Genomic DNA, 69,972 nt, shown 5'->3' with positions numbered 1-69,972 from the left:
TCTTTCCCTCTGCCTGCCTCTCTGCCTATTTGTGATCTCTGTCTGTCAAATAAATAAAATCTTAAAAAAAAAAAAGCATGTCTTTTCCATCTTTGTGATTCATGTGCACCACGGTAACCAGATTTTGTCTGCAATATTATTTCCCAGTAAGAGGAGCCAAGATCCCTCATAGAAAACTGATTTCATGGTTCAGAAAAAAAAAAAAAAAATCACAGTGGGTCTGGACTCACCGATAACATAAGTTCAGGATGCTTTCACAATGTCAGGGGGAGGGGCTCCCACTAGGGAGGATGAAAAATCAGAATAATAATTACAATGAATTAGAACAAGTTAAGCCAGTGAAAGGCTCTGAGTTAATAAAATATTTAAAACAGTTGATATGATGTGATAAAACAGTAATTGTTATGTCAAAACAGATGAGTGTAATAGGATGAAAACAAATGTTTTATTTCAGTATCAGAATATTAATATAAAGAATTTTTCCCTTAAGTATACGTTAGTACAAGGGTTTTGGGTGTATCTACACACACACACACACACACACACACATATATAAGAATATACAAATATGTATTTTTTATCTAAGTAAACAGGAGAGAAATGAATTGCCTAAGCGCACATGGATATTCCACAGCAGAGCTGGATCTGGAACTTACGACTAATCCCTCTAACTCAGAGATATTTCTGTTACCCACACTACCTCTCACATTCAACACCCTTCTTCCCCTCCACCTCACCCTAGGTGCACCCAACCACGAACACAAAGATGTTCCCATACATGGGCTCTATGATATCATTTGGACTTTTGGAAGTGGGAGAGAGAACAGCACCAGGAAAAGGATTAGAAGAGTCAGTACCAGATGAGATGGTGAGTTTATGAAATACAGTGCTACTTAGGACTTCTCGCCCACCAGGCGGAGGTGACAAAGCACCTCGGTATTGCTCTGGGACCTCCTCTCCTGTTTCCCCACTCTTCTAGTCGTTGTCCTGCTACAGGAATATAATTGGCTTTACGTTTATATTTTAATTATAAGCATAATGCATGCATATGCGCAGAAGTTCAACCTTAAGAAAGCAAACTGCTCTCCTAGCTCTCAGGCTCTGGCGTCAGTCTCTACAACTGCATTCCATTCCCCCATGGGGTCTTGCCTTTGAACCTTCCTTTCAGTGGCCTGTGCTGCACAAGTTTTCATGGAGAATCCTTGAAAAGAGTGTTTCTGAGTAGAGGGGCAGATGAAAGCATGATGACCGGGTGGAGAATGGCAGGTAAGGAAAGAGGGAACACAACCACAGGCAGATCTTTCAAGGACAGCGGAGGCAGAGGGGAGCAGAGAAAGCAGCTGTGATTTGCTCAGCCAACACTTCAGAGGAACTCTTTTCCTCTTCTACCAGGATAAGAAAGGGATTTACTTATCCCTCTGTGCCTTAGAAGTTACTTAATATTTAAGTTACTACAGAAATGGAATGACAATCAGGTAATTTGGATGCAATGTGCTTAATTTTTAAAATTATGCTTGCATTCCCAAAGACATTTTACTGAATCCCAGCTGACTGTAGAGACTGGCCCCAAGTTTTCAACGTTTTGAGGACGGTATTTTCAAAGGAAAATACAAGTTGAATGTGGATCAACTACAGTCTGGTTTTCATTATATCTCCTTTGCTGCCATGCAGTGACAGTTCTATAAACTACAAGAATCCCAGTGTCCTAGAACAATGAAAACTTTGGTGACTGAGTACTTTCTAGTTCCTTTCCCCATGTGGTGCCTTCATTGGGTGGAGATACTTCTGAGCCTAGAGATTTAATCTGCTGATTTGCATCCGTGGTGACAATCTCCTCGAGAGCACTTACTAAACATGTTTCTGGGTCCTGTACAAAGCGAGGCAAGCAGACCCCTGAAAATGACATGTGGTCCTTCTATAGCTCAAACAAAAAGCCATGAGGACATCATGAAAAATAAGCCCATCCCTGAACACTTGGGTTGTTTCCATATCTGAAAGCTTGTAAATAATACTCACCCCTTGTCCCCTTTGTTCTGGAACACTTTACATGGCATACAGGCTTTAGCCTGCATTAAGAAACTATACAGCTTTCAACATTAGAAAAAACAAGGGAGGGCTCGTTGAATGAAATGAGGAAAGAGGACTGGTATTTGTAATCCTGTCCCTCTGCGGGCTGGTCTCCTGTTGGCCTATGAGGAGACCCAGCCAACAGAGGGCAGCAACGACATTTTGTTTTTTGCTCACTTCCAGAGTGAATGCTTTGTCTACAGCCAAGAGTGAGGCCAGACCTGATTGATTAGACCTTAGGTCCCACTGAAATATTTTGCTACAGATGATCTCACAATGCTCTGAGCAGATAGAGGGCAGACCTTTGCCTCTCCCCAGACCACCATTCATTTTTATCAAGTCTTCAGGAAAAACCATAGGTCAAGACTTGTAAAATTGTCCTTGGAACAGCAGTATTGAACACCGAGGTCTACATGTAACAGAACCTAGGTTTAGATTCCTTTGGTTCTCAAGGGGCAAATAAATCCAAATTTACGGGTGTCTACACAACTAAGACAGACCCAGGCATGGAGCCAGAGGAGATGGAGGCTGTGTGTAGTAGAATCAACACTCAGTCTGTCATTCTATTCTGGCAAGTCTCCTCTCTCTTTGAGGTCAAGGGGGTTAGGACTGTTACTTTTATTTTTGATAGCCATAATGATGCATTCATCTCACATGATCTAGGATGGGGTAACAAGATTTTTAAAAGAGACAACCAAAAGGCCATGGATCTTTTTGACCTGTTTGACCTTGAGTAAGTCACTTGAACTCGCTCAGTCTGTTTCTTTATCCAGACAATGGGAATAATATCTGTTATGAACTGAACTGTGTCCTCCCAAAATGCATCATGTTGAAGCCCTAACCCCCAATGTGAATGTATTAGTAGACAGGGCTTTTAAGGAGGGAATTAAAGTTAAATGAAGTCATAAGGGTGACACCCTAATCCAATAAGACTATTATCTTTATAAGAAGAGAAAGAGATACAGGGAGCATCCTTCTCTCTTTCTCTCTCTCTCTCTCTCTCTGTGCATGCATAAGGGAGAGGCCATGCAAAACACAGTGAGAAGATGGCTTCCTAGAAGCAAGGAAGAGAAAAAACAGAAAACAACCCTGCCAGGACCTTGATCATGGACTTCTAGCCTCCAAGATAGTGAGAAAATGTCTACTGTTTAATATACCCAGTCTGGTATCTCATTATGGTAGCCCGAGCACACTAATACAATATCTGATGTTGGCCCAGGATGGTGCAAATATTAATTTCCTTCTTGAATATCTTCCTTACTTAGAAATAGATATTCAATTTCCTGTTCCACTTGTTCACTCAGATACTACCACAAACATCTCAAGATCAGCATTTCTGAAAACAAATTCATCAACTTCTCCCTCAGGCCTCCTAGTTACCTAGGCTGGAAACCACTACTGTGTTTCTCTCTTGCTTGTACCTCAAATATGATGTGTCTCCAGGCCTGTCCATGATGTCATCAAAGTATCTCTTACTTCTCTCCTCTTCAGCATTTGCCATTCCAGAACCCCACTTTAACTTCTTCCCACACGGACTATTCTGAGTCCTCTTAACTCTCAGTGACAGCAAGTGGTCTCCTTGCCCCACATCTCTACGTCTCAAATCATCTAAAAATCATTCTCTCCAAATTAGCAACTTAAAATCTCTTCCAAAAACTTTCCAGACTTTCCAATTTGGAGGGTGTGGTAATGCTGGGCCGCAAAACCGATACTAAGAAAACGTGTGTGTGTGTGTGTGTGTGTGTGTGTGTTTTAAAGTCACAAAGTCCTTAAAATGCTCTAGATCTGGCTTTCAGGTGAAAAACACAATATTGGCTCATTTAAAAGTTGGAAATGACAGTTGTTTAAAATGATATAGACTCTGTGTATGTGTATTTTATAATTCAAAGAGCATAAGATAATTGGGTCATTAAAAAATAATCATCCAATTTAAGAGCAGATGAGGCAAGTGGCCCTCCAGGTCCTGTCAGACCATTAGATTCTCTGATTCTTTAAAGGTCGATGCCATTTTATACATTTGTACTTTCATTCATTCATTTATTCACTCAAGTCTAAGTGTGTATCCTGTGCATGGCTGAAGAATAAATTATGCAATGAGTAATGACCTCCAAGAGAACAGAAAGATTAAAGAAGAGGGATAAGATGGCAGATGGGGGAAGAAAAGTTCTAGGTGGGACTCTCCAGCTAGGTAGATACGGTAGTTGCCAGCCAGGCTGGAAACTCCCCAGAGCTAACTCCTTACGTCTTTCTTTAACCTTCTTTCTGTACTTCCCTCTTGGCCATTCTTCATTAAAACTTTGACTTGAATGACTACTGTAAGCCAGGAGCTCACAGTCTAGTAGGAGAGAGGAAAAATGAGAGATTGAAACATGGATCATTACAATTCAGTTTAAAGGAAGAGCATCTAGGGAAGATTCAAGGCTGACTTCTTGGAGGCCTCTCAGAGTAGGTAATGGTCAAAGCAGGATAAACAGAGTTACAAAGCAGTTCAGAGATGCTGTCACTCAGTGTGGAGCACGGAATGCAAGATGAGACTTCAGGCCCAAGGCAGGAAGTGAAGCTCTGTAGGTCCAATTAGCCAAGTGGGTCTCTTCTGGGGGAGTTTTTCTTCTAGCAACATGGTTGTTCCATTTCATGGGATGATTGCCTTCCAACCCATGCCCTAAAAACCTTTATGCAACTCATCTTAACAAACTGTTTTACTCCTAAGCTGATATTTAAGTCTCTCTCAGAGGCCCATTGCAGGCCACATTTCTTGGATGAAACTGGACTGTCAATAAAGCATCTACTTGCTGTTCCCTGAGCATTATTCTCTGCTTCGAAGCTTCCACTCCATCATGTAGCTCTGCCTCTCCCCTCCTTGCTCCCTCACCCCGTCATACAGAGGTTTTACATCCTTAAAACTCTAGTCCAAGTGTGGCAAGCTGGAAAGGTTGTGACTTAAAATCTGGATTTTTGGTGTCTCTTGGAAAATTAGGAGCTGGTATGCCTGGGCCTGAATCTCTGCATGGCAACAAGTGGCTGAAATGGAGTCGGGTTATCTTTCAGAGGAGCACATGCCCTGCAGTTTACAGCGCACATCTCTCTGGCTTAGCTGCCTGGTCTCTACAGCCTTTGGGTTTCCATTCCTTAACCTAATAAATGTCATCCCTTTTGTGATCTAAGAATTATAGAACTAATAATGAGGACACGTGCAGCTATATAAGCAAAAAAGTAATGGGAAGAGTCAATGTCCCTCATTATTTAAAAGCAAAACTAATCATCCCTTTCACTGGTCCTTGTAATACTTGTTTTATCTACAAGGACCAAGTTAGGAGTAATACTTTTGTCACTGACAATTTTTGATTCCATATAATAGCTTCTCTGCCTCTGGCAACCTAATAAGCTAATCAGTAAATTCTAAACAATGTCCCAGGCTCCACGCTAAGCTCTCTACCTGCATTAGTTCATTTAATTTCCTCCACAGCTCAACTATCCATATCTTCTCCAATTTACCCAAGAGCAATTATTCAAATTGCCCAGTTGTGAGGTAATTAAGATGTAAACCTAAGTAGGCTGACCCCAGGGCTGTCTTCCTCATTAAATCCTGCCCACCCTTACCAAGCAACAGTACCCTGTATTTGACGTAGACACCATTTTATGCAAGCACATCACACCTCCAGTGATGGGTTATAGTAGCAGCTCTCAAGTGTGTCCTGGACCAGCATATCAGCATCACCTAGGAACCTGTTAGAAAGGTAAATTATCTGGCTATAACCCAGACCTGATGAATCAGCAATTCTGGGAATGGGCCCAGAAATGTGTTAAGAAGCCCTCCGGGTGATGCTGAGGCACCCTGAAATTGAGAACCACTGGGCAGAGGTCCAAAGTGCTTGCTTTCCGAGTTTCTTGTTCCTCTACTTGACTACTCATTTAACCAAGTTCCTTAAACTAAGGCCGCCTTGATCAGTTTTCTCTCTACCATACTTACGAAATGACTGAATGAATGAATGTGGCAGGCAAAGATATTTAACAACACCCCTCACTCATTAGTGTAGGGTGAATGAGATTTCAGCAATACTTTAAAAAAAACAAAAAACAAAAAAGCAACCTTGGAGCTTTTTTTTCCTTGCCAAGTAAAAACATCCAGAGATTGCCTAAGGAGGCTGTCAGTGGAATAAAAGGATTCAGTTTAGTAAACCTGAGTGATACTGGAAATTTAGCAGAATACTGAGGGGCAGCATATTTTCAAAGGAGACTGTACTCAGAGGCAATGCCTCTCAGATTCACATTCTCCTGTAACTCAATTTCCAGTAGCAGAACACATCTTTTAATAATTTGACTTAAAACAGTTGTGGTATTTCCCTTGTTAATATGCTCATTAAAGGAGATGAAGGCTGCTGCAGTGCATTAGTTACCACAGAAGGCTACCATGTTACCTACTGGCTTCTAGTTTTAGGACTCTGAAGAAGAAATGCATACCACAAACTGGGAATACATAAAAATCTGGAGTATGCTTTACTTTCTAGAATATGGAAGTCATTCTGGGTAAAAATATAAAATTATGAAATCTAACAATATACAGAGGTCTTTCTGTTGCAGGATGCTGTCAAAATTGGCAAATTCTTCAATTGGTGTTGGTCCCAGTCAGAAGTTACTCCAGATACAAAACTTCTATAAAACTGATGATAGATCCTCAAAATGGCCCTACAGCCATGCCCTGCTACAAAGTGACTTGCTTGTGATTAACAGGACACTTGGTAAGTGGTCAAAGATCAAGTCTTTTGTAAAAGATAATTGCCATCACCTCATACTCACAAAACACTGTGGATATTCTTTTGGATGGAACTGTTGTCAGCGAGACTATCTTCTGTGACTTGCACTCAAATGCAAGGCCAGAAGGGAGGCAAAGTTCAAGCTTGAGGAAATAAAAAATAGGCATATCAAGTGATTCTTCCAAAAGCTGTGATTTTAGGGGTTGTCTATATCATTAAAACCATTTCCCAGGAGCAGAATAAACAGAAGATAGTAGTATGCAAAATATTCCATTTTGTTTTATTTTTATGGATAACTGTCATTAATACAGCAGGAACTGGTATGATTATAAAAGATACAAAAAAAATCAGAAGAATGCTAGCATTCAATAGAAATTAAAACCTGAGCTGAAGGCTGATAAGAAAGTCTGACACTTGGCACTGTTCTGATGAAAAGTGAAGAAACATGTATGCTAGACTCCATAAATAATTCATATTAACTCAGAGAAAGTTAGCTTACATTTCAACATCTACACATGGAGCTACAAATGCACCAACACTTGAATTAAATGACTTTCGCTACTGGCTTAAACATTTGTTTAGGATAACCAGTGTTACCTAAAACTCTCAAAGGGGGAAAGCAGGGAAGTGTGTAAATTGTAGATTCCTAATTAACAAGTTGAGGTGTGTTGGTATATGGTTTAATTATTTATTCACGTAGATCTAAAAGGCTAGCTCAGTTTGTCAGAGCATAAGAGAATGTCAAAAGACAAAGGCATGGGGATGGACCAACCTAAGTCCACCCCAACTTCTGGAAAACAAGAGACAGTCTAACATCACTTCAAAGAACCGTGCTTCTAAGAGTAGACTTGCAGTCTAATTCAATTCCCACTTTGGCTTCTAGAATATCTCTAAGAATTTAGTGGAAAAGAGGGAAATTCAATTCCTTTAATTAGTAACTGTCCATTAGCAGAAGGGGAAACAAAACAAAACAAAAACAAAAAGCCAACAGAGGGATGGGCTTTGTTGATTAAAAATCTGTGAACATGAATACATGTTAATATGTTGAGTCTTGAGTCATACTTACAAACCAATGGTTAATATACTACAAAACTTTACAAACATAAAATCTCCTCATAGGTTGCAGAACTTCCAACCTAATGGGATTAACTTCTTCTCCTTTTTAACTACTCCTTCCACAGAAAGTCCTAAAGCTGAGGAGTCATCAGAATACCTATACTTTTACATGTGTCATCAAAACATGGTTGTTTTTGTCAAAATGATGCAGGAAGCAATATCACATGAGGTCAAGGATCTTATATTCTCTTAAAACATAGTTTCAGTTTTTTGTACTTCAAGTTACATTAAAAAAAAAAAAAAAAAGATGAGAACAGTTGGACTCATAGTTTCTTTCAGCCCAATGTCATTACAATGTCTCCATGCTAGGAAAGGATATAGTATTTAAGAGCTCTATTACAAAATATCTCCAGTTCTAAAAGAGAGAGCTTTTATTTATTTATTTATTTTTAAAGGCTGAAGCAGCACCCTTTCCTTAGCGGAGACCAGCCACTGACTTCCTACCTGTACCAGCTTTCCAGGATGACACTAAGTGAGTTTTTGATCTAATATTTTTGCCCCGGGTTTTACGAGGTTTCTCTTCTTTGTGCACCTTCATGTGCTGCCTAAGATGAGAGCTCTGGCTGAAGCATTTGCCACATTCACTGCACTGGTAGGGCTTCTCCCCTGTGTGGGTTCTCTGATGCTGAATAAGGTGGGAACTCTGGCTGAAACATCGGCCACACTCATCACACTGATAGGGTTTTTCTCCAGTATGAATTCTCTGGTGCTGAATGAGATTTGAGCTCTGTTTAAACCTTTCTCCACACTCATCACATTTATAGGGTTTTTCCCCAGTATGGATCCGCCGATGCTGAATGAGGTTAGAGCTCTGAAAGAAACTTTTCCCACAATCGGCACATTTATGGGATTTCTTTCCAGTGTGAATCTTTTGGTGTTGAAAAAGAGTTGAACTCTGACTGAAACTCTTTTCACATTCAGTACATTTATAAGGTTTCTCATCCAGGCTTCTTCTCAGTCTACTCAAGCTTGAGTCAAATCGAACGGTCATTCCCCATCTTTGCCGCTGCCGGCCTGTTTTGCGTGAGTTTTCATAGGCTTTTCCTTGGCTCGAGCTCCGAGAAATACTTCCCTTTGGTTTTCCTAACCGCATGGTGATGAGCCAAATATATTCTCAGGAGTCTGCTCTCTTCTTCTGAACTGAAGTTTCACTTCCTAGAGCTACGTAGCTCAATTTTCTGTGTAGAAAGAAAAAAATAAAAGCCAAAGTAGATCACTCTTTATTGTTATTATTCAACCTGAACCCAATTATTCAATCTCCAACCCACGGAAACTGCATCCCTGTGTAAATTAAACATGTATCTGATACATATGAAAACAAAAACAATTCTAGGGGGAAACACTTGCAAAATAATTCTAATAATTCCCAGGGTTTCAATTTAATAAATATCTCCAAATTTTGACCAAATTTACCTATGGAATTTTTGTCTGTTGGGACAGGATAGAAGTGACAAATGGGAAATATAAATTTTATCAAATGAGTATATAACTGAAGGATTAAAAGGTGCAGACACCATAATATCCTAAGAAGAAATAACTCTGAAAGACAATCAAAATTTGGAGATTAGACTATCATTAAATTTTAATATTTACTTCCATGTTAAAATTCTACTTACTTACTTACTGGTGACTATTTAAGGCATCCAAATTAGAAAGAGATGACAAATTATACTAGTTTTGTTTATCCTTTCTTGGTTCACCATTCTATTGTCACAGCATGGATACGACTTGGCTCTAACTTTGTAGCATTGTTTTGAAAGTAGGAACTACCCTATAAGGAATGGCAAGTTTCCATGAGTCAATTCAGTAATACTGGATGAGAAAAACGTAAATGAAAAGACGCCTTATTGGTTTTTTTTTTTCCCCTTAGATTCTAATGACCCAAGAAAGGACAATTCTTTGAAAATTTGAAATAAGTAAATTGTTTCTGGAGAAGAAAAAAATTCAGAAGAATTTTTACTGGAAAATAGAATGAAACTGAGTAGAAACAAAGGGTGGTGAGTAGAACACAAGAAAAGGAGGGGAAGAAAATAAGTTTACATGCAAAAATAGAAGTTTTAAAATACTCAAATGCTGCAAAAATTCAAATAAAATAATTTCATTTATTTATAAGGTTATTTAAAATAATGACCATAAACAAGTAAGTCATAAACTCTAAACAGGTGACTAAGTGGGATAAGCTAGGTTGAGAAAGTAATAAAATGACCGAAACTATTTTTCACATCTTGTGTCAGGAAATAGACTTTAAAATGGGAATAATTACCCTGAGTCTTTGCATAAAAGTTTATAAAGTTTTATAAAGTTTATAAAGCAAATAACTGAAAATACAAATGACATCATTGTTCTTGCCTTTCCTTCATCTTTTTATGTAATTCAGACTCCAGGCCTGGTAGTACTGAGGACTTTATTTGGATATTTAATAAGTATCTCTGTTGTAATTACAGTTAAGTATCAGAAAGAGCAAACTGCATACAATACCAATCACCGAAGGAAAACCACTCATTAACTTTGGTCAATATTTGCAGAATATCTATTACAGAATATTTACCTATTTCCAGAATATCTGTTTGAAGGAGACATTTGTTAGGTACATAGTGTTGATGTTCAAAACACAGCTATAATGGGAGGTACACATTGAAAAAAATTTATTTTTTCATGCTATAGAAGTCAGATCTGATAGGAAACTCTGAGACTCTGCAATCCACCTAGAACACTACAGTGAGGAAATCATACTGAGAGGTAGCCTTAGTGGTACGCCAGACACTGTTCTATAACCTTTAACTCTCACAGCAGCTTTATGGGATGCTTTCCATTTTACAGCTAAGAAAAGGCAGGCCGACTTTGGCCAGGTCCCCAACCCCTAGCAGCCTGATCCTAGAGCCTGTCCTCTTGGTGGCGGAACTGATGTCCAGCGCCGAGACCGGTGCTCAGCATAATTCCTCCGCAGGTGCGGATATTACGGTAAAGCTGAGCGATGGAGCTGCAGTCGTGCGAACGCGCATACCCGGAATGGACCTGCTTTCTCCTACATAAAACCGGGAGGACAACAAAGCTGCGACATCGTCGGGGTGTCAGAGGTGTAAAGGAGTCAGTATCTGCGGCTCGCTCCTAACAGCCCTGTGCTACCCCTGCATCCGATCCAAGGATTTAGTCCTGAAAAGCGCCGGGCGACGGCCGACGCGGGGACTGCGGCCCGCCCCACAGGCGCTCCCGTGCAGGCCTCCGCCCTCCCCAGGCCTCCGCCGGCTGCTCCTCGCAGGCCGGGCCCGCCCAGCTCCCTCCGCCCTCACCCCCGCCCGGCGCCGAGCCTTCCTAGCGGACCCGGGTCTGCGCCGCCCGGCGGCTGCCAAGCAGCGCCCGAGCCGCCTCCGAGCACCGGGCCGCGCGCCCCCGGCCCACTCACCGCGCAGCGGGCCGCCTGCCGCCACCCTGGCTCGCTCGCTCGCTGGGCGCCCCTTGCGCCGCCGGAAGTGCGGGCCTTGCCGTCAGTCGGCGCCGCGCGGCCGCTCTAGGAACATGGCGGGGGCGACCCTCTATGGTGCTGGGCCCACCGGAAAGAAGAAACCCTTTGCTTCCTCCTGTTTGTTTCCTTTTCCTGCCGCGCCGAAGTCTTCCCGAGGGCCTGAGGAGCTCGAGACCTGTAGCCGGGTCCCTTTGTGTGCGCGCCGTGGCCTCCGGGGCCGGCTGACTGCAGCCCGGTCAGTGGGGGCTTTTGAAAGGCGGCACCGGCCTGACCAACCCCTAGACCTCATTCGGCCCATAAGTTTTGAGCATTTACTGATTATAAAGTGGTACTCTGGAGAGCCGAAGCTGTTACTGATATGGTCCCCCGTGCCTAAAAAAGGTGGTTTGTTGTTTTTTAACCAAGTAAATGTCAAGATTTTTTTAAATTCCAGTATAGTTAGCTTACAGTGTTATATTAGTTTCAGGTAAATTTTAAGATCTCAGTTGGCTTTCCTAAGCAGTTCGTGAATGGGTAGCATCCCATCTAGGAAGTAGAGATGTTCCAAGGAGTTGTACAAAATGGAAGGTTTTTATAGGAAGGAGGGTGGAACAAAGAGTTATTAGCGAAAGAAAAAAAATTGTTATATTTTGGTGGGGAGGGAAGGAAAGGCAGTTTTTGTCATAAGGATGAACTCAATAGTGCCCCTAAGGAAATTTCAGATGTTACAAGACCACATTCCTGGGATAGGTTGAAACTGTAACTAAGTCTTGGTTTCCCATGGGCAGAGGCGGTGAGGGGCGGGGGCAAATGACTCCATTTTGGGCTTAACACCTTAATTACCACAAAAAAGCCTCTGGAGGTTGGGAATGATCATACTCTATAGATAAGGAAACCGAGTCTTAGAGAAGTTTGCTCAAGTTCCCACAGCCTGTTCAATGGAAGAGCAAGGATTGGGAGGGCTCTTTTTGGCACCAGTCTCCTGATTTTCAACATAACCCCTCATTTCTCTTTAATAAAGATCTCTCCTGGTTCTCCTCTCTTAAAAGCTCCTCCTCCTCCACCAGCCTGGCAGGGGCTAGGTCATCTAACCTCTCCTCCTTTCTCTTTGCCCTCATTCCCCTGTAGAGCTGCTCCAGTCTGATGGCTTCCAATACCATCTGTTTACCTGAAGACTCCTGACTTGGTAACTCTAGTCTGACCCTGGGATGCAAACAGTATTAAACTCCAGACCTGTATATATCCAATTGTTTACTCAGCTGCCATTTGCATGTGTGCTGGACATCCTGAACCTAACCTGCACCACAGAGGAATTGCTGACGTTCACCCAACCTGTTCCTTCAACAGTCTTCATCCCAGCAATTGATGGCAACTCCTTCTTTCTAGTTGCTCAGGCCAAAAATCTGTCTTTGTGTCTTTTTTCACCCCAAATCCAAACCCAATCCAACCTTGAATTCTGGTGTCTCTGTCTTCAAATATATCCTGAATTGAACTGCTTTCAGCACCTTCATTGCTATAACCTCCACCAAGCTGAGGCTTCTGTGAGAAACCACCCCACAGGGACCAGTGTGCCCTTAAGCCTAGTTGTATTTGAAGAGCTCGTTCTAAGAAGAAGGGTGTACACACATGACGTGGAAAAGCCCCGTTTTAGCAGGGAGCACTGCTGCATTTGGCAAGACCACAAGAGAGACTGGTCACAAGTGCAGTAACAGCCCTGGTCCATCTCCCACAAAGGGACCCTGACAATGGTTCTGCCCACCAAGCCCGAGACTTTGCTTTCTGTTTCCTTTGGCTTCCCTGGGAAAGGAAGCTCTGGGGATTCCCATTCCTGGGTTTGAAGAAAACATCTCTATTAAAAGCATGGCCAGGAGGGAGCAGAGCCCCACCCTGCATGCTGTGAGTCCAGGGGCAGGTCAACACTGGCTTTCTTCCAGGCAATCTCAGCTTGTGGGGCCAAAGTACAGCACATGTACACGTGCTGTTTTTATACTTAGAACGGCTTGGCTCTGACTGCACTTCCTGCTTGATCATAGTTGAGGGACTGAGGCAGGGGGGCTGCTGCCCACCCGGGCACCTGGGAAGGATATCCCACTCCTTCTCCACAGCTGCAGGGTGCCTGCCTCCTGCCCACGGTGGCACACATTGTGCTTTGCTGGCTCCTCGGCAAATCACCTGGTCAGAAGGTTGATAAGCCTCATGCTTTGTTTCCCTGGGACTAAAGGACCAGGTGTATCCTGGGTGAACACATGGCTTTATTGTGACAGTGGGAAGGCCTTTAATCCATTTTCTGGTAAACATTCCTGCAGGTGGCATATGGTTATCACATGAGAAAAACAAGCTGTTTTTTTTGGTTCCTTCTGATGATTTGTTCTGGGCAAACCACCCTGTTTTCCCTGAGTCCAGTCCTTCTTTTGCAATCCTGTTGATTTCATCCTGTGCTTATTATTTTCTCTGGTTCCTGAGACCTGACCTGGGAAGACAGTCCTGTTCTAGGAGAGGACATTCACTCGTAGGAATCTGTACTTTGGTTTTGGATACTTTTGTTGTCTGAGATACTAGTTAGTGAGGGAGCACATGAGAAATACCGCAAGCTCTATGGAGAGAAGAAAAGAGAGTTCCCACATAAACCAGCAGGAAGCCACAGAGCTAGCAGAGAAAGCCTGAAGTGGTGGTGGCACGGTTAGCTGAGTTAGCAGCTTTACAAATTGCCTCTGAAAAACAAACACACTGTCGGTAAAAAGATTGGCTAACTACCCCCTTGGATGACTGTAGAAGTGTGCATTTTTCCCTTTCCTGCGCAACTTGCTAGTGATTATTCTTAGCTATGTTTTGATAATGTCTAGTTCAAAAGTGGTGCTTATCTAGGCAGGCCTTAAATAATATTGTAACGATTGCAAAAAAAAAAAAAAGAAAAGAAAATCCTAAAATGAGAAAAACTATAAAACAAAACCAGCAAGTGCTTTTGGAGGGCCTCTGACGGCTTTCCATGTGCAGGGCCCTGTCCTGCTCCTAAGCCAGCAGGTGTTTCTCGGACTGGAAAGCCACCTACCCCAACCTGGGCTCAGCCTCCAGGCCTCCTTCCAGGGACCTACACCAGCTCCATCGTCTGTTGGTCCCCTGACCCTCCTGGATATCCAGCCTGCTTCTCCAGTTGAGGATAACACCAAACACCTCCTACTGAGATGAACCGTGGCTCCATCTTCGTCCCTCCTGAACTGAGCACGAGCCTGGCACAATTACTCCTGAACAGTGGATTGGCAGTTGAACTAGACCTGAGCTTGTAACTATGGATTGGGGAGTAGAACAGCCTGGAGAAGGCTGTTTGATTTGTTTTCTACCCTCCCTGAGGTACTACTGGCATCCCATCTGAACCCCCGCCTGGAAGATTCCTATGGTCCTCCTGATGCTGAGATTCTGTGAATCAGGGTGATTCGATTGTTCACCCTCCAGGCTGCCCACAGACCCCCACAAGTGATTCTTCCTCTGTGCCCTTTGGCTGCCTTTGTCCTCAGGCCCCACACTAGTCCTCAGGCTATGCACTGAAATGAATGAGTCCCGTTGGGGTCCAGAGCACCAGGCTGTGGCTCAGCTTTGGCTCTTTTGCCAAATTTGGCCACACATATTGTAGGATCAAAGTTTCAGAGGTTAGATCTGGGAGTCAGGGTAGACACATACGCAGAAAGAAGGCTTGGTCCGAATTCCTTCAGTTCAATACAGCGCACCTTTATTGAGCACCTAGGAAACTAGGAAAGGAAGGGAGAGCAGAGATGACAGATATGGCAGGGCGTCTCCCTAGGGCACCTCTGCGTGTCTCCATGATGATGGAGTTAGGCCGGGGAAGTCCTGGCATGAAGCTCACCTGGAACTGTGAGTCCCCACAGCGTGGCTATTCCCAGACTCTGCTCTTTCTGGGTGCCAGGAAGGAGCCAGTGTACGGAGCAGAGCTGCACTGTCTCTTTTATTTGGAAGACTTTGTAGTTCTTTCCTTTAAATCCACTACCACAGGCCCCACTGGGAAAAGAATATGGTCTTTAACTTGCTCTGTTTTGGACAAACACTTCACATGACCAATGTAAACTGTTGCATAGTTTTGCAAAGCCCTTCCAGTTCCTTCCAGAAATTCTCCATTAGCTGACAAATCCAAATTGTTCTGGCCCCAGGGAATTCAAAGCCCTTTCTCCTCAAATAGACATTTCTCCTCATTGTGCCCCTTTGATGGGAAGTGTAGAGAGTGAAGGAATAAGCTCAGAAAGGGCAGGAGGCACACAGGCATCCACAGGACAGCAGTGATGGAGACTGAGCATTGCCTTCCTGAGCCACTGCCTGAGCCCTCGACTCTGCTGCGCAAGGGCTGGCATCCTTCCAGTGCCATGGGGGCCACCTCCTTTATGGGATCAAAGCACCTTGTTTCCTGCAGCAAGCTCCTTATAAGAATTCTTCTCGTCCCAAGAAGAAGTTAAAAGCCAGTGCTTCGGAGAGAGGATGGGATGCTCATGGTCTTGTCCGGGGTCTGAGCTCTGCTGCCAGCGTGCTAGGCTGTGCGATGCTCAGAGGGTGGCATCAAAGTCTTGGAGGCCAGGATTGCCACAGGGAAGTGAAGGCCAGAAGCAGGACACACTCCCTATCTGCTGGCAGCCCCTGCTTTTCCCAGCAGAGCCTTGAACAGCAGCATGAGGTGAAGGCAGACAGGGATCTCATGGTTCACATGGATGAAGAGGTCAGGGGCTTGTGGCCAGGCAGAAACTCTGGGCCTTGGCACTGGGAAAGCAGATAGAGCACACACCCCACGGGCTTGATCACATACCACTCTCCTGAGCAAGAGAGAGGTGGCAGGAACAGGACTGGCCATGCCATCCAGCCACATCATGTGGCCAGTGCCCCAGCTTCAGGGCTGCGTACTGCCCAGGCAAGCCTCAGACATAGACTGCACGGAGCAAAGTCGTGGCTCCTCAGGTCTGGCTCTGGGCCCCGCGAGTGCTCAGCTTGGAGCCAAGAGCCAGGGACATGGGACGCATGGCACTCAGGCAGACAGACACGTAGAAGCACGGGGGCTGAAATTCCTCCGTCAGGGCCTGGCCACCTGCATGCAGGTGCACTGGCTGTGGGGGGCTTCAGAAGAGGCAGCTTCTAGCTGGCTACTTGGCCTCCACCAGCTGCTCCAGGCGCTGCAGCATCGTCAGACGCAGGGCTTGGAACCTGGAGGGAGACACAGCCAAGAGGACTCACCGACACAGGAGGACACAAGGAGAAGGGGACAGAGCAAGGGAGCACACAGATAGTTGGGCCAGTAGACATGAGGTCGCTCAGCGGCCACCATCTCTCCTCCGCTGAGGCCAGGGAAGAAGAGCCAGGCCCACGCCCTGCCAAACCAGCGGCTTAGAGGAGTCCGCACACAGGGCTGCAGACGCTGGCAAGCTTCAAATGCAGAATGTGCTGTTTCTATTCCAGAGATTCTCCACTATAGGACAGAGCATGCTGGAGGGGACAGGGTGGCAGAGTGGGGATCAGGAAGCCTGCATTCAGGCCCAGTCTCGTCAGTGACCTGTGCTGCAACCTTCTGTACCTCAGGCCTCGGTTTCATCTCTGTGCTCTGACTGCACTAGCCAGGTGACCCCAGGTCCCCTTCTAGCTCCCAGACTTACAGCAGACTGCATGGTGGACTGTCCCCTCTGACCAGGTGTCTCTGCTGACCTCCCAAAAGGGGCCTCACTACACAGATGGAAGGCTGGGGTGGGGGGATTGGGGGAAGGGCTGTGGCATTCCAAAACTCATTCAGCCAGACACCAGAATCCAAACCAGTCCCCCAACTGCAGGTCCTCTCACCATGAGCAGACTGGCTCCTTCCCTTCCTAAGGAGGACCCCAAACCTGGCCCTGGCTGAGTGGCCCACATGTTCCCCCACCCCACCCCATCTTTCACTCTACAGAGGAACAGACCAATCATTGGCAGGTGCAACTTGGCTAGCCTCACGCAGCCAGGCCTTGATGTAGCTTCCCCAGGAGCCCGCAGGTGACACCTGCTCACCTTTCTATTGAACAGGTTCCCTGCACCTGAAAACACCAGCTGGTACAGAAGGTTCCAGCAGTCACCGTTCTTTGGCAGGCTCAGAATTCCCACTAGCGGCAAAGGCCCAGACCTGGAGGAATGTGCCCTGAGGAGGCCCTCTCCTCGGTCACGCCTCCAGGGCTGTGTCACCTGTAGAGCTCACGACCCTGGTCCGGCGCCCACCCCTGCTCCTGCCTGACTCTCCCGAGCTGTTTCGACAGCGGTGCCCCTCCCGAGCTGGTGAGGTGCTGAAGCCAGAGGGGCGGTTTGGTCTGCCTCCTGCCCTTTCCGCAGGCTATCACCCCAGCTTGCCCTCACTACAGAGCAGGGGGCCAGCGGGCGGTGCTGGGCAGCCAGGGTGGGCAGGCCTCCCTGATTCAGGCCAGTGCCATGCCCTGGAGGGGAGAGCTCGCCCAGCCCCGGCCTGGGGGCTCTGCCCTGCACACTTGACCCACGACTGGCTCTTTATGTGCTGCTTACTTCATGGTCAGTTTGATTATTTCTCTTTCCTCCTCTTCTTTTAATTTTTCAACAAAACTGTCCAGCACCGGCATTTCAAATTTAATGTACTGAGCGACCTAGAAAATCCAAGAACATTTTAATGTGCTTTAAATTAGAAGCCAAAAATGTGTCTTCTTTTCCTCAGGGTCTCCACAGCTGCCGATTTAGCCCTGTCTTCTAGCCCAGGAAGGGGCTACCATCTCCCCACTCACCCCCAGCACTCAGCCTGTACTAGGACGGAGAGCAGAGAGGCCCATGCTCACTGCACAGCCTATTATCCCTGGGAGGAAAGATGAAGCTGGATATTAGGAAAAGTATTCAACAGAGAGCAGAACCACACTGGGGGTTCTCCAGGGCGGGGGAGGGGAGCCCTGGGAACGCCCCCGTTTCTAACCGTGGAACAAAGCTGCGCTAGTCTGTGAGTGGTCCAAGGGATACAGGGTCACTGACCTTCACCTTGGCTCAAACCTTATAGGCCTTTTCTGTGCAAGGGAGCTCTGCAGCATGCTCTTTCCTAGACCAGGCTGCAGGCTGCAATGGGCCTTAGGCACCTGTCTCCCTTCCACAGGCCCTGGGTACTTGTAGGCCCCAAATAAGGAGCCCCTGTGAGAGTCTTTAGTGTATTGACAACTAAACACACTCTAACAAAGGAAAAGTTTCTGCCTGCCTGAGGGGGAAAGCTCAGGCAATGGTTTTTGAGGACTCAACTTCCTTTTTCCCCTAAGCCCGAGGATGGAGTTGGTGGTCACCGACAGGAGGAGGGAGGGCTGGAGCCATCACTGTGTGGGCTCGGGTCCCTTTGGGGCAGGCAGCTGGGTGGGACATCACTGCAGAGGGCTCTGGCCAAGCGCATCTTCAGAGCCCTTGGGAGTCCCCCATGCTGTCATGCGGCCCCTCCCTCAGGAGCAGGTCTCCCTAAACCTCAGCCCCAACTCACATCGTGGGGAACTTCCTCGCCCAGGTCGGCTTCCATCAAGAATATCCTGGCGATCTTCTCACATGGCCCATGCAGGATTCTGGAAATCAGTGGATACTCACAGTCTTTTAATTTTGTTCTCTCTGAAAAAGAAGGTCATTTACAAAATTCATGGGGCATTAGGATTGCCCCTCTTTGTTCTGGGGTGGGAATGTGGTAGAAAAATGGAGGTCCAAGGGGCCGGGAACCTTCTTCAGACCTTGAAGAGAAGGTTGCCCTGAATGATGTGTGATTGTGGCATTTAGCAAAGACAGGTCAGAATAGGAGCCCAGGGAGTAGAAGAGAAGGGAGTGTGGACATGGGGAGGCCAGGCTGCTCAGTTACCATGGAGCAGAACCCTGCACAGAGGGACATGTGGGTCCTGCAACCGTTCGCAGGGGGTGAGGTGTTTCAGTTCCAGCTCACAGCCCCTGATGTGTACCCCAACCCCTCCCAACTGAATGAAATCAAAGACGGGGCCTCCCTTGTGTTTTTGGCAGGATTCTGTAAGGGGCAGAGAGTGTGCCTGGGTTTGGGGCTGGCGGAGCATTCACAGTGGCTGTGAGAGAAGGAGCATGGTCAGTGAGCTTGCCACATGGACAGAGACTTTGGTGTTTATGATCTGGAAGCACAGACAGACACTTACCCCCAGACTCATGAACAATGTAGAGCGCAAACTCACTGGGGCCATTTTCCACCTGTGTAGGCAAGAACAGGAAGTCAGACCAGGGCTTTATGAGACGAGACAGGAAGGGATCCCTGGCAGGAACCAGACCCCCAGCGCCACATGCACAAGTCCCCAAGGATCCTCCCCTATCTCTCTGCTTCAGATCCCAGAGATGCCGTGTCAGCAGAGGAAATGTTGCTAGACCTTCTACCCAGGAACCACAGGCAGCTTCCCCAGCCTTTGCTAGCTCCCCCAACAAGACAGCAGGCCACCAACATCCCAGGGCAAGGCCACTTGCTCATGGCCAGACTTACTCGGAACTTGTTCAGCAGCAGGGTGAGCACATGCACGGTTGTCATGGTGCTGTTGACCCTCACGTTGGTCACCGACCCATAGGCAGGAGTAAACACTGAGGTCTGCAGAAGGAGGTGGGCCATTCAGGGCAGGGCCAGAGAGACACGGAGCTGACATCACACAGGGTCTGGGCACACTGTCAGCCAAATGCTCTGAGGCCACAGGTGAGCCTGGGCTCTGGAAGCACCTGTGCCTGTCCAGCACAGATCCACACACAGCTGTGCCCACATCTGGTGGACTTGGGGAAGCCGTAGCAACTCCTGTCTTACAGAGGCCGGTAAGAGGGATGCCTCCAAAGCTGTGAGGGCCAGCTCTTTGACCCTAGCAGCCAGTCCCATGGAAGTACTTCCCAGTCTCCTTCTCACTCGTTCTTTGGCTCATATTGCCAAGTGTCTGTTGATTCTAAGACCGAAAGTTCTGAAATCTATCCACTCCTCCCCATTCTCCCAGCAGTAGAGGTTCTCAGTTCACACTGCATCAGCGTCCCACCTCTCCCCTTTCAATCTCAGCACTTTCCACCCATTCTCCATGCTGCTGCCCCAAGGAACAACCTTTTAAAAACCTTGCAACTCCAAGTGTGTTCCGGACCAGCTGCATTAGCACAGTCTTGGCTCCCAGCCCCAGACTCCTGAACCAGAATCTGCATTTTGAGGAAACCCCCAGGTGATACTCTCCGTACAGTGCGATTTGAGAAGCACTGTCTTCTGGCATAGTTCTAGTTAGAAGTATCTCTGAAGGCTTCCCATAGCCTAAACAATACCCTTGCTTCCTCCTCTCACTGTTCGCACATGTGATACTATGATTCTCTCCCTCGTGCCCTGTGGTCCAGCCACACAAGCTCTTCACGGTTTGGGGGGCCCATTATAGACCTGCAGGTACCTTGCCTTTCCGTGTGAGACGCCATATATACAGGCAACCACGGCACCATCTGAGACTTAATAAGTCCTCAGGGAGCACGAGCCAAGTTATAGACTTGCCAAGCATTTCACCTAAAACCTTTGATTTAATCCTTACAACAGTTTTTTGAAGTATCTGTCATTACTCCTTTTAAGAAAGGACACAGAGCCTTGGAGAGTTCAAGTCGCTTAGTCATGGTCATCCATCTAGAAAGGGCAGAGCCACTGGAAACCCCATGCTTTACCCCTGTGGCACTGGGGCCTCCCTGTGAATCTCACTTCCCTGAGGTGAGCTCTTCCTCACTTTCCAAAACCGAATTCAAATTTATACATTCCTCCTCTATGGTCCTAGCTCTGCTTTCCCTGGGATGTAACTAGGGCTCAGGGATAAGAATGACTTGTTCAGTGTCCGCAAGTACCAGAGTCAGACTCAAACCCAGACCTGCTTCCTCCATAGCTGACATGCAGGGTGACTCTGTGTTACACAGAAAGCCAGACTAGGCTTTCAGTTCCCAAGAAATATGGAATAGAGGAGTCAGGCTATTTCAAGAAGAAAGGTCTTGTCAACAAGACATTATTAGCGTTTCTTCTGCCTGGAGCCTTTTCTCAAGATGAAACTGACCAGCTCCAAGTAGAAACAAAGGTCCCAGCTGCTTTGCCATCTCTAACCACAATGGTTTCTCTCTGATAGAACATATTTGAATCTAACAGCCCAGGACAAAGCAATGGGACAGGTACCAAGTTTTACTGAGTCTGGAAATCATGCCAACACTGCTGTGAATCAGAATACTTTTGGAAAATGATTGAGTGAGGTAACAGTGTGCAATTCTAAGAAATAAAATCCAGAATAACAACCTCAGGAAGTTAATTCTAGGTAATTATTTTTTACTTGTTGCCTGTGATTCAAGTACACACTGTTACCTGATTTCCCAGGACACTGATTCCGAATGGATTGCAGGGAAGAGAGAGAAGGAACCCCTTACCCAGCCCAGAGATGGGAACCAGCTGTCCAACACGACTAAGATACTAGTTTGCCTGGAAGAATGAACCCACCTTCTGTAGGTAAATCTGTTACTGGGAGAAAGAGCCACCCAGACTGGAGTACAGGCTAGCGTGTTGAGTGTCGAGATGGCTGAGGAGCCCTTCTTGCTATCATGGCTCCCACGGACATGAAAGGCTGTGACAAAAGCCCTCGTTGTTCATTTCTGTTCATTTCAAAGGCTACAGAGTCCTCAGACATCACCATGTCTCTGGGGCTTTTGCAATGACTACAAAAGGTTGAATGAGCTTAGAGAGGAATGATTCCTTTAGAGGAGGGGGTGAATGTGCTGGAGATAAACCCACTATTTGTTACCTTGAGTCGTGGATCAAAAGCGTTCTTTTTTAGGATCCTAGAACTACGAAGAAGCTAACCTCATGCAAATATTCTTTTAAAATTTTTAAATAATTCTTCAAAACTGCATATACAGAGCTAGTATACTTACTGAACACTTTACAGACTAAACCCGTTCGGAACAAGATTTAAGGAAAATCTAGGTCAGATTGTGGGTCCTTTGGCTAATCTAAATCATTCTTAATCTCTGCTTCATTTCAACCCTGCACCCTTTCAGGAAACTACTCTCAAATAGTCCTGCGTTTCCCTGCACTTAGCAAAGATAACGTAGTGTCACTCATGAATACACATTGTAAACCCAGACCAGAGTGGAGGTAGGGGTGGTCCTCTTAGTAAGGCAGAGTCCCTTCTGCTTGCCTTGTTGGATCCTTCACCCCAAAGTCCAGGGTGCCCCCAGAGCACTTGAATGGCTCCTGGCAGACCTAACCTGTGTAACTGTTCTTCAGGTCTGATCCTGGGAGCTGCCTTTGCCAGCACCCTCCCCCTCCCGTGAGTCATCACCTATCAGGACAGGCAGCTGCTTCAACTGAAAACCTCGGCTTCCATTTCCCAGCGCTGCAGGATGTGGCCCAGTTACAGGACGCTCCCTCCAGGGCCTCACCCAGACTGCCACTCATGCCATTTATAGAAACAATCAACTTCTCCTTTTACAGTTGGGTTTGTTTAGGGACTGATGTCATCTGGGGAAGGAGATCTTTTCCTCAGGTCAGTACAATACATGCTTGGACAAAAGGCTAAGTGCTGGGAACCAGGAGCAGTGTGGGTTCTCTGGGGCCCAGAAACACGTGCCCTTGGGCACACCTCAATCTAGAGCTTACTTGACCCAGGGAGAAGGCCAGCAGCACATCACGTTCCCGAGAAACTATCAATAGAGCTTGGGTGGAAATCTCAGAGAAAACTGTCTAGGTAGACATAAACTTGGCATTACTTTCCAAAATCCACACAACTTGGGAAAATTGATTGACAGTGAGTATGTGGTAAAAGCAAAAACAAAAACAAAAACAAAAGTAAAAACAAAAATCAAAAGCCCCCAAACAGGCTTTGGGGTGACCAGCTGGAATGTGTGCATGCGTTCGTTCATTCTTTCTTCTTTCCTTCCTTCTTTCTCTCTCTCTCTCTCTTTCTTTCTTTTGACTGTTATTTTGATGTCATTTTAGGCAAGCTATTTCTCCTCCTGAGCCCATTTATTGGTGAGGACGCAGCTGTGACCACGCCAGCACACAGGGCCACGGCGAGGGGGAACCTCTGACAAGACTCTGGTGGGGCCTGGCCATCGGAAGGCCCAGCAGTGCTTGGGGCCGCATCCCTGTGGCCTCAGCTTCACGGCCCAGGGGAGAGGTTGGGCAAGAACATCACCTTGTGGTTGTAAAAGTGCCCGTTGATGGAGAAGCGATGTCGCCGGATCCTCTGGGCCTCGCCAGGCGCACGGGCCCGGGGCCTCCTCTGGATCACGCAGGCTGCGTCACTCTTGGTCCGCATCAGCTGCGGGGTCTCCTCGTCCTCCTCCAAGGGCTCTGTAGTGAGGAACCGGTAAGAAGGTCAATCCCGGGTGGAGCACAGGGGCCGGAGAACTGCTTGAGCTGTAGCGGTCCCGCGGCAGGCGGGGCGCGGTTCCCTGGAGCTCTGTGGTGACGCCATGCTGCAGCGGAGGGTAACGTCACTGCTGTTTCCGTGACAGTGCTTGGGGGATGCCCACCTTGCAGAAAGGAAAGGGGACCCCCAGATAGGATCACCCGTGTCGCCATGGCCTGGGCCTCCATCTCTGGGCGCCCAGGGCGGGTCTTGGGCAGCCCCACACCGTCCTCTGAGCCCCCACTGAGTGGGAGGGGAAGACACAAAGAGGTCCGATGAGCAGTCGGGATTCCAGAGTGGGAGGGAGACGTGTCCCAGAGGCCCTGCCTGCTGCTGCTGTTCTCTCCTCTCTAAAAAGCAGGGGACTCGGGCAAATACGACGTCACAGTCACCTCTGCCAGTCTCTGTTTCCTTTTCTGTAAGTGAGGAGCTGAGGAGAAGGCCTTGGGCTGAGGCGGTTATTTAGTAACTGAGGAGGTATTAGCAAGGATTTAGCAAGATAAATAAAGCCTCTCTGTGCTCCTTCTGGCAACTGGTCTTCCTTTTTACTTTTTCCTTTTTTTTTTTTTTTTTTTTTTAAGGGTGCGGGAGAGAAGGGAGAAGGGGCAGAGGGAGAGGGAGAGACAAAGAATCCCAAGCCAGCTCCACGCCCAGAGAGGAGCCCAGCTCCGGGCTCAGGCTCACAACCCTGAGATCACGGCCCAAGCCAACATCAAGCATTGGACACTTTAACCCACTGCGCCGGCCAGGCGCCCCAACACAAGGCTGTCCTTCAGAGATGGTGGTCATGAGCCAAGCCCCTCCTCTACTACCCTAGTGAGCAAGAGGGGCTCCCAGGTAGACTGAGGTCCCGCTTACCTGAGCTATCTCTGGAACTCTCGGCCCCGTGTGCAGTCTGAGCACTCGGCTCCTGGGCAGGGACCCTGCCGTCCTGAAGAAGTGGCTCCTTTCTGAAAAGACAGTCAAGGTGCTCAGAGAGCTGCTGAGAGAGAAAAGCAGCTCAAGTCACAGAGAAGAGGCCTCCTGCTTCTGTGGATGGGACACAGGCAGAAGCAGGGCGGGCCGAGGTAAGGCTCTACTTCATACCAAGTTAATGTAAAATAATAATAATAAAAAAAAAGCAAAGACTTGCCACGGTGTCTGCTGGAAGGAGAGGGAATGTGTCCTGCAGACCTGAGTGGCCTTGTCCCTGCTGCACAGACACAGGGACTAGCTGTGTGCCCATGGACTCCTGGGAACCAGGCTGAGGGAGATGGTGTCTGCGGCCAAGTGGTGAGTGGGCTCTCCGGGCTTCCCTCAGGCCTGAAGGAGAGTCAGGCGGGGGAAGCTTGAGGGGCCAACCTCGGGCCTCTGGGCTAGGCAGAGTCCAAGCCAGGGAAGCTGGTGCCTGGCTGGAGAAGGGGATGTGTATAATGAGAAGTAGCCTCACAGCTACTTCCTTATAGCATGAGGGAGCCGGGGAGGGGCAGGCAAAGAGCAGAACCCAGGCTGAGAGGCCTCTGAGGGTCCTCCTGTCTGTCCCCATGGCTGCTTTTACCCTGGGGAGTGGGACTCACGAGTCATACTTGTCGCCTTTCTACGAAGCCCATCCAGACATTATACTCTAAGTCTGTATGGGGTGTCAAGGTGCTAAGTGCCCTCAGAACAGCAACTTCGCTTGAATTTTTGAAAGGGAAATGGTTTTGAATTTTTGCCTCTTGGAAGGATTCATTACATGCAGAAGCGAGCAAAACTCAGCAACTAACTGCCCTTTATTGGGTGGGGAGGTAGAGAGAGGGGGCAGAGGTTCATTAAGTGGTAAGGTAGGAAGCGGTTTCATCATGATTGAAACATATTTCTGATGTTAAAATAAACCTGATATTAAGCTCTAATAAATTTATAAAAACAAATTCTGATACTAAAATGAAAGTAGAGCCATAAGAGGTTAAATTTGTGTGAATTTTTAAAGTAGAACAGGAGATGCTAAGAAGTGTTTGTTTTGCCCAGGATGTTGGAAGCCCAGCTCCTCTCCTTGCAGGTAAGGCAGCTCCTGTGAATGTATGAGGAACACAGCTGGAGGCGACGGGAGTCTGGAAAATTCCCCAAGAGCGAGATGGTTCGGTCATCATCTAGAAAGACCACCTGTTGGCAGGTGAGGCCGTGGGCTCAGGCAATCACAGGGTGACAAGGATAAGGCTGGTTTGTGCTCTCCTGTGCCCCATTCGGGAGCAGGGCTTTGCCCTGAGACAGAGAACACCACCCCGCAGACAGCCCAAACGGTATACTTGGGTTGAATCGGTGTCAAGGAGGACACCCGGCCCTGCCTCCGCCATCTGAACACTCACAGGGGGCAGCCGGGCTGTCCGGGAGTCCAGGAGGCTGAGGAGAGGTGCACACGCTCCCTGTCGTCCTGTATCTGGAGCCGGATAGGCCGCCTCAGGCCCCAGGCAATGTTGAGAAGCCCCTCGATGATCAGAGCACCTTCTTCCTGTGGGAAGCCCACACAGGTTAGTCTCTTTCCCCAGAGCAGTCCTCCACAGGGGTCACTGCTCACCCTCCCTGAGCCCCCTGAAGGCCCGGGCCCTCCCCTGTAGGCTCCCCTGAACCCTCTTTGCCCCAAACACAGCTCTCCTCCTTGGGATCCCGTCCTCCCCTGGGGGAAAGCACACAAGCCTCTATGTGCTCCAGGGCATGAGGCCATGGGCTGACCAGAGGAAGCCTGAGGCGTGCCCTTCCACCGCTCTGTTCACGTCTGGTCAGGGGCATGGCCTGGGACGGAGCAGCTGAGTCAGGCGTCCCACAGGAACCCAGCTGCTATCCAGCAAGCACGTCCACACGGGTGAGGAAACACGTTCCAGAGAAGCATGGCCACGTTGACCCTGGTGCTGTGTAGGGGTGCCTTCCCATCCCCCTCCCCCAGTGCACCTGGGGAAGGGGCCCTCTGGTCACCAGGTCCTACTGAGAATGTGCTGCGGGCCCTGGATTCCATGCCCACCAGAGCAGGGGTGGCTGCTCCTCCAAGCTGTGTCTCAGTCTCGCGCTTCTGCCCACGCTGCTCCCAACTGCCCCAGGGACCACTTGAGTGGGCTGGGCCCACCCCGATTTCTGAGCTGCCTTCTTTCCTGATGGCCAGTCTTGCTTTTCTCACCACCTGCCTGTTGCCAGCCTCCATGTTCCACTACTGGCATGAACACTCAGAATAGCTACAACAGCTCCCATTCTCTGTCCCTAGTTAGCCTTAATTTCCCAAGGTCTGCAGATGGCACAGCTACTGCCCTCCTGCTGAGCCCCGAGGTCCTAATTGACAGAACCCTCCAGAGGCATCCTCAGCCAGTTTCCCCTCCCAACCCTCAGGTCTTTGGTTCTGTTTCTGACCTCTTTCAGGCTCCTATCCACGAGTGACCACCTCTAGACTCTCTGCGCCCAGCTGAACTCCCCCACGTGTGTGCCTGGGCAGGCTGCCTTCAGGGCATCTCCCTAATATCTTCTCAGCCCCGCTTCCCCCAGAGCTGTGATCCCCCCAGCTACCTGCTCCGGTGCTGCTTTGATACTAGCCATTTCACAATGAACATTAAACATTGTTATCTTCTTCTTCTTTTTTTTTTTTTTTTTTGAGCGCTGGTTGTTATACTCCCACTGCTATCTTGAACACCACTTTAGAGTCACAAATTCTCTTTCTTTCTCCGTATAGGCACTGAAAGCCTTGTGAGAAAAGAGACCTTGTGGAAATGCCTTCTGTTCCCCAGAAGGGCTTATAGAAGTGTCCTGCAGGGTCAATTTCATGGTAAATTAGTAACCGCTTAAAACACCCTGTTATCCACAGAGAAAATAGTTACACTCTGTTCAAGTTTATCAAAAATACACATTGCTTTCTGGAATGACCTTGCACTGTTTGCTAAAATAGAAAACAACAACAATAAAAGCAGAGGACTTTTTGATAACCACTGATGTTAACACAGTCGCAGACCGGTAACTAACGCTCCCTACGAAGAAAAGACTGGGTTGATTTGCTGGAGTTAAAGGGGGCAGTAAGCAACCCCAAAGTGGGTTTCCATTCTTTGTTTTCTGTCTTGGCCTCAGATGCCTCTGTCAGAGGTCAACACACCCCCTCCCCCAACACAGCTCAGCAAGTTCATTCACAGAGCCTCACTGCCTGCTGGTCCCATGTCGGACCCCATGTGTGAAGGAGATCAAGCAGTCTTGGTCCTGGGTCTGAGAGTCAGGAGATCATTTAGAGCTCCAAGGGGCAGGAGAAGACAGCACCACTGGGCCAGCAGCAGTGGGGCTAGATACGCTGGGCTGGGCCTTCAAACATGCCACGGGAAGGCTCTGGAGACTTTGCAACGAAGGAGGCAGGAGGAGTTGCTCTGGAGCTGGGAGCCAGGAGCGGAAGCAGAGCTGTTGTCTTCAAGGTCAGGGATCAGCTATGTTGGGGTTTGCTGGCCTGATGTAACTCAGGCCCCGTGTCCCTGCACAGACAGAGTGTGTGTCCCAAAGCTGCCCCTGACCACTGTTCCACTGTCCATCAGCCTGGCCCCATTGGGATGGAGGGGAGGCCATGTCAGGCTGCAGCTGTCTCTGTTCAAATCAGGAGAAACTGGGGGCAGAGCAGAAGGAGCTCTAGGCTCCTGGGCAGCCCTCGCCATACAGGCAGAAGCAGGACTTGAATGTGGGTCCCACAGCCTCCCATTTTTGTAAGTCGGGAAGTCATTCTGGGCCCTCAGATTCTGGGTCCCGCCTTCACTGGAGCCCCCTACCTCTCCCCGGGCCTGAGGTGGCTGGAGCGATGCCACCCCTCCCCTGCCCCGAGGAGTAAACATCCATGGAGCCTCCCACTGCTCCAGGCTGGCAGCTGGGCCAAACCCCGCCCGCCAAGCTGTTTTCCCTCTGAGAGCCTTCCTGTGTGCTGCTATTTTTGGCCCTCGTGACAGTAACTGGTGGCTGGTGAGGAAGTATAAAAGCAGCCGCCAGGCCTCCAGGTTCACCAGATAGCTCGGGGACGCTTGCACGCCGGACAGTAGCCTGTCGTCCCCACCACCCATCTCCTGGCCATTCCACGCTGGACACGGGGCTCTGACGGCCGAGCCCCCAGCCCTTTACCCGAGCTTCCTGGGTCTTCCCAAGGACTGTCCTTGCTTATCCAGCAGCCTTGTGAGCCCCAAGTTCCCTCGACTCCAGGTAAGAGAGCAGCTTCCCTCTGGTTAGAGACACGACAAGGTTTTGTTTCTTTTTGAGGGCGGGGCGAACAGGGCCTGACCACGGGATAAAGACCAGGGCCTAACCGCGGGATAGAGACCAGGGTGTGCCGACGAGGCAGTGATAATAGCGGCAGAGGGCTTCGCATCGGCAGAGGGATTTCCCGTGAGCTGTCATCCCATGTGTTTCTTACAACACGCTTTCCAGAGGGGATTTTTAACCCTGTTTTATGGATGGGTCAGGGGACGCTTGGAGAGGTGACTTTGGGGAGGTCCCCACCCAGGTGAGGAAGCGGCAGAGGCCGGTTTTACCCAGGTTCCCTCTGACTCCAGTCCGTTAGGCTGGGTTCTGATTTGTATGGGTTCAACAACAGTAAAGATGGATCCCTGAGCACATGGCTTTCAGTGTTAACGGGAAGGAAGAGTCCAGGAGTCCGAGCCTGGGTTTGGGTATGCAGACATCACTCCACTCTTGGCCTGTGAATCACCCGGGGAAGCCTCTGCTGAGAGAGGGGACCAGCAGGGGTGACAGAATGGCAGACCCCTCACCCCTGGTCCTCTGTCAATCAACAGGTCGCTGCTCCGCATCGCCGAAGGCCATGAGGTCCCGGCTCCTGCTTCCCGTGGCCCACCTGCCCACGATCCAGGAGACGCTAGAGGAGATGCTGCCCGGGGGGCCCGGGCAGGAGCCCCCGGCCTCCCCCAGCCTGGATGACTACGTGAAGTCTATCTGTCAGCTGGCTCAGCCCACTTCAGTGCTGGATGTGGCCACAGCCAGGGCCCAACCCGGTAGAACCCCCCGGCCAGCCCGCGCCTTCAAGAAGAGCCCTCCTACTGAGTCCCTACAGGACATTACTACCCGCTTCAGTGGTCAGCAGCCGGCACTGCCCGGGGACGGCACTGGGGACCCCCTGGACTGGCTCTTCGGAGAGTCCCAGGAAAAAAGGTCAAGTAGGAAGGACCAGCCAAGGAGGACTGGCTCCTCTGCTGACTCCTGGGGTCCACACAAACAGATGGACTGTGGCAAGGCACGAGGGACCCTCAGAGGGAGACCCTGGGATGCCAGGGTGCAGGGGCACTCTCTGGCAAGACCCTCAAGGGACTGGCACCAGGGCTTCTGGGCTTCCAGGCAACTCTGTACGGACGCGGCCTCCCCCCCTACCCCCCGCCCCAGCAGCACCCTCAGAACTCTCTATTTGCACCTCCCAGTGATCCATGAACTCTAACCCCTCCCCAATAAAGGCTTCTGTACAGAGCACGCTGGTCTTTGTCACCTCCCTGCCCCCCTCCCCTGAGGTGGGCACCGTCCCTGGCAGGTCCCCGAGAGGGAAACATCTTCCTGCAGGGGCTGCCTGCCTGGGCATTTTATAAACCCCCTCCTCTGAAGAGCGAGAACAGCCTCACTGGGGCTCGTGTGGTGTTACTGGTCCTGCTCGCACTGTTCCTTGCTGGCTGAGCACCTTGGGCAAGTTACTTAACATTGCTGTTCGTTGATTTTTCTCATGGGTAAAATGGGGGTAATTAAAGGGACCTGCTTTCTAGGTTGCTCTGGTGAGTAGATGGGATAAGAGCCACATGCATTATGGGTGCATAAAGCCTGCACACAGGCTTCTACACACGTCTGTGTGGTTGCTTCGCAGGCGGGGACGGGAGGTCAGTGGCGGGTGAGAAGCAAAGCTCTCAGCCACACAGGGATTTCCAAGCGAGGCCTGCACCCTCCAAGGTCAGCCTCCTGGCCCCCACCCTCAGAGCCTGTGCTCTGTGCAGCCCAAGAGGAAACATAATGGTTTCCCCCAAATGTACCCGCTGAGTTTGGGGGGAACCTGTCGCTAGGGCACCTGGGGTATCTCCGTGGCTCCAGCTCACAAGTCCCGTTGTGTCATTGGCAGAGTTTTGCCCATGATGAATTTTGCCCACATCTTGATGCCCAAGACAGCCAGCACCAGCTCAGCTGGCCGGATGTCAAACCACGGGACCAGGTGGTCCTGTCCTCACCATCCCCTTCCCTCCCTCCACCCAGGGGACTTCTCAACCATCGGACAAAGTGCAGGCCGTTGGCCAGCTGACCTGCCCTTAGGCAAGCCCAGTGGCCAAGGCCTCACTCCCCAGGTTCCAAGGTCTCGGCCAGGCCTAGGTCTTCCAACCCCCGTGCCTGGAGGCATCTGGCAAGGAAGGAGATGAAGGTGAGGAATAAGGGAAAGGGGGGGGTCTTCCTCAGAGAGGCAGGTGAGGAGGCATCAGAGAACTCAAAAAGATCAGGCCTGAGGACCCATCACCCTGTTCCCTTGGGCCAGGTCAGAGCTGGCTGACCCTGATCTGGGCAGAAGAGATAGAGGGGAGAGGAGGAGGACAGAACTGTGGCCACAGTCCAGCTCATAGCCTGCTTCAGTTTCCCCCATCTCCTTGCTCTGAAGAGTATCAAACTATTTTCTTTTTCCTTTCCTTTTGTTTTAAAATTGCTTTGCACTTGTATGCGTGTTTTGTGGGAAGGCAGAATGTAAACCAAACATTTAAAAGTTTCAGAAGACAGTCTGCTTATCTGTAAAATGGGGACACCACCCCTGCCTTCATAGGCTGCAAGGGTTGGGGCACGTGCTCTCGGAGATGGCATGGAAACCCCACAGAGGAATGCCTGCGTCCACCGCAAGCCGCTGTGTGTCTAGCCTGCTCAGACCTGCCCGTCCCTGACGTTTGCTGGCAAATAAGTGCAGGGCAGCCTTTAGCCAGAACACCCTTAGAAGGCATCGGGGAGGGCTGACCTGGGAGGGGATGCTGGCCTGTGACCATGTGGGCTGGGCTCGCCTCACTGTAGCCCCTTCTGCGAAGCTGTGGGAAACCAGGTCAGAAGGAGGCAACTAAGATGAGGCTGGCCAATTGCCTCAAGCTCAAAAACCACATGGCTGCATTTGGGAGGTCAGACAGGGCTCTGGGCTCCTCTGCTCATATCCCCTGATGTGAAAGAAGTTAATGGCACCTTCATGAAGGGCCAAAACAAAAATAATTGAATAAAGGGCCAGGGGAAGAGGCTTTTGGCATTCCAAGCTTTGCATGGGACAGAACAGCCTAGCAGAAAGTCCCTGTGATGGGGGCCCTATAAAGCAGTCTCCTGCTCACTTGCCCCTGGAGTTGGGAAGGAACACAGTGCCCGGACCAGGGGGCAGTCTGGGAAGCAGTTGCGAGCTCTCAAGGGAGCACGTCCACTGCCTGCTGAGTACTCACCTGGGTGCCAGTGGTCTGTCAACTGCCCATCATCCCTGCCTTCAGGCGTTAAAAGAAGGGGGATCATTATAAGAGGGAAGGGGATCCTGACTTTCTCCACCCTGGGAGAAGCAGAGACCCTGAGTAAGTGAAAGGACCTCCTTCCCATTCTCACTCAGCTCAGGAGCTGGGGACAGAGGATGAGGACTGGGTGTGATGTGTGCTCTTGGCCACCAGGGGGAGCATGAGAGGCCGGCTCCCCTAGCCCACAGCATGCAGGTGCCCAACAGGAGGGTCCCATTTTTCATTGCAGTGATTATTTACTCACTGGTATTTCTGGGTGGTCCATTTTTCTCTCGAGCAATCAAACAGCCTGGTTAAAATGATTTGCTATCTTCAAAAGGCACAAATTGCTCCAGGTTGCTCGTACTCTCCTTTGTCATATAAGCAAAAGCATCCCAAAGGCAAAATTTACGATAGAGGAGGCTAGTGCCTGGGCCTCCTCTGACAGAGGAAGCTAGTATGGGGAATCCCTTGCCCTTCGGAAGCTGGGGGAGAATTCGCAGGGATACGCTGGCCCCAGGGCGTGGCCCCTGCTCCCTGACACACTTCATCGTTCCACATTCTATGGATCCCGGAAGAGACTGTGGAAGAAGAGGTGTCCCCAAACTGGAACGGCCAGGCCACCGTCTCTCGAGGGGAGGCCTAGTGACAGCAGGGAGCGGGGTCTCCTCTGGAGCCCCACACGGCTCTGTGAGGGCCCAGCTGGTGCCGAGCCCCTCCGCAGCTGGGAGGCGCTTTCGCTTGGTGACTGAAGGTAACGAACCCCTCCCTGCATCTCTGAGGCCTGCCAAAGCTTAATGCTGGCAGTGGGGTTGCTGTCTTACAAACTTCGGTGCTCAGGCCTCAGAGCTAGGCTGGCATCTTATGGCAGGGTTACCTTGCAGGGGAGACTTCCAACTCTGAAAGCCTCAATCTCTTTGTCTGGGAAATGACCATTTCCAGGTCACAAGGCTCTTGTATTACAATAAATAACAGAGGGACAAAGTGCCTGGTGCCTGTATGCCCTCGGGGCCTGCAGTGCCTGGAGAGGCCAGCCCAGGCGCCTGAGCTGTGAGTCCCTGAGGCCCAGGAGGTACCGGGTCTGCATCTGAGAAATTGCAGAGGCCTGAACACAGGGTGGCGGGTGGGTCAAGGAGGCACTTGGTGTCCAGGAATCAGTCACGCATTTCAGCATCAGAACTCTGGGCTGCCAGGCCTACAGTGCCTTTGTGCAGACAGTCACCCCCCACCCCCACCAAGATGCATATTCCCTCAGGCTGCTGCCCCTTGGCTGTTAAGGCTGTGGAAGTTTCCTGAAAGGTACTTTCTGGCTCTAGAGAAATCAAGTCAGATTCTCATACCTTCTTTAGGTTAGGAGTAGGAAAATCCCCATCTGAGGTGTTAACTTCTTACCACAGGGGGCTGTCAAGAATACCTCTTCCCCTTTTTGGGGTCTCTCACTTTTCCACATGGACTCTCCCATCACACACAAACACAGGCATAGCTTTGGGGCTTCCCACTCCTCCTCCCCACATGACTGTTCCTACAGAAGGGATTGTCTCGGGGAATCCCAAGGACAAGGGTCAAGCTCTTAGAGTAGCAGTTCTCAAACTTGGCCTTCATCCCAATCCCCTGGAGGGCTTATTAAAACACAGATGGGAACAGAAGGAGTTTCTGATTCAGCAGGCCTGGGGGCAGGAGAGCGTTCCCAGGTGACTGAGGCTGCTGGTGCACTGACCACAGGTTAAGAGCTGCCAAGTCTTAGATTAATCACTGGATGACAGCCCAGGGCTGAGGAACAGGGCACAGCTAGAAGACCCCAGTGCATGCACGTCCCCAGCACCACTGCTGGGGTAGGTCTAGTTCTCACTTAGCCTAGATCAAAACTGCCCAGTGCACTAGAGCTCAGGATCCATCTCAGCTTGCCCGGGCCTGTGCGTTTATCACCCAATACCTATGCTGGGGTGGTGCACTGGGCCTGGCCCAGGGACGCAAAACCAGTGGGGCTCTTGGGTAAGAGAAGAAACAGCAAAACCAGAGATGGCAGGACGGTGGCATCAGAGCCTGGCCGGCAACAGTGAGGAGCTGGGCTGCGGGGTGGGCTGGATAGACAGGTGTCAGAGAGCCGCTCTGCTGGAAGAAGGGTGGAGGGGGTGAGGGAGCGGGGAACAAGGCCCCATGCAGGCTGAGCAGGCCTTGGGGAGGTGGAGGGTGAGGTGTGTGCTGTTCCAGATCATCCCAGCAGACCCGTGCTGCCTGGACCGCAAGCCAGCAGCTTCCCTCCCACCCAGGCTCCAGGGCCTTGCTCGTGACAATAGCCTGGCCCAGGCTGCACTGTGCCCGCGGAGTGTTTTGTTTAACCCGCATGGTGTTTCGAGGTTTAGGAAATTCCACATAAAATTCCGGATATCTAACTTCTTTGGAAAAATTAGAAAGAGCCTGGCTGTCTGGAGCCCACGTCCCTGCACAGCAGTGTCTGCAGCTGGGATGTGCTCTCCCGCACCCTCCACTCCCCAAGCCTGTGCTGCCTCTCCCATTCCCACCTGCCTGGCCCCGTGAGCATCCTCTGGGGAGCTCTACTCCATTTCAGGCCTTTCCTCTGATGGTTATTCTGATTGGCAAACACAGAGAATGCTTTCACTTCCCCATTGCCCTGTGACCTTGGGCAAACAAGAGCCCCACATTGAGTTCCTTATTTGTGCCATGGGTGGGATGGGCCGAGAAGGGACTGGGCTGTGCGGTCCCAAAGATTTCAAACTCCAATGTCCTGGCAGTTCACCCAGGCAAAAGTCCTGGGTGGAAGAGGAACACCCCCAGGCAATTATTCCCACCTACTCTGAACACTTGCCAGGTGTGGGGGGGGGCGGGGTGCTCTGACCCTCAACACCCCTTACAGGACTTCCAAGAAGACGCCCTGGCTGCTGGTAACCTGGTCTCCAGCAGAAGATGGGCAACCTCATAGTTCATTATCCAAACTGGGGTTTGCTTCACCTCTGAGAGTGAAGCAAATGGTCTTAATAATGGCCCTGGACTGTATAAACCAAGACTGTCTTCAGCAAACCAGGACAGATGCTCTAGAACGTTAGCCTCTACTTCTAGATGGTGGCCTATGAATAAAGAAGAGAAACAGGCCTTACCTCTCGGTGTCTCAGCTGAAAGCTTCTGCCCTCATGGTAGCAGTTGTAAGTTTTTAGCAAGCTTAAGAGCTCCGACCTGAAAAGGTAAAGACACACCTAATAACCCTGGGGTGTGGCAGGGCTTTGGACAGTAATGACAGACGTCTTGCCAGCCACACACAATCAATTTAGAGACTAGACTCCGCCAACAGACACATGCCTTTCAGTCTTCCAGGGCTTTCACATGTCAACCCCTGTGGAAGTTGTAGGGGTGGGAGGGGGGCAAAGAGAAACTCACAGACGGCCCACTTAATTGTGCAAATTGTGTGTGTGCACTTTCGCCATCACAGATCAGAGTTCCTGACAATCTCCCTGTACTTTATTTCTGAGTCACTTCCTCAATAAATTCCCTTAGATTGGTTTATTAGCATTTTAAAGACTCTCGCTCTTTCCCCCCATATTACTCCCTATAAGGGCCTTGTGCAGCCGCTGTGCAGGCACCATAAGGGGTGTCTGCCCCTTCCTCGTCCTGCCTTTCTGGAGGTATGATCAAGAGATGAGGCTGACAGCTGTGAGAGAAGATGCTGAAGGTCTGAGGGAGGCCACTCTGCCCCAAACGCCTTCTCCCCAGAATAAAGGGAGGCCGTAGCAGGGAAAAGACCGTCCCTGCACCCCAGCAGGGCCCTGCAGGGGCGTGCAGTCCTGTACATAAGAAATGCGAGCCACACATGCAATTTTAAATCTTCTAGTCTTCACATTGCAAAGGCAAACAAAACAGGGGAGATTAGTTTTCATAATGCATCTTGTTTAATGGCACAAGATATCTAAAATATTATCATGTCCACATAGAATCAATATAAAAATTATTACTGAGATCTGGCTCGTTATTTTATTTTGTAATGAGTGTTTTCTAGCTTTCTTTTATATTCACTATTCCTCTCCAGCCGTAAGTCAAGTGCTTGGTGGCCACTGTGGCTCGTGGCTCCCCTACCGGGGAAGTCCTGCTCTAGAAGATCTTCAGGCAGTGCCTTGGCTGACATGGGGGTCCCCCAGGGTGTGGATGAGCAGTACCTGCCACTGGTGCTCTGGGGTGCTGCCCAATGTGGGGGTGATGGCAACTGACAAGGGAAGTGAGGCACTTGTGATTAAATGAATGAGATGCCCTTAACACAGCAAGATTAATGTTGCACGTTTGCTGTGCCTGTAAGTGTGTAAATGCCGGACATAAACTTGTTAGGACACATATACATGAAATTAATCATGTTGTGGTTATGATTATGACTTTTCCCAAAGTTATATTTAATATTATTCTCGTTATAAAATTTAAACAAGGAAAATGATGGTGTGGGCAGCACAGTGCAGGGAAGGCCGTCTGTTTTCTCAGGTCTCTAAGAGGAGGACCCAGGAAGGAGGTCAGTGAAAGCTAGGAGCCTGGCTTGTCTTCAACGTGGCAGACAGGAGCTGCCCAAATTTAGAAAAGATTTGAACTCAGTACTCAAAAAGCAAGATAACATAAAAACATATACTTTTCTTTAGCTCAGAAATAAATTTGAAAAACTATCCTAAATCTTGTTTTTATGTTGAGACAGATGGCAAATAGAATTAAAAATAAGCAGAGCTAAAAATCAATAACAGTACACTTTTTTTCAGTAAAAACTCCAAACCTATTTTGAGTTCTTTTTTTTCTTTCTCCCCCGGAACTGTTTAACACAATAAGAACGTTAGCATTGGTCTAGCTTTTGAATCAATTAAATGCCATCTGTGCAGAGTCATGGCAGACATTGCCACACTTTCCTGCCTTTGTGGGCCTGAGCGGGCAGGGGTCAAACCCACACCCCAAAGAGATCCTTGATCTCCAAGGAGACAGGCTTTGAAAAGAAGTGCCCCCATCACTGTCCCTGGGGCAGGCACATCGTCATATCTGTGAAAGGTGCCCAGAATCCCTCCACCCAAAGTCTGTCTGTGGCAGGAAGTGGCCACAAGAAGATCCCCTCCCTGTATGCAAAGGCTTACTTCAGGATGGACTTGCTGTCACTGATGGGGACGTGAGAACTGGGCGGGCAGTCTTCCTTCATCTTCCCCTCTTGTCTGCAGTCTCGGGAGTTACCTGCTGGGAAGAGGAAGAAGGACAGACAGGTGAGTGTGGAGAAGCGCCGGCCAGTGCAGTGTCCAGAGCCCTGGTGTGCCCGCCTGTGGCTTCAGCCTCACCTCCCAACCAACCTGCCTGCACCCTTCCTCCCTTCACTCCTTGGCACAGCGCGGCCACAGCTGAAGGATCAGGCTCAGAGGACTTAATGGGGCCCCACACCGACCTGGGGCAGTCAAGCTCCCCTGGCGGGTGGGGACAAGGTCAGAGCTGCTGAGCTAGCTGGCACCTAGTACCAGCCCCCCTCCCAGAATCTCTCCACAGTCCCTAGGGATCTGGATCAGTCTCGTCATTGTTTCAGACCACAAGCTCTCTTCCCTCAGCCGGGACACCCTGAAGGGTGGTTTCTGCCTCCTTGGCTCCTCCAAACCCCCAAAGCACCCTGGGCCTTTCCTCTCCATTCCCACCGAGCCCAGGCTGGAGGCCCCTCCCTGCCTTTAGAGTCAGCACACCTGGGCCGGCTCTCCTAGTGATAGGTTAATCGGTACTGTGGTCACCACATCCAGGAGGCTGTGTTGAGCATTTTCTATGAATTATCTTATTTACTCCTTCCAACAACAGTACAAGGTAAGTACTATCCTATTCCCATTCTATGGATGAGAAGACAGAGACAGAAGTTGAGTGCTTTGCTTGAGATTCCTAGCGAATCAGTGGCAAAGTCACTATTTGAACACAAGCATTTAGATCCTAGATCTTGGTCTCTTAAGCCCTTCTCTGGGTTAATCTCACACAGTGACTTAAACCCGCCGGCCTTCTTTTCCTCATCTATGCAATGGGGGTGATCTCTGCCTATATGGTTGCTAGTTGATTCACATACGAAACAGTGTCTTCACAGTCTAGGAAGCTTTGTGGAGCTTCTCAAACCCTCCCGGCAAAATCCACTAGTACTTTCTCTAGCTTGTTGCCATCTTCTGCACAGATTTCAACTTTTCTCCCTCTCCAACTTATTCTGGCCAAGAACTCTCTTCTCAAGGCATGCTGTGTGTTGGGCAGTGAGCCACAGCTTCTCTCTCTCTCTCTCTCTCTGTCTCCCCCTAACCTCCGCCCTGTCTCTCACTTTCTCTTCTCTCAAGTTTCTACTGGACTCTGAGGGGTTAAGTCACATGGGGAAATGGCCCAGACAAGCTACACAGCTTTTCCTTCGCATCAGAGTGGCTCCTTCACAAAACCCCAACGTCTGTTCACACAAACCTCACTCAGGTCATTCCTACCTCTGTGTGTGTGCAAATGTTCCTGGGGGTTCAAGGTCAGGTTTGACTGCTATTGTATTCATGTCCTCAGAGCGGTCCCTCCCCTTGGTCCGTGACTCTGACCAGCCGAACACCTTTGATACCACCCACAAATAAGACAAGCCTGCCTTCAATGATGGCATCAGGCCTGAATGACCATTTGATTCAGGAAACAAGGAAACATGGAGAAGGGGGACAAACTGAGGGAGGTGGGCTTCTCAGTGACCTCAGAATCATCCTATAAATACTTCCGCTCTGCCTGGGTGTAGAGTGAGGCAAACCATGGCCTAGAGAGAGTTTAGGCTTCTGGCTATAGCTGCGGGCGAGGCCCTCCCTCCATAGTGCACAGGGTTAGGCACCTCGGGGGCCTGGCTTGGGGCCTCACTGTCAGGCAACAGGATTTCAAAATCGGGTTTCAGTTCCTCAGCTCCTGAGTCTACAGTGGAAAAAGTGATCTACCAGGCTCCCTCTCTGGGTAGTTCCTCAAACACTTTCATGCAGAGCTGGGTTCAGCCCAAGAAAAGTATCTGGGCTTCTCACTCAATGCTGCTTCTGCGGGCCCATGGCACGACTGTCTCACTCCTCATGGGAAGGGCCCAGAACTAACAGCGGTGGTATTTTCTCTTGCCTCGTCTGCAGCCCGCTTCTCTCCCACCCTCCTCACTTCTTGCTCGGAGTTCTAGCCTCCCTGAGCTGCTCTCATTTTCCTCATGGGCTTTCCGCTTTGTCCTCCTTCTGGGTCCTCATGGTGCTGTTCTCTGTCCAGAAAACAGCCTCTTCCCTGTCCTATACTCTGCCGTGAGCTCCGCCAGGAAACCCTTGCCTGAGCAGCCACCTCCTCCAGTATCAGGAGAGGCTCCTTTCCAGTCCAATGCCTGCTCTGAGCTCCTGGCTGTGCTGGGCCTTCAGGGCCTGACCTGTGTGTGAGGGAGCTGATTGGAGGCTGGGGGAGTGGGGTAGGGGGGAGGTTAAAGCTGCAGGCCTCCACACCAGGAACAGTACTTTTCTGGTTCACCTCCTGTTTCTAGCTCCAAACCAGACCCTGACACACAGCAGGAGGTCCATGGATGGCTGTTAAATTATGGGATGAAATTGAGAAGCCTTGCGGGGTCCTCCAAAGTCAGCTTTCCCAGAGTTGTGCATATCCAGCTGGAATAAAACATGCATATGTCTCCAGGGGTCAGGGCAGTAATTCAGCTGAGACACTGGTCAGTGGGCTCCATGGGGAATTAAGGGACACATTCTTTATCTGGAGGGTCAGCTCTTCTGGTGTGTCATGAGAAGGCAGAGATCTGGATTTGCATGTGCTATATTTCACTGCTTAAAGGTGGACACTGTGGCCAAGACACTGACCTCCCCTGGAATGACCCACACTCCTCTGCCGCTCACACTCCTCTGCCGCCTGTGGAGCCTGTGACTAACACCTCACATGTCACACAAAAGAAGGGTTGTGTGTTGCCCTCAGGCTAGGGCGTTTGAGCCATGTGTGACCCTGTTCTCTGTCATGGTGACCCAGAAAGTCACATGTCCCAGTTGGTGCAGCTTCCAGATGGTCAGCCTGGGTCCCTAAGTACCTCTGTGGCCCAGAGTCCTCTGCTGACCCACGGTGGCTGCGGACTGGGAAGGAGAAATAATGCTCTGCTGGGAAAAGCTGCTGCGGTCTCAACGATTTGTTAGTGCGGCATAACCTAGACTATCCTGACCGATGCAGGAAATTATTCCATTAAAAGATACATAGTTAAAAATAAAATGTAGCCAGACAAAACACAATTGCAAGACAGATGCCCTCGGTGGGGCTCCAGTGTGTGACTTCGGATTCACCACAGGACCCAGTTTACAATACTTTGTTCTCCATCAGCATGTGGGGAAAATGCCAATTTTGCTCTATTTCGTAGGAGTGCTTACAAGTGGAACCTCTATAAGTCACGCAGTGATTATAGAGCTCTGGGCCAGAAGCTGCTAAAGACCCTCATGGCTTCAATTGCCTGCCTTTTCCTCTCTGTGCCTTCATCTTCCTATCTGTACAATGGGAATACTGATCTTCAAATTTCTCGACTGTAGAACTCTTTGTTCAAATGGAATATTTATGCATATCAGATTAAAAGGGGCTTCTTGTGTCCACAGTGAGGTGGGTGGTAGGGAGCACCATCCAGGGCTTTGCTTAGGAGTCTGGATAATATTGTTTGCAAAGCACAGTGCTAAGTAACACACGAGGCCTTCCCTGGGCTGACCTTCCAGAGAGCTTCACTGTCCAGAGCCTGCCCTTTAGAAGGACATGACCAACATGCTGAGCGGCCCAGCTGGAGCTGGGTGGCATAAGCTGGGGGAAGGAGTCAGGAGACAAGTGAAGGATGGTCTGGGATTACAGATGGTCAAGTGAAAGGAGAAAGGGGAAGGTGACCCATAGGGTCACTGTGCATTTGTGCTTCCTTTACCAGACTGAACAGCATGGTAATTTTCATTCATTCTGATAATCTCTGTGTCTTATAGACTTCTAAAGTGAGGTGTACGTGTAATTCAGAGGTACCCTGGAGACAACTGCAGAGTGAGAGAGCTGCAAGGCAGGGAGAGAGAGAGGGAGGGAGAGCGAGCAAGCGAGCAAGCAAGCGCGTACCCCCCAGGGAAGAAAGCAAACAGAGATCCCTCTGTGTTCAGAAACATGGTCCTGAAACTGCCCCTTAAACATTCACTCTCCTTGTGCCCTGGACGGGGCCTTGGAGAATCTCTAATGTGTGCTTTTCGAACTTTAATAAAACACACAATCTTATTTGTAAAGGCAGAAGCCCAATGCACAAACAGATTAAAGCAAGGCTCTCTGCTTGAAGCTGGAGTTGGGGAGAGGACGGGCTGGAGACAGCCTGCCACCCAGGGGCAGTCCAAAAACCAGAGTGACAGATGCAGCTGGGCAGGCCAAGCCCTGCGGCTCTGGGAGTCCAGCCCTCTTTGTCCAGGCCTGCTCCCCTCCCCTCCCCCGGCCCCGGGGCACTCAGCTCAGGCCTCCATGTTTCTCCCCAGGCTGGAGGAGGCTCTGTTAGCAACCAGAGGACTCAGACTGCAGCGAGGGCTCCTCGTCCCTGGAGAAGGGGCCCCAGGGTGTGCCAGCCACGGTTACCTGTCGCCAGTGAACAGGCAGGGAACTGTTTCTGCTTTCCACTTCAGCGGCTGCTCTGCCAGCCGTGCAGGGGGGCTGCTAGGGACAGCCGGCACCACAGCCTGCCCTGGCTATTGTCCCTGGCCTTTGATTGGGGACAAAGGACACTGAAGCCTTTACAACTGAGAGGCTTGGCCTGTCTTGCCCTGTTTGCGGTCACGGAGCCGGTTATCGCAGAAGAAGGCGGCTTTGTGGCTCTTCGGGTCACCTCGGCAGCCCAATCCTGCAAAGGAGAAAAAGGCTAAGGGAGTGGGGTTTTCATGAAGCCAAACTGAGTGCATCTGAAGGCCTTTTCTTTCGGGATTCTGTGCTGCCTACTTTTTTCTCTTACAATGCCCTCTCTTTTCATAAAAGGATGGCAAAAATAGATGGTCATTGTCCTCACTTGGCAAAATGGCAAGTGCCTCAATATCCAAATTTAAATGTTCTGGGGATGTCTGTGAGATCTGGTAACCTCCAATACTTGACAAAACTATGATGCTTATTTTATTTAGCCATGATTAAAATTGAATGTGTAAATAGAGTGACATGGGAAGTGAAAGAAAGGAGGACAGAGCTGTTGGGCCCAGCTGCGAGCCTGGGGCCCAGGCTGCCTCGACTGGAAGGAGGCAGGAGGCTCAGAGAGAGAGGGCAGGTGCAGGACACTGCCTTGCATTCCTGAGACACCCAAATTCCCTGCTCTGTAGCCCATGACCACAACTTCCAAAGGCCAGCCTGGGGGCGGGGGGCAGCAGAAGGTACTGAAAATAAGGAGCCTTAAAGGCACCCCCACCCCTCCTCCAGCACCTGTCAGTCAGCAAATGGCAAGAGCCTTAGCCAGGGAGGAAGCTGCAGGGCCTGCGGCCGGTACCAGCCAGGCCACAGGCTGCCCCCAGCAACACATGTTTGCGGAGAAAGCCAGTTGTTGGGATGCAGGTGGCAGGCAGCGACTCAGCAGCTGCTGTCCCTGCCCCTCTACAGGGCTGTCCTTAACCCCCTCGCCAATTCCACAGGCCAGACCCTCCCTCTGCCACCATCTGCCCTGAGGTCCGTCACGCCCCTCCCCTCCCACAGCACTGCGCCGGGGTGGGGGTGGGGGCACACTACAATGACCCTGGGCACAGTCCAGATGGAGGTGACGGTGGCTGAGGGAGAGCAGCCTCCCCCACCACTGCCTTCTCCTGGGCTGACTCAGGGACCCCAACTCACCTTTGCTCCCTCCTCCCCACCTCCAGGGTCCTAAGCTCCCACCCGAAGGTCTCCTGGAGCCCATCCTGACACCCAGGCCTGCCGGACACTGGTGCCCCTCCCTTGGAGGAGCTTGGGCCTCCGCACCCTCACAGGCTGGTCTTCCTCACATCTTCCCCATCTTCCAGACAGTTCTAGCTCCTCGGCAGAGCCTCACCCAGGCCCTCCGGCAGGATTTCTGGTTTCTGCTCTGGCTTTCAAGGCGTGGCAACCCGAGGCAGCAAAGACATCTCCCATCCTCCTGCTCCCTCTCTCCTACACACTCTGGGCCAGAGGGGCCCTTCCTGCCAAAACCAGGCTTACCTCTAGCCTGTGGAAGATGGGATCTACGGGATCTATGAAAACAGGAATTCTCTCAGCCACGCTTTTTGGGCCAGACAGGTGCTCTGAAGGACCAAGATCCTGAGGGCCTGGGGCCAGAGGTGGGGGCAGTCTGGGGGAAGAGCCCTCCAGGTGCTCAGTGCCCACAGCTGCAGGGCTGCACCGGGTCGCCTCCAGGTCTGTGGGCCAAGGGCGGTTGCTGGAGGTGCTTTCCTGTGAGACATTATGTGGCTCAGAATCTTCTGGAATCAGAATCTCAGAATCTTCTTTTGGAATCTCTTAAAAGCGCAACACACACTCCCCAGGGAAACTCACACATGTGCCTGAGTGTGCAAGTATGCACACACCAAATTTGCCTACCACTGCAGGGGCCTCAGGCCCCTCTTCATGTGCCCTTGGGTCCCCAGATGCCAGGTTAAGAACTTTTGCCGAAACGTATCACAGTGAGAGAGAAGAGACCAAGGCGCCTCCCAGAGAGAAGTCTGGGTATGGGTTTTGCGGCAGCATCTCCCTGGCATGTGACTCCAGCATGTTGTGCTGTCCCTTGGCCTCAGTTTAGCCAGGATTATATGGGGAGCTGGTCCAGAATGTCTTCAGAGCCCTTCCCAGCTCTGCAGCTACGGGGCTGCCTGAGCACCTGGCTCCCACCCCCTAGAGTCAGGCAGGGCAAGCGGAAGGGGTTCTGAGTCTCTCCCTTAGCAGTGCATCCTGGGGAAGGAGGTCAGGGAGCCAGAAAAGAAAACTGAGCAAACTGTAAGTTCCCCTTTAATAAGAGAAGAAGCTCTGGGAAATGCAGCCACTTCCTATTTGACCTTAATTTACTTTAAAACAATTCCAAAATATTTCCTTCAATGTACTCTGTGACCAGATAACCACCCCCCCTTTACAAGGATCTGGGTTTAAAGCTCTGCTCTGTGGTTTGTTAGCTGTGTGACCTTAGGCAAAGTCCCACACTCTCTCTCTCTGGACCTCAGATTCCTCAGTTGAATCACAGACTGCTGCAAGATACATCTCACATGGAACTCACCCTCAATAAACCGACAGTCCGTGACAGGTCGCAGTGGGGGGTCAGAAGAGATAGCAGGTTTTGGAAATGGGGATGTGGGACTCAAAGAGGAGGGCAGTCCTCCCAGCTGGAGTGGCTGTGAGCAAGGACATCTGGCCAAGTTTGCTCTCAGAACCAAGCCGCAGGACCCAAGGGCCCAGTCCGGAGTGCCTTCTGGTAGACCTCTGAGTCGGGTCTCCCTGTGAGGTTTTGCGTTGGCAGGATCTGAACTGTGACATGCTGAGTTCTGCTCATGTTCTTGGTTTTCTAGCATTGTCCAACTGACCTTGACTCAGGGGACCCTGGGCCTTCACTCTGTTCTCCACCTCCAGACCACCCACTGGAGTCTCAGGGCCTCCCTTCCCACTTTCACGGGGGCTGTCTAATCTGTGGCTTCAACCTCACTTTCCCTAAAAGTCAGTTGGTAATAGATTGCTATTCCCTAAAAGTCTTGAACCACCAGCACCACACACAGAGAGAACTATGACAAGAACTACTGAAAATACACTTCATCACTGACAAAGTGCTGAAACACACCCCATTACAACTTCCAGCCAGAAATTTTTTGACCTAAGTTTAATGTGTTCCACCAGCTACCCCTCCCCCTTTTCTCCTCCCTCTTCCTCTCCTCTTGCCCCCCACCCCCACCCCAACCTTCCTCCCTCTAGCACCTCCCACCCTGGTGGCAGCAGCTCAGGAATTACACTGGGGAACAGGAGGCCAGCAGACCTGCATTCACCTGTTAGTTCTACCAATTCATTCCATTTTTTTTTTTTTTTTTTCCTAATCATGGCTACTGACAAGAAAGCTTGGTTGCTCCTTGAGCAGTTTAAACCACGGAGAAGCTAGCAAGGGTTTCTTCTGCCAGTCCAAGTATGTGGTTTTGGAATCTAACGTGCTTGGGTTCAAATTCCAGAATCCCAGCCCCATTTGCTGCAACTTTATTTAATTTGTTTATGAAGTGAGGTTACCAAAGATCTTCCAGTGTTTTAAGAAAGCACACGCCAGCACTGGCCTTGCGCGGATGGTGGTGTGAGAAGGGGCCCTCCCTCCCTCAGGGCTGTGTCACATTATAAAAACTCTGAACCATCTCTCCAGAATCGAAGAGTCAGGAGCATGGGGGGAGAAGAGGGTGGTGGGCAGGGTGCTCTCTGAAGTCAGTGGGTGAAATGAATGAGATCTGGCACAACAAAGTCTGAGTTCAAATCCTGACTCCACCACTGACTCATCTGGGTGAAGTTGGAAAATTCCATAACTCTGTAAGCCTCAGTCTTCTCGTCTGATAATGGGGATAATGAAAATAATCAGGGCTATGAGAAGTTAGGTGCCATATTGTGCTAACGCCCTTTGCACAGGTCTGGGAATCAAGCAAATCCTTTATAAATAGCGTGGTTAGGCAAGCCCCTTCTTCTGCTATTATCTCGGCGCCGGTTTTCCATCTGTGAAATCTGAGAGTTGTGCCAGAGCCTCTGAGCCTTTCCCCCAACTAAAATCAATGCCTAAGATGAGAGACAAGGTGAGCAAAGGTGTAGCCTGCGGGCCGCTCTCATCTATCATGCCCAGGTTTGAGACCCTGATTTTGTTCCCCCTTGGAGAAGGTGACTGGCACAGTGCCCACTCTCAGCAATGGGCCTGAGGCCCGGGCTGCGCCAGGCTGGCAGGGGAGGGAACTCTGCACGCGGCAGCCAAGGGGCACCGGTGCCCAGGCTCCAGAGTCCACGGCTTGGGGCGAGTGAGGGCTCGGGGAGGGGGAAGACGGTGCTCCCTGGACGCCCCCAAACTCCTGCCTGTGCATCACTCACCCTCTGCTCATCGCGCAGTCCAGAAGCCGCTGCCCGCGCTGTGCCCTCGCCGGCACCCGAGCTGTGTCGGCAGCGCCTAAAGCCCCGGGTCCCCGGGGCTACGCGCGTAGGGCCCGCCCCTCCCCGCCCCTCGCCCTGCTCTGGCCAATGGCCCGCCCCATCTGCCCCCTCTCCGCCCCGCCCCTCCCCGCCTCCTCCCCGCCCCTCATCTCTCGCAGGCCAATGACACCGCCCCGTCCGTCTTGCCCCGCCCCCGGCACACAGGGAAGGGTGGGCTCCGGGCGGTGCCCGAGGGGCGGCGGGGAAGGTTTAGGGAGTCAGACCCGAGAGACGACGAGGGCACCCGGAGACGCTTGGAGGAGACAGCCCAGACTCTGCCGGCAGGGCTCGGGTGTGGGCGGAGTCCGGGACTCTTGGGTTTCCAACAAAGGCCGCTGCGTGGGCACCGAAATTACTAGTGTGCCCTGGGGAGGACGTTATCAGTTAAAGCCAGAGCATTGTTATCTCTTTTGCTGAGGGGGCACCTGTGTGGGGTCCTGCTGTTTGACTGGCGTGGCCTCTCTGAGCTCCACCGCGTTTAAGAAATCGTATCCGATGGTCCAGAGGATATAAACTTCTCTTCCAGGGGCGCCTGGGTGGCTCAGTGGGTTAAAGCCTCTGCCTTCGGCTCAGGTCATGATCCCAGGGTCCTGGGATCGAGCCCCGCATCGGGCTCTCTGCTCAGCGGGGAGCCTGCTTCCTCCCCTCTCTCTCTCTGCCTGCCTCTCTGCCTACTTGTGATCTATGTCTGTCAAATAAAGAAATAAAATCTTTAAAAAAAAAAAAATAAAAATAAACTTCTCTTCCAGTCACCGCCAGCTGAATGAGGATTGGCAGGCACCGAAGCAGAGGGGACGGAAGCCCACAGGCCTTTTGGGGAGCCCGGACAGTTCAGTGTTTCTGGGGTATAGGGGTGGCGGGGGTGGGGAACGGGCTGATGAAAACATTTGCAGTTTCTGTTTGATATCACCATCCCTAGTCCTGACCTCTGGACCTCTTTGCCTCTGCTCTCAACACAAATCATTTAAGTGTCATTCGATCTGTGTGGTTCTTAATCTTTGTAGAAACAGATGGCCATTTTAGAACCTGATATATACCTTCTAGCAAACCACAGGTAAAATCAGCCTGGGATTTGAGTTTATGGGTCCCTGGATCCCTCTTGAGAGGGCCTGTGCTAATCATTGTCAGGGCTGTGGGATTTGGGACCAAGAAATTGGGCTCTGCCGTCTATTTCCTGTAATACCTTGCCATGTTGCAATTGCTCTGGGCCTCAATTTCCCCACCTGCAAAAGTGAGGGGACTAAAGATGACCAGAGATTCTTCAGCTTTGCGTTTGCATGAATCTGTAGAGAATGACCCATCCTTGGCCAGCTCAGGTCTTCCCTGTGGTCAGGGACCCCCCCCCCCCCAAGTCCTGCACAGCCCAAAGTTCTGGTCATCAAAGCTGAGGCCAATAACTGGTGTTTCTGAAAGTTTCTCGAAAACAGTGAACAAAATTCAACAGAGCCCTTAACCTCTGAGTATTCATTTTATGCCCAATAGGTAAATAAACATAGCGCCAGGGTAACATACAATTTCCCTGGGGCTTTCCAGCACTCAAGAATGAATCATTCCCTCTTATCTAGTTGATGCTATGTCTGGGGCCCGAATAGCCTGGAGGGATGATTGTATTTGAGGAAGCAACCTGATGTGTCTTGCACTCCCACTGTGTATCATGAACCCACACAATCCCCTCAACATCCCCGGGGAATGGGTATTTCCTGGATTTTATAGGGAACACAAGTGTCCATGATCCGGTCCTTAGTTCCTCCTGAAGGAGGATCACTTTTCCTTCAGTTTTCAATGTAACTATATTTGGTCTCCAGCTCATTTATGGTGGGTGTTGTGGATATTGTTAACTGCCAATCCATTATCCATTTTCTTCTTTGGAAAAAAGAGAGGAAGGAAGGAAAGGAACAGAAAAGGAAAAAATTGGGGGCGCCTGGACAGCTCAGACTGTTAAGTGTCTGCCTTTGGCTCAGCTCCTGATTCCAGGATCCTGGGATCAGGCCATGCCTCAGGCTCCCTGCTCAGTGTGGAGTCTGCTCCTCTCCCTTGTACGTTCTCTGTTTCTCTTTCTCTTTAAGAAATCTTTAAGATTTCCTAAGTGAAATCTTTAAAAAAATAAAAGGAAAGAAGTTGAGGGGTGGGGGGAGCCTGTGACTTCTTTGGGTCATGACCACTTGCATTTTTCACATGGTACTTGGCAACAACCCAACCATGGGTCATGAAATTAAGTTAGTAGATGATGTGACTTGTATTTTTTAAAAAATGGAAGAGAAAATATCAGTTTACAGCACACAAAGTAAATATAAGTTGTGTCCTATGAAACTTCTGTTTGTATTATTTATGTTTCAGTTACATGCATTAGGCTGATATGAAATACGTTTCTCACTGTGGGCTATGGTCAAAAACGTTTGAAATCCACTGTCTAAGTCAATCTTGATGATCCTTTCCATGGCTTTCCCAGCTTCCTTTAAAGCTAGTGGGGCCATATGACCCACTTCTAGGTGAAGAAACAGGGAAAAATGTGCTGGGGGTAGTCAACTTTCCTGGTAGAAGGAACAGATATCCCTTTCACATGACTTTCTGTCTCAAATGTGGATATCATGTGTAATTTCTGGAGCACTGGCAGCTGTTTTGAGGTCATGATAAAACATGTCCATATGCTAAGGCTAGTGGACCAAAAAGATAAAAAGAGTCTGGGTCTTATTAACATTATGGGGCTGTTGCACCATGCCTGCACTGCCTACTCTAGACTTGTCATGGAAAAACAATAAACCCCTATTTGTTTAAGCCAGAGCCTTATGTTTTCAATAAAGGTCCAGATAGTAAATATTTTGGCCTCGGGGACTAAAAATGGTCTGTGTTGCAACTACTTAGCTCTGCTATTGTAGTTTGAAAGCATCCGTAAACCACATGTAAATGAAGGGACATGGCTGTGGCTCCAATAAAGCTATTTACAAAACCAGGTGGCGGGTCACACATGACCTAGGCTGTAGTTTGTTAACTCTTTCCCTAGATGACCTTGTCTATATTCTCTGACCTCATCTCCTCCTATTTGCCCTCCTCTCTGCTCTGGTAATGATCTTTTTCCTACATGGGCCTACTCCCACCACAGGGCCTTTGTACTTCCTGTTGCCTCAGCCTGGTAGGCTCTTCCCTGATATGTCCACAAGACATATTCCTTTGCCTTCTTCTGGTCTTTATTCATAAATCACCTTCTCTTCAAGGTCTTTCCTGGTCCCCTAACTAAAATGCTCCTCACTGGCTTGTGCATACTACTTTCTGGCAAGCTGTATGTTTCACTTCTTTATCATGAGCTCCTTTAGGGAGGAGACTCATTAAGACTTTTTCTGTTCCCTTCAATATTGACTCTGTCTGGAATGGGTAGTGTTTAATCAATATCTGGTATATGATTTCTCCCTTCCCCTTTCTGCCAGATTCAGGTAAGCAAACAGACTCAGGGAAGCTCAATACTCCATCCAAGGGGACACAGTGAGTCAAAAGGTAGAATCTGGTTTTGTACCCTGATGGCCCCAGGGGGTCATGTTTGTGCCGCCAAGGAATGACAGTAGAACAACACCTACCTCTGTTGGAAGATCTGGCCTCAGGGGCGCTGAGGCCACAGAGAAGTTTCTGCAAGACTTTTTGCCTTAGCACATGGCCCTAATAGAGGGGGCTTGTGGGAGTCCATTAAGGAATGGGGCATTATCCTGTTCATCTTGAGCGATTTCACTTTTTATAACATTCTTGCATTAGAAAGTCTTCAGAAAAGTCATTGTTTTTTTTTAAATTTTTAGTAGATTTTATTTATTTATTTGACAGAGAGAGATCACAAGTAGGCAGAGAGGCAGGCAGAGGGAGAGGGGGAAACAGGCTCCCCGTTGAGCAGAGAGCCCTATGCGGGCCTCGATGCCAGGACCCTGAGATCATGACCTGAGTCGAAGGCAGAGGTTTAACTCACTGAGCCACCCAGGCACCCAGAAAAGTCATTATTTTTAAAACAGTATAGACTTGGGGCACCTGGGTGGCTCAGTGGGTTAAAGCCTCTGCCTTCGGCTCAGGTCATGATCCCAGGGTCCTGGGATTGAGCCCCGCATCAGGCTCTCTGCTCAGTGGGGAGCCTGCTTCCTCCTCCCTCTCTCTCTGCCTGCCTCTCTGCCTACTTGTGATCTCTCTCTCTCTCTCTCTGTCAAATAAATAAATAAAATCTTAAAAAAAAAAAGTACAGTCTTGTAAGATCCATAAAAAGCCAAATGGAAAAACTCATGATCCAACATTTTTGGTAAAGAAGGAACCACAAGAATGAATTTGTGTTTGATTTGCAGGGGGCTACGCTTAACGGAGCCCATGCCTGATAGAACACAGGAGAAGTCTTGCACCAGATAAAGCTGCCCCCTGGGCAGGGTGCGGGCTCAGCTCTTGCTCACTGCTTCTTAGCACCAGTGCAGTATTCCAAGAAGGCTGAGAAAGCACCTTCTTTCCTCTGGTTCTTCGACAGGCAAGTCATGAATACGGCTGGGTATAATCACATGTTTTTGAGATGCAACTTAGATTTCTCTGAGTCTTGAAATACAGGTTTTCGTGATTTAACATAAATGCTATTAATAATGAGGATCATTTTCTAGACCATTCTCTGAAAACAGTAAAAGAGAGTGTGAATTAAAATTTCTGGTTAACTGCTTGGATGACTTGTATGATTTTTTTTCCCTTTATTGTCTCTGACATAAGATTCAGAACAAGTGATTTTTAAAGCATTTGTCAAAGTCTTCATGATTTCAGAAGTATATGCTTTAGAAAACAATTGGATGATTACACTTGACTGAGGTCTGTGAGATCCAGTTTAAACCAAGCATCTTTTCTTTGCCTTTAATGGGCTCTGTTTTATTAAGCCCACCAGCAGGAAGAGGCCACTTACAGAATGCTTCTTGCACCACTCGCTTTGATGGAATCCTTGGGTAGTGAGGTCATCCCACTGCATGATCTTAACATAGAGAAGGATTTGCCATAGGTTTCCAGATGATTTCTCAAATAATCTGCATACCATCTATCCTTCTTCCCTATGTGAAATGGTTTTCATGAACTTCGTTTGTTAGCACAGAAATAATAACTTCAGGTTAATATATGGAACTCAACAACCCATGCTAAAACCAGGCTGAAAATGAGAGTTTACTTGCCAAATGAACATAAATTTGCATATGTATGCCACATAACTGACTTCTTGTTAAACAGACACATACACACACACACACACACACACACACACACACACGCACACACACACACATGCGCTTCCTATATGACATATTATTTGTCCTTTATGGTTATGTTTTGGAAAAACTTTAATCTCACGTCGCAGAACTCTTCTTAAGTGCCTAGGCACAGGGATTCCTAGGAGGGGGAGAGCTTGCCTTTGAAAGGTGAGATAGTTAAAAATTGCTCCTGAAACTTACTTTTGAGGAAAAATACTTGCTTAGCTCAAGCCCTTTCTCTACTTGCTCTTGAGAAAAGGATTTCGCTGTCCCCGAGCCTGCTCTAAAGACAAGTGAGGACAAGGACGACATGAACATCTCTAGGCACAGAGCATAAAGAGGTCTGGTTTGTAATGAGTCAAAGGTCTTCCCCTTCACCTTCTCTTCCCTGGTTTCCTGACATTGGAGACACACACACACACACACACACACACATAAATACGATTTTGGTTCACCCGACAGTACAGATCAGGCTAAAGAAGGGACATCCTTTCCCTTCCTTAGTCTTTCCCTGCCGTCCCAAGCCTCCCACAGGTCTCTGTCACCTCCCCATCCACCCACACTTTACACACCCTGCCACCTTCTACTTGGGCTCTGCTCCTGAAGGACGCTGACAATGTGGGGCTGCCAGAAGCTCAGTGATGATGAGTGGACGTCGTAATGGCCATGAGTTGCTAGCATCTCAGAAAGAAGAGGAAGATAACTATGGCAATGCAAGACATCTGAATAAATTATATTTTCAATGTAACTGTAATTTCAATAATAGAAAATGGCTTTATGCTCTTCAATATTTTGATTCATTTAACAAATGGCAAGACTCTTGGCTGGACATGACCTGAAACAGTATAAGGGCAGGAGGGTTTACAGAAGGACAGTGTCTCACAGTATAATGCCTTAAGTAAGGATTTCCCCCCACAAAGAGTCTGGTGTTGCTGGGGGCCCAGAATGCCTGTGAATAGCCAGATACTGACTGAGATCCAAGGCAGCAAAATAATAAACGATTAGGACCTTCCCTCAAGCCAGGATATTAAACAGCCGAAGGAAGTGGAGACTTTCCACACGGAAAAGAAAGGAACCTTGAGAGAGAGAGAGAGAGCACAGAGCGTTGGCACAAACAAGGGCCATTTGTCCAGTTCCTGGGCTTTGTATTTTAAAGCAGATAATCCTCAGGGCACTCTGGGGAGACTTGCCAGCCAGAGACTGTGGCTGTTGGCTGTGTTCTGGAAGGAAGGACAGCCAGAGCATGCAGTTTCTAAGGAATGTGAAACATTCTCAACGGGGAAGTGGCGCCTGGCCGGACTTGACCCGTTAACCTTGTGTTTAAGAAGATGTTTCTTCTGGGTTGACCTCATCTCTGAACCCGCCCTCAGAGCCACCCCTGTTTAGTTCTTGGTGTGCCAGGGGCCAGTTTTCCCAAGTTTCCTCCCCAGCCTTTGTAACTGTGAACTCGAGATCTGTGTGTCTAAGGCAGGGTTGTGCCCTTTAATAATAAACTTCTTAAAGTTTGTGTGCATTTGGGAGTCATCTCTGGCATCTCACACTGGAAAATCCCTCTCAGCATAATAAATAAGATGTCCCTTACTGCTGAGACAGAATTAGAATCATCAGTGTATGGGTCACAGTTCTCCAGAGAAATAGATAAACAGGTAGGTAGATAGATAAATATGAGAGATAGAGAGATTTAGAAAGAGAGAGAGAAATAGAGAGGGAGATATTGAGATTTATTTTAGGAAAGTGGCTCATGGGACTGTGGGGGCTGACAGGTCCGAAATCTTTTGGGCAGGCCAGCTACGGGGAGACTCAGATAAGAGTTGGTATTGCAGTCTTGAGTCTAGAATGTGCAGGTCTGCACATTGGAACCACGGGCAGGGATTCTCTGTTACAGTCTTGAGGCAGAACGGCTTCTTCCTTGGGAAACCTCTGTAGTTTCTGTAAGGTCTCCAACTGACGGAGTGGGGCTCATCCCATTATGGAGGAAGGCAATCTGTTTTCCTGGAAGTCTACTGATTTAAATGTTAGTCACATCTCAACAAACATTTAGCAACATTAAGACTGGTATTTTACCATGTAATGGGGTACCATGGCTTGGCCAAGTAGACACATAAAATTAACCGTCACAGTCAGTGAGTTTGGCCAATAACTTATACCCCATCTTGTCCTTCTCAGGACAGTCTCTGTGGCTTCATCTCTGTGGCAGATACTCGGTATCCTAAGACTCTTCAGTGCCTTCCTTCCCAGTGATTTCATGTTCTAATGTACCTATATGATCTGTGGCAATTTTTGAGGAACTTTTGCCTTTCTCCTGGCCTGATGGGTCTAAATTAGAAGTTGGCCGACATTTTCAGTAAAGGGCCAGGTAGTAACTATTTTCATATTTGCAGACGATACCATTTCTCTTGCCACAACTCAAGCCATGGTAGTTTGAAATGAATGGTGTGGCATGTTCCAATAAAACTTTATTTACAAGAACAGGCAAAGGGCCACCTGATTTTGCCCATGAGTTAAGATAGCGTTTGGGGTGAGATCAGAGATTTTCTCCTTTCCAAACCTGGTGAAAGGGCTGGAGAAACTACATTCTGGGTTGGGATGTTTTGAGCTGTGAGGGTAAAAAAACTCAAAGTGGGATTTAACATCTCATATAATAAAAAAAAAACAAACCCAGGAATGGGTAGTTCCAGGGTTAAGTCAAGGTCTCAAAGGCATCTTCAAGGACCAAAGTTCTTTCCACCTCTGTACTCTGTCATCTTCAGCATATTGGTCTAGTTTCCCCCAGTATTTGCAAATCGTTCCTGTATTTCCTGGAAGACATGACCACATATGATGGAAGAAGAAAAAGGGTGTGTTCCAGTGCAGCTCATTTTAGTAGCAAGAAAGCCCTTCCCAGAAGGCCCTGGACCATCTCCCTCAGTTCTCATTGGCCAGAATGAGGCTATGAGCATGCTGGCGAGCCTGGGCCTTCTGTGACCAGCTGGGTGAAACACTTGGTGGCCAGGGGACGAAGGCAGATTAACCGTGAAAATTCAGGCTCTACAAGCAACCAAACCATCCACAGTGCCCCTCGAAAGAAGCCAGCAATGCCTACTCAATCCCGTCTCTACCACAAGAATGGGGCCAGGATGGGGGCAAATTGCCACCTTGTGATAAATGTGCAGGGTTTGAAGGGAGAGAAGGAGGGAATCAGTCTGGAGAGCAGTTGGAGAGAGCGGTTTCCTTTGTGAAGTGCCATGTCACGGGGCAGGGCGGGGGCTGTGGAGGCTCTGGTTAGCTGTGAGGGAGCCCTGGCTAGAGAAGGGGAGGCCCCCCCAAGCCAGAAAAATGGAAACTGAAAATGTCCTTGGAGAAATGAAGAGTGCCCAAGGGACCTGTGGCCAGAAGACTCCCCTCTCTGTCACCTAGTTGTTAGGAAAGCCCCTGGCCAGCAAACTCCAGGCTCAGGGGGGCAAGAAGCCTTGGGAGGCTGTGCTGGCTGGTGTCTATCTGCTAACTTCCTTTAGAGCCCCCAGGGCCTGGAGTACAGCAAGCAGGAGCAGCAGGAGACCTGGGCCCCAAGAAAGAAACTGGAGGGGTAACCTGCGGGTTTAAGCTGTGTTTGTAAGTGTTCAAGTGACATTGACTTAGCTATTTGGTCTTTCATGGGGTGGGGGTGACCCTGCTGAGGATGGGATTTTTGTCCTGGATTTGGAGGCAGGCAAGGAAGGAGGGCTGGACACGGCTCCCAGGCTCTTCTGGGCCGAGCTCTGCTCTGGCCCATCAGCCACCCAGGGAAATCCAAAAGATGTCAGCACTCCCCTCTCCCGTGTGAGCAGCCCAGTGCAGATCTGATTGGGCTGGGGGTGGGGTGGGGTGCAGAAGAGCCCATCTAGCCCTACCCTGCCCTGCCCTGCCCTGGCCTTGTTCTTTAATGATACACCATAATGGATAAAACACATGCTTCATTCTTATCTATAGTTCTATCCGGTACCATAATTCAATTTAGATACATTGCATAGGATGTGCCAACCATCATATTAATAACCAATACACTCCATGACTTTGCTTGGGTGACACTTTTAACAGTGAACTCCAGGTGACAACACAGTAACTGTCACCAAGGTTTTGGACGATAATGACTTCTCTGGCCAAGCAGGCTGTAAATAAATTTTGAACTGAGCCTGGCGTCACCTGAGGGGATTCTAACTGTTGGGATCTTTTGTCAAAGACAGCTTCAGAGCAGACGGACTCTTTGGAGGTGAGGCACTTAGTGCTCAGGAGAGAAACCACGTCCAGGCACGTGAGTGCAAGAGTGAAAAGTGAGGCAAAGCCAGTCACAGCTGAAGTGGGGAGCTGGTTTTCTGCCTTCCACCTGAGGTGGCTCTCCCCTGCCCTCTGACTTTCTTGACCCTTCCCTGTCCCTTGCCTCCTTCCCTCCTAGCCCCCCAAAAATGAGTTTCAGATGACTTAGTTGGAAGGGATCTTAGGGTCACCTGACCAACACTGTTCTCATTCACATGATGACTGGGTGGGGGGACAGGCCCAGAGGAAGGGGCATGATTGAGGCCATGGGCCGTGAGGTCTGTGGCCAGTCTCAGACTTCAGTCTCCCGATGTCACAGAGAATTCAGGCTCCAGACCCTGGAATGGATGGACGCTGTCTCTACTGAGCCTTAGCTGTATGTCAGCGTGCAAGGCACTAAATTCTTCATGCGGAGGTCTCTTACCTAGAATATGTGATCCTGACAGACCGTGTCTCAGACGCTGTGAAGATCAGAGGACGTGGAACCTAGGAAGCACTGAATGCCAGGCACAGGCTCAGGTCTCAGTTCTGTCAGTCAGTCAGTTTTGTTGTTGTTGATACCCCTCTTTGCCTTATACTCTTCCTGCTGCACAGAAATCTTCTTTATTATGTTTGGAAAATACATCGGCAGGCTTCAGACTCTGATGGACTTGGCCACACTTCCCTTGTCCCAGGAGGGACAATTACATGCCTGATGACATTCTAGTCCTATTTTTGAAGCTCAACACAGATCTACTTTCATAGATTTCCTTCTGAACTCATCTCTCACGGCACAGTGTGTGCAATTTCGCTCTACTGCTTCTCACTGCCTCGTGTCAGCCCCACTTATGGTCCGTCTATGGGATCAGACAACACTCCCCACTCCCTCCTTCAGCCCAGAACTTTGCATGGTGCTTGACTCACCAGTAGGTGCTTAATGAATATTTGTGGAGTTAAACTGACTTTTGCCTCTGGCAACCTATTTTTTTAAGTTTCTATTGGTGCTGCCAGTTTCAAAGACAGGAGCGGTGTTCTGCTCTGGAAAGAGTTCAGGGGTGTGAATATCTCAGCGAGTTTCCTGGGAGCCAGAAACCGAAGTGATAGTGAGCTGTCGCACCCTCACCCCACTCAGAGCCATGTGCAGCCTCACACAGAAGCAGCTGTTTAGGGACAAATGACTCATCACCGGCATTGCCCATCCACTTTCCTTATTATCTTTCCTTTAAAGGGAAACTTGATTTGAGACTCGCAGAGGCTTTCAGTATCTATTAGGGGGTAAACATTCCATTGGAGGGGCTCTTGCTCCTGCCCCAGTGTATTCCCAGGGTACTTCTCCAGTTTGAATGTTCCCCTCTTTCCCAGATCATTGTCCTAAGACATTATGCAAATTTCCAGAAACCCACACTGTACAAAACATTGCACAACCTATCTTTAGACTCAGAATTGGATTCCCCTTCGGCTCGCTCTGCATGAAGTCTGGGCAATGCTCCCTGCTAATGGGCACAGCTGGACGTCTCTCCTTGATGGAACTGGCAGGACTTTTGGAGATGACCTAATTCCCTCAGGCCCCAAATCACAGCAGAGCCCCCATGGGAATATATGCTTGGCCTCCTGGAAGCTTCTTTCTATTCTTTTCATCTTTGTCATAAGGTGAAATTGGAAGTGTAATGTTTCACTTAAATGAAACTTGGCTTCTCCAAATTTCCCTTCTCTTCTGTGCAAAGGTCTTGACGTATCAGTTCTTCCTTCTTCAGAGAAAAATGATAAGATAAGCAGTCAGGGGGATCCCACGGGAGCAGCCCCTATTCAGCCAGTGGGGACAGTCCCTCGGTGTCTCCCAAGAGCATTACATTTCCTTCCCTCTCCAGGTGGTCAAACAACTGACTCTCCGCCAGGCCAGCCGCTGTCGAGACTCCCACGAAACAGCTATTTAACTGGAGAAAATTAGAAATATCTGTTATTTATAATCTCTGGAAATTATCTTAAAGACATACAGCAAATGGAGACACATTCATTTAAGAAAATCTATTAAATCTTGGTGAGAATAGGGAGCGTCTATGGCATTTGCACCGTGACCTATTCCCTTATCCCCTCTCAGCTCCGTCTTATGGAAACTCCACACCAGGCCTCTACCCTGGGCCGGTATGGTCACTAACACAGGGCCTGCCTCTCCCTCCGATTCCCAGTCTAGATTACAGTTTTGCCCCCAGTGGGGCAAGACACAGGTATTTCTCATCCTCACAGCCCTGTGTTTATAGAAATTCTATTCTGAGGAGAAACCGCCAAGATGGCCAAGGTCCCCTTCTCCCAGGCGCAGTGGGATGGAATGCTGGGATCTCAACTCCACACCCCACTCGCCCCCAGGATGGAGGCTGCACACTGGGAGAGGCAAGCTGAGAGTACTGGGGCTGTCTCCATCTCAGTACCTACTTGTAGAACACAGGTGTCATCACTCTGGGGAAGCAGGTATCTGTCCCCATCTCTGGCTCCTGAGCACTGTTACACATGTTTTAGCCAGGGGGAGAGCAGACAGTAAGGATGAAGAACTCACAGTGCTGCCTCAGGGGACTGACTTTATTTAGAACAGAATGTGGAGAATTCCATGCCTGGTGGAGGGGGACTATTGAAAACAATGGCGATCCGGGTAGAGAGCAATTAAAAGGAGGCTCATGACTTCACGGCATGAGCTGCAAGAAGCAAAAGACAGGAACAGCTAGGAGTTTGCTAGGAATTGGGTAAAGAGATAATCACCAAGAATAGCCTTCTTGGGATCTCAGTCAATTCTAGGAGTCAGGAACGCGGTGTGTAGTTGTTAGGCTGGACCGACTCAGGCACAATTGGCAGGAAGTGGGGCAGACTTGAAATCATTCCCCAGTTCACACACAGATCCATCAACAAATGTCGATGCCTCACAGGCAGAAGAGGCCTAAGCACGCAGTGCTGGGCTAGCAGCAACAACCAGAAAGCCAGGCTCAGAAATCCAGTCACACATATGCCCGAGAGCCTGGCACACAGCTTTGTGTGTCCAAAATTGTACCCTTTCAGGAGTGATCAGGGAGGAAACACCCAAGTTACTAATCTCTGGCTAAATGTGGGGGAAATGTAAATTTCTAGAACTGTGATAGAGGTCTCCAAGTCTCACATGCACGCTGGTGAGGGGTAAGTATCTGACTGGTCAAAGGCACTTAATCACACATTTTTTTTTAAAGATTTTATTTATTTATTTGACAGACAGAGATCACAAGTAGGCAGAGAGGCAGGCTGAGAGAGGAGGAAGTAGCCCCCACCCCCACCCCCAACCCCCTGCTGAGCAGAAAGCCCGATGCTGGGCTCAATGCGGGGCTGGATGCAGGGCTCCATTCCAGGACCCTGAGATCATGACCGGAGCCCAAGGTAGAGGCTTTAACTCACTGAGCCACCAAGGTGCCCTTAATCACACCTTTTGACCAATAAATGGCTTATCCTGACCCAGGGGAAACTCCTGGGGAATGAAGCTTAAAAAATTAAACAAAAGTAAAAAAAAAAAAATCTGAGTGGGGACCTAAGGGGCTGAACACTTGGGGAAAACGGACTGACTTCACAGAATTAGTCCAGCCAACTTAACAGACAAACAATGACAGGAGATAAACAAATGAATAAACAAAAACAAGAAACTCAGGCAGGGATGGGGAGAACTGGTTTCCAGTAGTTATTGTGTATTATCTAAAATGTCAACTTGTTAAAAGTTTTGAGATATACAATGAAAGAACACATGATACACAGGGACAGAAAGCAGGCAACAGACACAGTGTTTGAGGGGTCCGGACATGGAACGTGGTGACAAAGGCTTCCAGGTAGCTGTTATAAATATGTTCAAAGGAAAACATGGAAAAAATACTTATATCAAACCAAGTGTGTTTTGTAATCACAACGGAGTTGAATTAGAATATGTGTAAATTAAATAACATACTCCTATATGGCCAGAGGGCCAAAGAGGAAATCAAAGGAAAGTAGAATATACTTCCAAATGAGTAAAAACAAAAACTCCACATATTAAATTGTATGGGATGTAGCTAGAGCTGCACTCAGAGAGAAATGTATAGCTGTGAATGTATATATTAAAAAATAACAGATACTTCCTATCAACAACATAACTTCCACCTGAAAAATACAGAAGAGCAGACTAAAAGCAAAATAAGCCTAAAGAAAGAAAGGTGAAAGATTAGAACAAAAATAAATGAAATAGAGAATAGAAAAACCATAAAGAAAAATCAATGAAACCAAATACTAGGTTTTTTGAAAAGTTCAACAAAATTGATAATCTTTTTGCTAGAATGACCAAGCAAAACAGGGAGAAGACTCAAATTACAGAAATGAAAGGAACTAAAATGTAATAGTCTGAACAACATGATGCCAACAAAAAGTTGGGTGAAATGGACAAAATCCTAAAAAGCTGATAGATGTGTTAATTAACTTGATTGTGGAAATCATTTTACAATGGATGTATAAATTAAATCATCACATTGTACACTTAAATATATATAAATTTTATTTGTTAGTTGTGCCTCAATAAAACTGAGAAAGAAGGGAAACAATTCCATTTTCAAAAGCACGAAAAAAGAATAAAATATTTAGGTATAATTTTAAGAAAGATGGGTAAAGCTTGCACATCACGTTGAAAGAGATTGAAGACAATCTAAATAAATGGAAAGTCATCATATATTCATGGGTTGAAGAATTAATATTGTGAAGATGAGAAAGCTCTCAAAACTGGTCCAGAAGGCCATGGAATCCCTATCAAAATACCAGCTGGCCTTTTTTTTTTTTTTTTTTTTTTGCATAAATTGACAAGCTGATTCTAAAATTCATATGGCAAGGTGAGGGACCTTGAATAGCCAAAGCATCCTGAAAAAGAATAAAGTTGGGGGCTCACACTTCCTAGTTTCAAAGCATACTTACTACAAAGTTAGTTACAGTGATCTGAGCTGTGGAAATGTCATAAGGACAGTTACACAGGTCAATGGAATAGAGTTGAAAGTGCAGAAATTTATGGTCTATAAATTTTCAACAAAGGTGGCAAGATAATTTAATTCAACGAATGGTGCTGGGACAACTGGATATCCACAAGTAAAAGAATTAAGTTAGACTCCATTTCACGCCATGCACAAAAATTACTCCAAAACTGATATTTCTAAATTTAACAACCCAAACTGTAAAGCTGTTAGAAGAAAATATAAGAATAAACTATGAACTTCGGTTAAGCAATGCCCTCTTAGATTTGGCCACAGAAGAAAAGAAATAGATAAATTGGACTTCATCAAAATTAAATCTTTTGTGTTTCAAAGGACTCTACCAAAAAATGAAAAGGCAACCCACAGAAGTGGCAAAATACTTACAAATCATTTATCTGATAAGGGTCTAGTATCAGGAATGTATAGGAAACTCTTACAACTCAAAACTGAAAGACAACCCAGTTTTAAAAAGGTGAAGGCTTTGAATAGCCATGCCTCAAAGAAGATATGCAAATGATCAATAACGACATGAAAAGATGCTCAACCCCTTGAGTCATTAGGGAAATGTACATCAAAACCATAATGAATGGATGACTATAATAAAAAAGACAGATAGTAACAAATGTTGGTGAGGATGTGGAGAAATCAGAACCCCCATACACTGTTGGTGGCAATGTAAAATGATGTAGCACCTTTGCAAAACAGTTTGGCAGTTTTGCAAGAAGTTAAACGTTGAGTTACTATTTGACCCAGAATTTCCACCCCTAGACATCTGTCCAAGAGATATGAAAGTATGTATCCACCCCAAGACGTGAATGTTTATAGCAGCATTGTTCATGATAGGCACAAAGTGTAAACAACCCAAATGTCTGTCAACAGACAGAATAGATAAATACAATGTGACATATACATGTAATGGAATATTATTCAGCTACAAAAAGGAGTAACATAAGGATACATGTTATTAAAAAAAGGATACATATTATAACATGGATGAACCTGAAAAATATTACATTAACTGAACAAGGCAAATAACAAAAGGCCACGTACTATATGGTTCCATTTAAATGAAATGTTTGGAATAGGAATAACTATGAAGACAGAAAGTGGATTAGTGGTTACTTTGGGTGTGGTTGGGGTAGTGATCACTAATGGATACCAAGTTTTTTTTTTTTTTTTTTGTGGGGGGTGATGAAAATATTGTGAACTTAGATTGTGGTGAACTTGATTATGAGTATACTAAAACCCATTTAATTTTGCACTTTATATTGGTTAATTTCATGTTGTGTGAATTTTATCTCAATAAATATATTTTAAGAACTAAAAAAAAAAAATCCCTTAGGGCTGATGAGAGACAAAGAGGACATACTGTGTGACCCCCAGGGCCCAGCTCCTCATGATCGAGGGTCCCCTGTGTCTCTGTCTAAGCTGGAGGATGGTGGCTACGCTCTTCCCAGGCACTGGAATCCAGAGGGAAGAAAGGAGCTCTTGGACCTGCACTGGCCTTGCCGCCAAGACATATTTTGGTGGTGTTTCCTCAGTGCTTCCTTACTCTGGGACTTCGTCACGGTGCAGTTGCACACAGCGTGAGGCCCCCACAGCTATGGGGACAGACACTCACACCGACCTGGGTGATTTGTAACCTTGACAGCACTTTCCCCATTCTTGTCAGTTGAGTCACTGCGACAGTCCTGAGAAAAGTGCTGTTATTCCCACATTATAGGGGAACCTGAGACCAGAGGGGTGAAGAGGGTTGGCCAAGGTCAATCAGCGTGTTAGGAGCAGAGCCAATGATCCAGCCCAAGGCTGTTTCTACTTCCAGGCTCTCTGTTCCACGTCTATGCAACGTCTGCTCCACTTTCTGCTGAGAAAGGGAAAAGGAGAGGACAGGGTCAGCCCTTCTGCTCTTTGTTTCTCATCAGGGATAAGGGTCATCACAACGTCTTTCCAGGGATAACAGTGCACAGGGATGTGGCTGCAAAGTATCTTGGGCTGAGGATCAAATGGTGACATGTGGCATTCATCTGCTTGTCAGAAGATGCCACTTTTTTTGTCTGGTCTATTGACAATGCTGAGGGCTCCAGGCTGTTTAAGGATCTCATCCCAGCTTCGCTGCAGCTGCTGTGGTTGGCAGCACTAGTGTGCTGGAGAGCTTTCCTTCACTAAATTAGGGAAGATCATAATTGTCGAGCTTCTGATGTCTAGTCAGCAAACTCTTGCTTCACTGATCATGGACACCAGGAAGCCCAGATGTCTCAGGAGGGCAGGCTCATCATATCCCCTGGAATTCCCAACATGTGTCTCCCTGCTAAGACCCATCCCAAACAATGCTCTACTCTTTGGGTTTACAGAAGTGTTTATTAAACAGCTCTGATAATACACTTCAGCGTTTGCTTCTTGTGACCTGGTCATCCGTCCCCACTGGGCTGGCTTGGGTTCTGAGAACAGAGCGGAAGTGTTGGGTTCCCCAGAAGCCTGCCAATCCTGTGTTGTGTGGTTGTCTGTGCCCATCTCTTTCCCCTTCTGGGCGTGACAGGTGCAGGACCCCTGGCTCCTCTCCACAGGGGCTCTTTCTGTGCACAGGGGGCCTGCCTGGGACACCTGGCCCATTAGGAATTGGGTGTCATTCCTGTCTCCTAATAGCCACATTCTGTGTTTCGGTCTCCCCTGACTGTGGGCCGGCAGATTCCGAAGCTCTTGGTGGCAGCCGTCTGCGAGGGCTCATGAGAACATATTTACTTGTTTGTTCTCACTTGGTTTTAAGGGAGAACTGGGTTACTGTGGGAAGAGAGCTGCTCATTTGGGAAACCTGTTGGGTCCAGGCACCAGAAAGATCATCTAGTTGGCCCTTAGTCCCCCACGTTTGCGAAGGAACTACTAGGGGATGTTGAAAAGTATGAACACATGTTTCTTATCTAGACCTTAAAGCATGTGCTCTAAGGGTTGCTCTGCAGAACCCTGGTGCTCACACACAAACACACACACACACGGAAACAATATAACTGTTTCTTCAGATTATCCATTCACTGAGACTGCTTATGAATAATGTGTCTGCTCTTTCTTATGACAATCCCATGAACCAAAAGACACCATTTAGAAACAAATACCATTTTGCAAATCTTTGAAGGATATCTGATTGAAATTTCTTTGTTCATGCTAGGTTAACTGTCACATCCCTCGTCCAGTGGCCCAGAACTGACCTGCCTGCCCACTTCCCTCCTATCTGCCCCCCTTTCCCTCCCTTCATTTAAAACAAATGTATATTTATCACCTATTCTGCCACCAGGCTGCTGAGCATGGTGTGGCCGTGTCTCTGTGGTGACACAGAGTGTCACCTCAGTGTGACACCTGTCTGGGGACCACCGCCTCCCCAGTACCCCTCCGTTCCCCTCCCTGCACACTGTAGGCACTGGGTGCTGTGCTGGGACTGGCGCCGCTGAATCCTTGTCGCCTTCCAAGACCTTTTGGTTTACATCATCTGCTTGGAATCTCGGGAAAGTTCATGTGGTGGGAATGCCAGGAGTCCTCAGTGATGCTTCTGGAATGAACCCGACTTTCCCTGCAGGGAGCACAGAGGGGCATTGTTTCTTGAAGAGCTCTGTATCTCCTGCTGCCCAGCACCCAGCCCCAGGACACACAGAAAAGGCGGCCTACGGCTCCCGCTGCTCCCATCCTGAGGGCTGGCAGCCTTGCCTTCCCTCTACCTCGGGAGCGATCTCACCTGGGGGTTGGGATCTAGGGCTACCTCCAACACCTGCCTTGGATCTGCTCATAACCAACACTCCCGTGGGGTTGTTCAGAGCTGGGTTGTTGCATCAGAGATGGGATGGATGATGAGTCCTTGTTGAGTGCTGGGCTCTCGTGTCCGGAGAAGAGAAGCCCACTGGCTTCCGGGGCCGAAGCCTTATGTGGCAGAGCCTTATGTGAAGCGGGACTGATGGTCTCTTTCGGGGAAAGCACCAGGATTTCCCCACTCCGTGTCCAGGAAGAAGGAACCTGTACTGGCTTGAGGCAGCGCGAGCTTCATTTGCGCCTTCCTCAGGGATCTGCAGGATCTGCCACGCCCCTTGATGGTCCCAGAAGCCTAACTACTGTAGGGAAGTCTGGGCACGCCTTGAAGCCCTGACCTGTGATGACCCCTAGCTCCTGGGGAGCCCTCAGGTATCAGGAAACTCCAGGCAGGGCCGTCAATCTCTGCAGACCCCTTGCTGAGTGTCCCTCAGGCTGGAAGGAGCGACTCAGAACAGGCTGGTGTCTGCGAGAGAAGACAGGAAGATAGGGGCTTGTGGGGGAGGGATGATAGGGGTGGTGTCAGAGGTGGTCTCCTCCGGCTCGCTGTCCCCATCATCCAGGTCTTCAGTGAGAGACGGGATGATTCTGACCGTACTATCCTCAAAGTGCACCTGCTTCTTCTTGACCAGCGAGTCAGCTGGCTCCAAGGTCAGCCCCGTCAGGGTGTCTGGGCACTGGAGGGCACCGGGTTTCTTGGCCCCCTTCAGGATGCTCTTCATGTGCACGAAGAGGGAGCCGGGCCCATCCTTGAAGGCCCCGTGGAAGGTGTAGGTTTGCTCGGTGTCCCCAGAGCCGGTGGTGCTCACGGCACTGCTGGAGGGGTCCGTGTACTGCTCGGGGGAGGCTAGCGCCTCCGGGGAGGGCTTACTCTTCTTCCGCTTGCTCAGCAGGAAGTAGGCCAGGCCGGTGATGACGAGCATGGAGCCTGGAAGGGATGCGGGAGGTCAGGAGGCTGGACGTGTGCTGGGGCGGAGCAGACAGAATGCTGTCCGAGCCCACCATTCCAGAGGGCCACCGCAGCATGCTCAGGCCCCCCAGGCTCCAGCCTGTGCCCCTGACTTGCCCTCACACACCCCCTTCTGATTCAGGGCCAGGCCTGCTGTCTGGCTAAGGGATGTCCGTGGGGCCAGCGCTGCACTGGGACCTCCTCCTGACTGTTAGCCAGGGAGCCCTGTGTCTGAGGCCCCTGCTTATTGATAGCCACCCCTGGGGCCACCTGCCTGTCCTCTCATCACCATCCCTAGCTTCTGTGTTAGGACCTCGTGTTAGGCCGGACCTGCAATGCCTGCCGTGGGTCTGCACTCTGTTCTGGATACTGGGTTCCAACAGTGGAACTGGGCTTCCTTCCATTCCCAGAAGCGGAGAGAAGTTCCTTCCTCAACCTTTCCAGGAAAGATGGAGGAAAGTGTAAATCCTACTGGGTGGGGCTGGCCTAGCACGGGTCCCTCTCTTGGGTGCACCCTCCCTCCTCCCCCCGCATCTCTGCCAGTCTCCGGCCTAGAGGTCTCTCCATCCCAGGCTGAGGTTGCTGCCCTGGTTCTCCTGCCTGCAGGCCTGCCCTATCCCGAGGAGGCCTCTGGGTGTCTCTCCCTCTCTAAAGAGTGGGAGGTTGTGGCTCGCCCTGGCCTCATCGTTGCTGAATCCTCTGGAGTCCACCAAGGGTTGAGCAGAGTGGCCTTGAGATGCTATGACAGGTACATTAAAAGAAACCACAGGAAGGAAGAGGAGGCTCTGCCTTCCAACTTTGTCTCCCTGCACACTGGGCTTCCCGGCATTTTAGGCTGGTCACGAGGAGGGACGGGTTTTCATAGCTAGGGAGTGGGGAAGAGAAGGGTACTAGCAGAGAGGCTGTGGGCAAAACCCAGGCGTGGGAGCATGGCACCCTGGCTTCTAGCTGACTAGCACGGACTATGAGGTGGGAGGGAAGATGATGAGGCTTGGAGGGTCTGCGGGGTTCCCCTCACAACAGGCCTTCCAAACCAGGCTGAGGAGTTTGGACCGGAATGGGTAGGCACTGGGGAGACATGGGAGGGTTTGGACAGAGAAGTGACCATCTCATACCCTCTGAAGGCCCAGACCACACATAGGCATTGGAGGAAAGTTCTCCATTTGTGGGTGCAGCCTCTGGGCCTACATGAAAGGACATTCCTGCTACTTTATCAACATAAAGGATGTCTGACCCCACCTCATTCCTGTGATCTAGGCCAAAGAATTCAGTGGGGCCGGGGGTGGGGGCCAGTGTCACTGAGGTCTGTGAGGGGGGATTCAGCCTCTCCTGCTCAGAGTCCATCTGTGATAGAGTTTCCTCCCTCCACTAACTCCTGGAGCTCCTACCTGGGATGGTCACGTGCCAGACCAGGACGGGATGGAGAAAGCAGGCCACAGACAGCAGCATGTACGCCAGGAACTTCTGGAAGCAGCCCAACCAGCGGGCTTTCTCCCTTGCTCTGTAGGCCAGGGACTCTGGTTGACACCTGGCAGCAGGGGGTGGGGGTGGGGGCCGAGTCCAGGATTAGCAGGAAATAGGAAACAACCCAGAAAAGCCCCAGGACATGGGAAGCTATTGGAGGCTGGGACTGAGTCCTGTTGTGCCCATGTCCTCTTTAGTGACCTCTGGCTGAACACTGCCCAGGGGCTGGGGTCCTCGTCATGGGTTCCACAGTTAGGTATCTTGCCTGAGTCCTTCAAGAGGGCCCACAATTTTTCTGAAAGGCTGCCTCGCGTGCTCTTTCTGTCAAGGGTGAAGGGAGTTCAATGATAGCAGGATTCAGCAAAGTTAGTGGGAAGGAGAATAGGAGACTCAGGGGCTCTTTGAGAGGTCCCCAGTGGAGTGGAGGAGGCATGAAGTCTGGGAAACAGCTGGCTGGGACAGCTGTGTAGACTGGGCACTGCACAAGCTACTTGTCCCCCTGAGTGAACAGGCCAGAATCCAGCTCCACCTGGCTCACAGAGCCTCGCCTAGGCATAAGATGGCACCAGCCCCAGAGGGACCTCTTTTTAAAATGGCCCTCAGTTTAAAAGTTCCCTTTATAAACAGGCCCTTTTTAAACTGGCAGAGGCCTGATGCCGAGCCCATTTCCTCAGCACTTTTGCTTCCGAGTTTCAAAGAAGGAAAGGGCTTGCCTTAGGTTCATCTCCTTCATCCTGTGAATTGGTCTGTCCAGGCTAGTCTGGGGGCAGTGGCGGAGGCTGGAGGACAATCGTCTGGTTCAGAGCACTGCTCTCCTCCCGCAAACCATAGCCATGGCTCATTGGTGCCCTCTGGTGGACATTGTTTTGTGTCCAGACCCTGGCTGGGAGAGGAGGGCATTCAGAACAGAGTGAAATGCTCCTTTGGGTTCAGGCTCCTCCCTCCCCTGTCCCAGAGAAGTTGCAAAGATCCCTTGACTGTGCCATTCATCAGAAAGGAAGAAGCCTTTTGCCTCAGGGCTGGTGACCTTGGGAGGCAGCTGATGGCCTCGCACGGTGCTGGGACACCTGGATTTGAGGACTGGCTCTTTCTCTGATTACCTAGAGACACAACTATTGAGGTTCTGAGAGTGGTGGTCCAGGGACAGCTCTTGGCCACGATGATGACAGTGTTTAGGAACTGAGCACTGCTGGACAGCAAGTATGGGCCTCTGTGACCATGTGGCTTCCCAAGGGGATCCTTACAGCCCCTGACTTGTGCCTGGTTCTAGCAGGAAAAAGAACCAGTTCTGCAATCTAGCTCTGCTGCCTCCGAGACCATCCGGCCTTCCGCAGGGTCCTCCCCTCTCCATGGGTGCTTGGGACGGCAGGTGCAGCTACCGGCTGTTCTTGGAGGTGGGAATGGACTCTGCAGGGGCTTCTGGGTGGGAACGGGCCCTAGGTGGATGCTTCACTCTGCTCCCCTGGTTGGGAGCAGAGAAGGGGGACCATTGAGTTCTGCGGGACTGAGCCCGTGTCCTGGCAGGGGCTGGCTGTGTGGGTGGGGAGGGCAGCCGTCACAGCTGCTTCAGGAGCAGGACCTCACCTGGGCTGGCCTCACGGGTGGTGGTATGTGGGGGCGCCTGAGGTTAGGAGGAGACTACTTACTGGAAGCAGATGGCCAGCAGCTGAGCCACAAAGTACGCCCCTTCACACACAGAGACGGCAGCGCCTATGAACCTGTGGTGGAGACAAGGAAGGGAGTTCTAGAGCCCTCTGATCTGCCCTTTGCTCTTCCAGAGCCTCTTTTCTTACTGCCTCTGGGGCTCCTGGCCATCTCCTGCTGACAGACTGTCCAGGAGTTTCCTGACCTAATGCAGCCCCCCAGCCGGCGTCTGCCAGGAGCTGCCTCCGTGCCAGAGCCTATGCTGGGTCAGGCCTCAGTGGACAGGTGCCAGCCAGGACCCAAAGATGGGTGCGGGAGTGCAGGCCGCCAGAGGACGCTGCCTTGACCCTGACCCCCTGTGTGGCCACTAGCCGGCATGTCCTTCTACTACTGTCACTAATGTAACATTTGCTGCTTGGTTGTACGAACTTGAAGGCTGGATCTGTTCCAGATCCCTTTCCTTCTCCCTCTTTCCCCACTGTCCAAACAGTCTCTGGCCTCACCTATATGACCTGAGTTTGGGTAATGCCCTCTTGACCCCTGCACTTGTCTCCCCTTTTCTGCCTCTCTAACTCCCTGCCCTCCCTTCTCCCTCTCCTGCTCTTCCCCTCGGTCCCCACTGGCTGCCCTGAGGGCTCCCTCTGAATGGAACTGTAGTCTTCCCAATCCACATTGCTTCAAAATCTCCTCATGTTCCATGTGTGGTCCAGGGAATTTCCAACCTAAATCTTCTGGGAAATATGTGAAATCAAAGATTCCTGGGCCAGCGTCAGACTTTATATATCAGAATCTTTGGGAATGGAACTTACATGTTTTATTGGAGAGTCCCATAAAATTGAAATTTCTTAGCATACCTTTAAAGCCTTACATGAAAATCCATAGTCCTCTGACTACAGAGGAAGTTACCAGGTGCCACAGGGACTTTGCACAAGCTAGCCCTTCTTGAAAGGACTCCTCTTTCCTCCTTTTGTCTGTCTCGTGATCTCTTGCTTCTCTGTGTTTTACTGTGTGACCTGAGCTACCAGCCTGTGAACTCCCTTTGTCACTTCCTTCCCTAATTCTTCCCTGTAGCCCAGGCCCACTCTGGGAATGGCTTATTGTTAAGTGTTCCATGGATATCACTGGAGTGAATGAATGAGTGAAAGGGGAGGCTACGCCTCAGGGGAAGGTGGCTTGGGGCCAGAATTTCCTCAGGAACCTGGGCATTGCTCCTGCTACTGATCAGCTGTGTGCCTAAGGCAAGGGACTTGACCTCTCTGTGCATCAGTGTCCTCATCTGTAAACTGACAGAATTACAGTGCTTCAGAAATAAAATTGTTAAAAGGTCTCAATGAGCTG

General features: G+C 49.4%; 3 protein-coding genes across 5 annotated transcripts in view; 1 reads left to right on the top strand and 2 right to left on the bottom strand.

Moving 5' to 3' along the window:
• Positions 1 to 15,074: 15,074 nt before the first annotated feature.
• RASSF4 (Ras association domain family member 4) lies at positions 15,075 to 46,350 on the bottom strand. 3 transcript variants are annotated; one of them, XM_080831500.1, is made up of 12 exons: positions 46,214 to 46,350; positions 41,780 to 42,041; positions 37,306 to 37,402; positions 35,314 to 35,389; positions 26,087 to 26,229; positions 24,621 to 24,712; positions 23,547 to 23,704; positions 19,862 to 19,963; positions 19,527 to 19,578; positions 18,863 to 18,984; positions 17,905 to 18,002; positions 15,075 to 16,575 (listed from the first exon to the last, which is right to left on the bottom strand). In XM_080831500.1, the coding sequence occupies exons 3-12, from the start codon at positions 37,365 to 37,367 to the stop codon at positions 16,515 to 16,517; spliced, it is 966 nt and encodes a 321-aa protein (XP_080687626.1). In that variant the 5' UTR covers positions 37,368 to 37,402; positions 41,780 to 42,041; positions 46,214 to 46,350; the 3' UTR covers positions 15,075 to 16,514. The 3 variants fall into 3 exon arrangements, with proteins under 3 accessions (XP_080687626.1, XP_080687628.1, XP_080687627.1); XM_080831502.1 differs by lacking the exon at positions 41,780 to 42,041 and having other exon boundaries at positions 37,306 to 37,399; positions 46,214 to 46,299; XM_080831501.1 differs by lacking the exon at positions 41,780 to 42,041 and having other exon boundaries at positions 46,214 to 46,284.
• DEPP1 (DEPP autophagy regulator 1) lies at positions 28,775 to 30,193 on the top strand. The gene is made up of 2 exons (XM_080831504.1): positions 28,775 to 28,919; positions 29,510 to 30,193. Exon 2 carries the CDS (start codon positions 29,536 to 29,538, stop codon positions 30,160 to 30,162), a length of 627 nt encoding a protein of 208 aa, XP_080687630.1. The 5' UTR covers positions 28,775 to 28,919; positions 29,510 to 29,535; the 3' UTR covers positions 30,163 to 30,193.
• An 18,676-nt stretch (positions 46,351 to 65,026) lies between the features above and the next one.
• TMEM72 (transmembrane protein 72) overlaps positions 65,027 to 69,972 on the bottom strand; it is a gene marked incomplete at both ends in the record, with an annotated part of 25,133 nt that continues 20,187 nt past the window's right edge. Inside the window, 3 exons of the mRNA XM_080831503.1 lie at positions 65,027 to 65,505; positions 66,915 to 67,054; positions 68,637 to 68,708. Of these exons, the coding sequence (XP_080687629.1) occupies positions 65,027 to 65,505; positions 66,915 to 67,054; positions 68,637 to 68,708 (691 nt within the window). The remainder of the gene's footprint in view (positions 65,506 to 66,914; positions 67,055 to 68,636; positions 68,709 to 69,972) is intronic.

The sequence above is a fragment of the Martes martes genome (genome assembly GCF_963455335.1).
Source record: "Martes martes genome assembly, contig: scaffold_199, whole genome shotgun sequence".
In the NCBI taxonomy this organism is placed as follows: Eukaryota; Metazoa; Chordata; class Mammalia; order Carnivora; family Mustelidae; genus Martes; species Martes martes.
This window is presented reverse-complemented; position numbering and strand designations above follow the sequence as displayed.

Coding starts and splice junctions, on each gene's coding strand:
- DEPP1 (XM_080831504.1), top strand. CDS start 29,536: ATGAGGTCCCGGCTCCTGCTTCCCGTGGCCCACCTGCCCACGATCCAG.
- RASSF4 (XM_080831500.1), bottom strand. CDS start 37,367: ATGAAGGAAGACTGCCCGCCCAGTTCTCACGTCCCCATCAGTGACAGC. Junction 26,230..35,313: donor TTCAGCTGAGACACCGAGAG/GTAAGGCCTGTT, acceptor GGCTTCCCACAG/GAAGAAGGTGCTCTGATCAT. Junction 18,003..18,862: donor GCGAGGAAGTTCCCCACGAT/GTGAGTTGGGGC, acceptor TGGATTTTCTAG/GTCGCTCAGTACATTAAATT.